The sequence below is a fragment of the Dermacentor variabilis genome, chromosome 6, assembly GCF_050947875.1.
Source record: "Dermacentor variabilis isolate Ectoservices chromosome 6, ASM5094787v1, whole genome shotgun sequence".
Classification (NCBI taxonomy): Eukaryota; Metazoa; Arthropoda; class Arachnida; order Ixodida; family Ixodidae; genus Dermacentor; species Dermacentor variabilis.
The window spans coordinates 126,495,028-126,567,116 of record NC_134573.1 but is presented as its reverse complement, the minus strand read 5'-3'; the positions used below and the strand labels follow the sequence as shown (position 1 = coordinate 126,567,116).

The following is a 72,089-nucleotide window of genomic DNA, read 5'->3' as shown; positions in this document are numbered from 1 at the left end:
GCTCAGTTTATTTCCACCCTAGATCTTGTCAGGGGTAATTGGCAGGTTCCACTTACAGTAGAGGCTAGTAGGTATGCGGCGTTCATTTCACCAATGGGAACATTCCGTCCTAAAGTGTTGAGTTTTGGTTTGAAGAACGCGCCATACTGTTTTTCAAGCCTCATGGATAAAGTGTTGCGGCGACAGCAAGAATTCGCTTTACCGTATCTAGACGACGTAGCGATATTCTCCGCATCCTGGTCTGAGCATATGGCACACTTGCGGGCAGTGCTAACCCGCCTGCGCGAAGCGGGCTTGACAGTCAAGGCTCCTAAGTGCCAGTTAGCACAGGCCGAGGTTGTCTACCTCGGTCACGTGATTGGTCAGGGTCGTCGCCGCCCCTCTGAAATAAAGGTGGCCGCTGTGCGAGACTTCCCGCAACCACGCACGAAGACCGATATTCGGTCGTTCTTAGGTGTCGCCGGCTACTATCAGAGGTACATCCCCAGGTACTCTGATATCGCGGCTCCCCTGACGGATGCTTTAAGAAAAACAGAGCCTCAAACAGTCGTCTGGGACGAGACAAAGGAAAGAGCTTTTAGCGCCCTAAAGAGTGCCCTAACAAGCCAGCCTGTGCTACGATCGCCAGACTATACAAAAGGGTTCGTTGTTCAGTGCGATGCTAGTGAGCGAGGCATGGGCGTTGTACTGTGCCAACGGGAAAATGGAGAAGTAGAACACCCCGTCCTGTATGCTAGTCGTAAGCTGACCAGTCGTGAGCAGGCGTATAGCGCCACCGAGAAAGAGTGTGCATGTCTCGTGTGGGCCGTTCAGAAATTGTCATGCTATCTAGCCGGCTCGAGGTTTATCATTGAGACGGATCACTGCCCTCTCCAATGGCTGCAGACAATCTCTCCCAAAAATGGCCGCCTCCTGCGCTGGAGCCTCGCTTTGCAACAATATTCCTTTGAGGTGCGTTACAAAAAGGGGAGTCTCAACGGTAACGCCGATGGCTTAAGTCGAAGCCCCTAACGTAGGAATCAGCCTCAAAATTGTTTGTCACTGATGTTTTTCTTCCTGAGGCAGGATTTTTAACATATTGCTTTTGTTTAGTGTTTCAAAGTGATGACATGCTTTCTAGTGTAATTTTCCAATTTGTGGACGCGTTCTAAGTGCTGCTAGACTACTGTAAGGAACTAGGCAGTGGTATAGAAGGGGAAAGAGCCTGGCAGGGCTTAGTGAGGGTTGTGCCGTGCTTGCTGACTGAGCGGTTGAGTTTCAGCGTAGTTCTAACGCTTGCCGGGAACGAGAACAAAAATGTGAACTCTCCCGAAGTCACTTTGCAGTGTCCTGTGCGAACCTGAACGAGAGAACGAGGCCTTCTCTGTGCGCTGCGCTCAAGAAACGTCGAGGGACGCCCGACTTCGGTTATGAGCATCATCGAGCGACATCCCTCCGGACAGCGGATGCAGTCCCCTGTCCATCGGGATCTCCGTCCCCCGGCGGGGCGGTCTGTTACGTTTCGCCTACGACGCGCGGTTTAGCCGGCGCGGCTGCAACAAAGCGGCAGACATTTTGGCCCGTTCGGCGTCGCCGCTGCGCCTCCCCGCCAAGCGCGTCCAGGCATGTTCCGATGCCACGTGTCTTCATGTGCGTGTGTGAGTGTATGTGCATATTGGTGCCCACGCTTGTCGAAGCGCGGCAGCCGGGGAGAGGAGCTCCCAACAACTGTGAAGCGAGGGGGTCTGACAGGCGCCGACACGACAGTGTGAGCCACCTTCTCCTCCCCATTGTGCCCGACCGGCGGCGACACGACAGTGTGAGCCACCTTCTCCTCCCCATTGTGCCCGACCGGCGGCGACACGACAGTGTGAGCCACCTTCTCCTCCCCATTGTGCCCGACCGGCGGCGACACGACAGTATGCGTCACCTTATCCCATTGTACCCGAGCGGTACAGTCACGTGCTCGTCTATAGAGGGGTTCCTTCTTGCCCTCAACTGCGAGAGTATAAAAGCAGCTGCCCCCGGACGCCAAAGGAGGGCTCCGATTTCTTCTGTTGAGTAAAGTGCACTCCCGTCTCTCTACTTCGGTCAACCTGACCGCCAACTCTTTGCGATGTTAGAATAAACAAGTTGTTTTGTTGTTACCAGTCGACTCATGCTTTGCCGGGACCTTCGGATGCTTCCAGTTGTACCCCAGGCCGCCAGGCCAACGCTACCCTTGGGGCTTGCGACCCAGGTGCAACAACGGGCGTCAGCGCCGAGTTCGCAACAAATCGCACCAGCGGTGCGACCACAACACCAAGTTTCACTTCATTTGGCAGTGAAGTTTCATGAGTAAAACGGGGTCACCAGTGAAATTAACTGTACCGGAGACTTTCGAAGAGTGAAATGCTCAGGCTCCATACACTTTGTCCATGTCTGTTGCACACCTCATAGACTCTTCAAGAATAGCAGACGTTCCGGAGGTATCAAGTACGACGCTATTTTGAAAAGGCCCCATGACGACGATTTTGTTTGCTTCTGTGATTGGCTGGCGCAGTAACACAACGCCGCGCGGTTTGTGTGCCTTGGCTGCCAATTGCTGTTTTTTAAGGTGCATTCTACTATAGTAATCTTTATTTTATACTTTCGCTTGTTTACTTGTTCTTAGCATTGTTCTTGTTGCGCTTATTTCCTGCGCGAGTCCATTTGACGTGGTTCCTTGCTTGCCAAGTGAAGGAGAGGTGTATATCACACGGCGTACGTGTGAGATACATCTTATTTCATTTCTCTTTCGCGGGTTTGCGCGTCTTGATGGCTGATGGTGGGCGCTATTCACATTTGTACAAGTAAAGGTACATAGCTACATAGCTTGCGATATCCAAGCCACAAATCTTCTCTACTCACGCGTTTTTAAAGAAGGAACTGTGGTTGAGGCATAGCAGCAGAAAGAAGCCGACATATACTTCAATAAGTACAGCTCGAGCAACTCATCCCTCAAGCTACACGAAGGGAACAAGCGCGCGCGGCAGCCGAGCGAGCCAGAGTGCGCGGCGTCCTGGCCGTGACGTCACTCGCACCTCGCAAGAGGACGCCACTCCAAGTTCTCGCCACTAATGCTCTGTGCGAACGAGTTTTAAAGCGAATGATTTACCGGCCGCGAACTTGCGATTTCGCCGTGGGGGTGCTCCGAGGAGGCACATGACGTCACAACGCGCGTCTCGCCGCGGATATTTCTCTCTCTCTCTCCCTAGTGACTACTGCGCATGTGCCACTAGTAGCACCGATGCACAAGTGTTCCGCCGCTGCGCAGCGCCGGGCCTTACCGCCTCCGCCGTTTGGTATGACGTCACACCGCGTTCCTCGTCGTTGCGCTCGCCTCCGCTCGCTTCGCCAGCTGCGTCGCATGCCTGATAACATGTCGGAGGATTGAAAAGGAGAGCTCGCGCGCGCCGCAACCACAGTTGAGGCGGCAGTATGGACGGCGACAATCCTGATATGCAGGAGGAGGCCTGGAATCGACATCGCAACGAGATGAAGAGTAAACGAATCGCCCAGGAAACAGACGAACAGCGCGCCGAACTACTGGCTAAACGCCGCAACATAGCTAGACAACCAGACTAACCTGGAGTTGCAATGAAGATTAACCAAGGCTAACCATGCTATGCCTTAGCTTTCGCTACGTATATCCTGGCATAGCCGAGCTAAACCATTGCCAATTCTTACTCAATAATTGGAGGGAGCTCTCGCCCTAGCGTTGACGGGAGCTGTAGGCGGAGCAGTTCAGCCAGCGTGGGAATCATGGGTAGCACATAGATTTAGCTGAACTTCTTCCGTCAAACGGCTTCGTAAGTTTGTAGTTTTCAGCAAAGTACTGGGCAATGAATAAGTGAATAAACAGTATCGGAGTAGTGCGACGGCAGGATTCGAGCACAGGACCTCGTATTGAAACCACTACGCCACGGACACGTATATCTTCAGGTCGCATAGAACGCCCTAATGAATTTATCGCAGGCAAGCGAGCGCGGTTCGATTTGGCGACCTCGATAGGCTGAACCGCTGCAATGGGTAGCGATCGTGCGCGTTCGCGGAGTCTTCTGCATTTAGAAAAGTATAACTTGCTCTGAAACCTAGGACAATGAAGCCAAATAAGCGTAATGAACAAAGCCACAAGCACGAAGGTCAGCAGGAAGATAGCACCAGAGTTTCCTTTAGTGATTATTGTATGAAACTATATGGTGAAAACGTTAGAATCGCACAGAGGAAACGTATATTCACGAGACACCGATAGCAGTCCACTTGCAGCGTCACTTCGAGATAATACACAGAAAGAGTTCCCCTGGGAGTTGTCTACGGCATTGTGCCACTTGCTCATCTCCACGCAGCCCTGTGTAATTATCAATCTTATTGATCCGACCAGTATAAACTATTCATCATCATCATCATCATCAGCCTGGTTACGCCCACTGCAGGGCAAAGGCCTCTCCCATACTTCTCCAACAACCCCGGTCATGTAGTAATTGTGGCCATGCCGTCCCTGATAAACTATTATCAACCTTTGTTGATCGTCAACGTTATCAGAGTCGATCCGATCGTTATCGACCCTTATCTGTCCTTATCGGACATGGTACGACCATTATCAACTCTTATCGGTCCCCATAAACCTTACTGAACCTGATACCACTCTTACCAATCCTTAGCGGTGCTTATTAACCTTATCAGAATAGTTCCGACCCTTATCGTTCTTTGGCACATTATCCATCTGCGTCGAACCATTACCAACCGTGATAAGACCCACATAAACCCTCATCATTCCTTATCACTTTTATCAACTCGTTTACCACTTATCTGTCTGTGTTGCGCGACGTGAAACGCATGAGTCCTCTGAGATCGGCGACATTTCGGAGAAAGTCGACAACCTCAGAAACACACACACAAACGGCGTTCCGAGCACAGCTGCATGCGCCTGATGCTGTCGGCGCAGCTATGCTCGGAACGCCGCCTCGACGCTTATGCCGAGGCCATGAGAAACGCGCGGGCTAATTGTAAACTCCCGCACAGCGACATTGCCAGGGTTAACCTTAACGAGGGCTGATGGTGCCGCCGCAGAATAGTTCGTGCTTAGCCAGGGCTAAACCGCCAGCCATTTTTTTTTTTGCCCGATCGGACTGTCGTGCGGCTTCACCGAGCATCTTATAAAAAGCAAAAAAAAAAAAAATTCTTTTGTCACCGAAGTTCTCGTAATCTAAAGAAGCTGATTTTCAGAGAATAATGCAAGCTTTCTAAATGGCGGTGACGGGCACGTGCTTCAAGACATGCGGACGCACCGGGATTGACGTCCTTAATCTCGGTTGGCCTCCTTTTTACGAGTCCGTTTGCGCGTTTGCGGGCAGGTGCCTGGCCGCGTTATTTTCCCTGCCACAGACATCGATTTCTTATTTTTCTTTTCATTTCTTCTTTTCTTTTTGTGTAGGGGACGTGTACAAGCCGAGTACCTCTTCCGAGGGCTTGGTAAGCAACGGTAGTAAATGCATAGAATCATCTGTAACTGGTGAACGTTCAAAGACCTGCTTCACTGAAGAGAGAGAGAGAGAGAGAGAGAGAGAGAGAGATGCAAATGAGAGAAAGGCAGGGAGGTTAACCAGAGGTAAAACCTCCGGCTTGCTACCCTGCACTAGGGGAAGGGAAAGGGGAAGTAAAGACGGAAAGAAGAGCGTGACAAAAATAAGCGTGAGAAAAAAAATATGAAAAGGGACGGAATGGGATCATTATAGTCTTCCTAATCGGCCACTGTCACGTAAAAAGGTCAACAAAACCTTGACCGACTTTCGCTGCGAGGACAGGGGTTCAAGTAAGGCGCATTAGTTTGAATAATATGGAATTGTTTCGTTCCCCTCGCAAGCTCGCATTAAATGAAGACGTCCGAAACCATTTATCTCACCATGCACACGGCGCGTTATGTCGCACACTTGTGGCTTAGCTAAGGATCGGTGAAACCGCAATGAAAGCGAATATAGACAGATGCACGCGACCAATGTAAAGCTCGCGAAACCTGCTGGGTTGGTTCAGTGGCTGTAGTGGTCGGCTGCTTTGCATGAGCTCGAGGGTTGAGAACCGGTTATTACGGTTGTTCTCTCTTTCTTTAACGACAACTAAAAGCACGCGTATCTTTACGTTGTAGTAAACGTTATGAAACACAGATCAAAATTATTCCAAATACCCTCAGCACCGACATCCCCCATTGCCCCCTATTCAGATGCGCGCCGTTAAGAGAGGAGAGAGAGAGAGAGATTTATTTACAGAAAGGCTGAGAGGTCGGCCTGAGCTATAACTTGCTCTGGCCTGCTACTCTACACTGGGGAAAAGGGACGGGGAGCAAAAGGGCTGATGAATGATGATGATGGTATGAGGAAGAGATGCGTACGTACGCGTTCACAGAGTTGTGGCAACCCTAAAGCCGAGTGTCCAGCCCAGTGGCTGGGAGAAAGGTTATAGCGGCACTTGTTATCTGGGATGTGCTGTTTGCATTAGGCCAAGGACCTAAAGGAAACTCGTCTGATAGCGGCCTCTTATCGACGTTTGCAACGGAAGAGACCAGTTGCTGTCGTTTTTGCGTGTACGCGGGACACACTTAAAATATGTGATCAAGTGTTTCTGGTGCCTTGCAGTATTCGCAGTTTGGGCTAGTATGACTGGAACCTATCGGATGTTTATGACGGTTGGTGAATGCGACACCGTTAAGATCAGTCAACAAAAACTACCGATATTTTACGCCGAGCAATACAAGTGAAGCAATCGTTTCTCGTGATCTCTGTTCTTTTATTTTTTTTAGCCGTTTCACAGCATGGGGAAATATAAGGCATGATTAGGTGCTTAATAAGGGTGTGGCTAATGTCGCTTACCATGGCGCACCGGGTCGGTCGGTCGGTCGGTCGGTCGGTCGGTCGGTCGGTCGGTCGGTCGGTCGGTCGGTCGGTCGGTCGGTCGGTCGGTCAGTCGGTCAGTTTTTATTTGCAGGAAAATCACATCAACCTGCGGGTCGCAGAGACTAAAGGCATAGTTGCCTGACGTAGTCTCTGCCCCCGTAACAAAAGGACCAGCCTACAGCAGTACATCAGAGAGCTGGTACAAAAAAGAGAAGCTACGTTACAAATAGTACACGCATACATCCTATACAATATGGCTGTACTTAAGCACTATCACATTGAAGACTCGCTCATACCACAAAACGTGTAAAAGGAAGTCAACATTTGAAACGGAAATTTACATTTATCATTGTTACTTAACGGAAAACAAAATTGCCAGCAGTTCACGTTTGAACGTTTTTCTGGGTAGGCAGAAATCCAAAATAGAAGCACAGTTATTTAACATGTCCATTACCGGATATTCAAGATCTTGTTTTCCATAATTTGTTCTGACTATTTTATTTCTGCGTTTGAGGTTACGGATATCATACTGCACCAAGACAGGCGTGTAAATACTGTGGAGTTTTTTTTACATATTCGCTGTGCCAGTATCCATACATAGACTTTATTTGCAGGCAAAACATCAAATCTGGGGAAAAGTGGTTGCGTCGGCAGCAATCTAACTCGAGTCCATGGTTCTAAAGGGTTCAACCAGCTTCAACTGAAAGTTTTCAAGTTCTCACTCTTTATTTTTTCGAATAAAAGGCACACTAAACCATTACAACACAAGCTGTGTCAATTGCAAAATAAACTGTTGAAGTGGTGTGGCTAATTTCACCTAAGGTTAGGGCCTGAGAGTCTATAGGCTATGTTAAATCCAAACAAATGTTTTTTTAAATCATCTCAGACACGCCACACCGTTCATCGCTCTGTACTTAGCCTTATTTCTAGGATTCGAAGAGACACCCCTATTGACGTCAGAAACAGTAAGAATGCAAAACAGCCCAGCCAGCTCAGCTAAAATTTTATATATGTATCACGTATACAACCAAGGCGATTTCCTTTATCGCCACCATTGCTCTTTGTTTTGTTTATGTAAAGTTATCCGACACATTCTTTTCGCTTTCTGCGAGCTACCTACACGCAGTAGTAAATAATTTCTAAAGGCACTGAACGGCGCCACACATCAGCAAGCGTCTCGCGGTGATATGCAGCAGATCCACGTATTTGTGACATTTTTCACCTTTGTTAAAATATATGTACAAGTTCTGCGACCGAAACAAGAGGTCCTTGTATATTCGGAAACCTTATGCAAAGGAATAAACTCACTGATTTGCGACCCAAATGCGATGGCGAATTTACTTTTCGAGTTTATAAAACGCACTTGCTATTCCTAACGTAGGGAGTGACGGTCATTGACGCGCTCGTTGAGCGTTATATCTATGTGACTTCTACAACCTGCGCTGCCGCGCTCTGATTTCGTGTTCCATCTTCTGAGAAGGGAGGCAGCAAAGAAATTTGTAACGCTAAAACGTGCACTTTCAGAAATGCATTGATATTTTGCCAGTCAAAGGTAAAGCCATTCGGCACGGTGCCTGTTGCAGAATCGTGCAGTGTCATATTTCCTTGTACATCTGGGCACGAATGTGCATTGGAGCTGCACATTCGAGTCCATGAGTTTTAACATGATCGACAACGAAACCTTGCCGTTCAATACAACAATGGACGAATATTTTGCCCCTGTAGTGCTGCTTTGCCGCGTACAAGACGAACAAAAGCGCCCCAGGAAAAAAAAAAAAAAAATTCAGCCAGCGGAATAATTCCAAACTGGACCTATATATAGAGAGAGATCTAGAAAATATGCCAGTAGAGTGCAGTTAGCGGTTGAATTCTTGCTGCGCTGCAATCAGCATTTAAAATATCACCACGTGCATTTTAAAGAGAGAGAGAGCAAATGATAAAGGAAAGATAGGGAGGTTAACCAGGACTGAGCCCGGTTGGCTACCTTACACTGGGGAAAGGGAAAAGGGGACGGAAAGATTAAAAGAAGAAAAGAAAGTCTACTGGGTATAAACGTGTCTACAAAAGTGCCATAGGAAAAAAAAAATCCAGCCAGTAAAATTAAAGTAGACACCACATATAGCATGAGACCGTTCTCATGCTTAAGTGCCTGAAGTGCAGTTTGCGAAAAATGAGGCCTTGTATGGCAATCGATAAAAAAGAAGAAAAAGAAATGCTTTCCGTAGAGTTACGCCAAACGCATCACCGCAGGGTCTGCTTTGCCGTAGTAGTTGATGTCCCGGATTCCTGGGCTTGCGAGAAAGGGCTCCCTATAACACCTTACTGATTTCACATTTTTTTTTCGCGTATTCACAGTGAAGGTGGCACGCCACATGACATGTTTATGCAGTTAAGTGTGCATGCCATTTAAAAGACCCGCATGGCTGCCCGACGCGTAAGGGCTAACCGACGCCCAGCCTATAGGATAACTTTATCGAAAGTACAGTTTACATCAGGTATGTATTATAATGCAGAAGAAAGGCCCGCATGGCTATCTGTTATGAATGATCTTGGCGCACTTTAGTGTATTTGATCATTCTGCGCAAAGTAAAATGTGTTCGCCGTTTGTAAACATTGGTTAGTGTCATTTTCTCTTAAACGTGTATAGTTTTGTTGTTTCGTGTACATGATGATCCTGGCAAGCAATAAAGAAATAAAAAGTGACTGTGGCTTATATATGTTAAAGCATCGGGCTGTTGTGCTGGGTACAGAGGTTCGATCCTATCACTGGGCAAGTAAATAATTATTTTTTTTAAAGTGCGAGCTACTCGGCGATACAGCCGCAACACCACGGTAAGAAAGTCACCGTAAAAAGAGCCACGGTAAGGAAAGGAAGAGAATGTTCGCAAGGAAAGCTTCGCCTAAAAAAAAATAATAAAAAGCGGGGTTCTCGGGAATTCTAGTTCTGGTTTGTTTCTTAACGTCAGCTTACAGAAAAACTCGCGATGCAATTTATTTTTTCATCCTCGGTATATACCGGTCATCTGCAAGATGGCATTGCCAATGTGCGCTGACATTGCGAAACTTGTTCCACAACGAAGCCCGCCGAGAACACGCACGTGTGTTTCCCGTGTATTCGAAATTCAACCGCAGGAAAAAAAGAATTAAATTATGGGGTTTAACGCGCCAAAACCACTTTCTGATTATGAGGCACGCCGTAGTGGAGGACTCCGGAAATTTTGACCACCTGGGGTTCTTTAACGCGCACCTAAATCTAAGTACACGTATGTTTCCGCCCCAATCGAAATGCGGCCGCCGTGGCCGGGATTCGATCCTGCGAACTCGTGCTCAGCCGCCCAACACCATAGCCGCTCAACCGCAGGAAAGAAGCGCATTTCTGCACATGTAGCGCAAAACGCATACGTGTCATTCGATGTTACAGTGACACATTTATCTTCAATATCTCGGCAACGTCAAAAACTGCACCGTGGAAACTTGCAAAAAAAAAAAGAAAGAAAGAAAGAAAGAAAGAAAGAAAGAAAACAGACCGCTAACATTTCGAATTGCAAACAAAACGCTCCAAAACAAATGCAAGCGTACTGTACATTTCCCGTTCGCGGACGCAGCTGTTCGCATATACTTCCAGTGAATGACGAGCGGAATTCCCGCGTTATTTGGAGTAAGGCCAACAGATGGTCGTTTTTCCGTGTATTTTGTATAGCTCTCCAATTGCATCTGGGTCAAAGTACTATACTATATTATATTATTATATTATGTTTTAATATACTATATTACATTACATCACTATATACCTATGCGCAGAGTGGTCTTTGTGGAAAAAAATAGATAATCGTGCTACATGGCGGCACCGAAAGGTCTATCCAATTCTCTGGAAAGCGATGGCTCGACACATAAATCACTCCCTATGCTCACGCCGATTCATGCGATAAATAAGCGGATGTGCGGCACATTATCAGGTGCGAGAAAACAAAAAAAGGTGAGCCCATTGTGCGTTACAACGTCGGCGCTTCCTCCACCGTCGCGTCCTCTATAGCCGCGCTATATCTGGAATCGCTTCCCTTGTTTTTGCGAAGCCGGCGGATGTGCCCTACACGTGTCGCAAACTTGAATGATGTCCTGAACTAGGAATTCCTCCATCGCGACCTCGTTCCTCGTGTTGTTTGCCCGTTAAATTTATCCTTACTTCAAGCTAGAATCCGCTGTTTAAGGAACGCAATGCTTAAATCATATCCCACTAAAAAAAAAAAAAGACACTAACATCTACCTGTGCTATAGAGAGGTCTGGCGACATGACAATAAAACATCATGCACTCACCCGTCCAAAGTGGTTCACGCCGGTCAGTCTCGTAGCGGCCATCGAGTGGTGTAGCAGGCATCCTCGAACCTCGTATCTCGCAGCTTATAGCCGATACCATAGCTGACGTGCACTGTTGATATATTGGTTCGTCAATCCCATAGCTACCATCCACTATTGCGACTTCGGCAATAGTGGATGTAAGGTGGAGGACGAGAGACGGACTCTTGGAGCGGACGAAGAGGAAAGGAAAAGCTTTATACAATATCTGCAGATAGCAGAAGATATAGCGCTCATGTACACCCACCGTGGTTGCTTTGTGGCTGTGGTGTTGGGCTGCTCAGCACGAGGTCGCGGGATCGAATCCCGGCCACGACGGCCGCATTTACGTGGGGGTGAAATGCGAGAACACCCGTGTGCTTAGATTTAGGTGCACTTTAAAGAATGCCGGGTGGTCCTAATTTCCGGAGTCCTCCACTACGGCGTGCCTTATACTCAGATCGCGGTTTTGGCACGTAAAATCCATAACTTAGTAAAAAGGATTTTGGCGTGCACGTAGTAGTAAGAACTCACCAGACTGACAGGGCGGCTGGTGCAGCTTCTGGCTTCAATGGGGAGTTTCTGTCCTTGCCGACCAATCGTCGGGAGAAACGAGGCGGAGCGGTTGCTGACGTCGCCGGCGCCACATTCCTTCTCTTCGTGGGAGAAGTCTTGGAGACTGGTGACCTTTCCCTATTTCACATTTAGCAAGGCACTTTCGAGTCATTAGTGCTAGGTCCTTCACCCGGGGAAGCTGAAGTAATCGCGACGAATGTTCGCTTAAAATTGCGGGGCCGAAAAATTCAACGAGAACACAAAGAACGGTTATGTTCTCTTCACAGTGTGTGGACGTCGGTGGATCAGTCAGTGTCCTATTCTGAGCCGCACCAGGGTGACTTCGGTGAGTCTGTCAAGCTTCAGTGGGAAATGTTTGGCTAATTGCGGGTCAAGTAGATCCATCTTACTTTCAACTTTCTTGTTCAGCTCAGTTCGTCAGTGATTACGGAGCGCCTTATGTACAACAGGTTTCATGCCCACACATGACTGGTGCCCCGATGAGCCGCTTCTCCATCATTTTTTGTCCGCCATATCGTTGCATGCGATCGCACAGTGTCCTGGCACCCAGCGTACAAGAACAAAGTTTAGTTTACATGCAACATGATTGTGTTTGAAGATGGGCTTGTTGAAAACAGGATTTCGGCTAGCTTTGCCACAGGAAAGAGCTGAGACAACGCTTAAAGATACGGTGTATTCTATAAGAAATGGGTTTACCGATGGACCCGATATTTATTAGCAATATCATAAGAAGCCAACAAACAGTGGCAGCAAGGACAACATACGGGAAATTACTTGTGCTTAATAAATGAAATAAAGAAACGATAAGTTAATGGAAATTAGAGTGGATGAAAAAACAACTTGCCGCAGGTGGGAACCGAACCCAACCCCTTCGCATTTCGCGTGCGATGCTCTACCAATTGATCTACAGCGGCGCCGTTTTCCCATCCACTTTCTTGGGTATTTATGTGTCCGAGTAGTGTGAGGGTTGGCGTCTGGCACCGCGTGTTGACAGGAATTTCAACCGACCATCTCGCCCTGCCTCGTCGAAATGAGGCGTGACTTCGCCTGTTATTGTTGGCATCCCGCTTTACGTGCAGAAAGAACTTTCTCTCACCCGACCTGCTTCCACCAGGCCTCGTCGAAATGAAGCGTGACTTTCTAATTCGCCATGACCGCTTCGAGTGTCTGAATGTCTGCCTAAAGCCCCGCAGTGTACAGGCCTCTTTTGTGTGTGTATGTGTGTGTGGGTGGGCGAGTTTAGAGAGGCCCTTTCCTCGAATTGAACCTAGAGGAGAACTTACACGAATCCGCAACGCGCAGAAGAGACGGACAGGCGTCTACAATTCCAGAAGGCGTGACGACCTCCTCTCTGCAGCAAGCTCGGTATAACCAGAGGAGGCGGGGCCCTTTTTCTGTGCCGGTCACGTGACGTCGACGGAAGCAAGATCCCGCCCACGATTGTAGAGAGCTTAATTAAGGGGCTCCAAAATGTACTTTTAATGACTTCATGCTTTTCTCATTTTCTTTCATCTACCTTTGAATAAACCGTGCAAGTTTCGCACTAGAAATCGTCTCGCCCTTGCTTGGTCGCCATGGTCTACCGGACGCCTGCAGCCCGCCGACAACGCCACGCTGCCCAATAAGTAACGTCGGTCGAGCTTCAATAGGCAGGCGTCGCTACAACTCGGGAGCAGTACGATACGCTACCGTGGAGTACGCAACAGTAGAACCCTGGTAGTGTTAGCCAGCGCCACCACTCACAGAACTTGGCGGCGGACATGGAAGGTCCTTTTTGCCGCAGGCGTCACGAGAACGTGACATTTTTGGGTGAAGGCAACTGGTCAATAAACCCACACGTGCTACCTGAAGGCATCAATGTTGCCGGATTCGAGACCCTCGTTACGTAATCAACGAGAAGAAATGGGGTTAACCGAGGGGCCCGATTTTTATTAGTTATATCATAAGCCAACAAACACTGACACCAAGAGCAACATAGAAAAACTTACTTGTGCTTAATAAATGAAATAAAGCAACAATAAGTTAATGGAAATTAAAGTGGATGAAAAAACAACTTGCCGCAGGTAGGAACCGAACCGACAACCTTCGCTTTTCGGCACATTGTTGTGGTTGTGGGTTCGGTTCCCACCTGCGGCAAGTTGTTTTTTCATCCACTTTAATTTCCATTAACTTATCTTTCCTTTATTTCATTTATTAAGCACAAGTAATTTCCCCTCTGTTGTCCTTGGTGTCAGTGTTTGTTGGCTTCTTATGATATGAGTGTATACTATAGACATTTGTATATTATGTTGCACTATATCCTCAACAGTGATTAGAATACCGTATGCTTCCGCTATAAAGATACTGCGGTGGTTACATAAGGTTTATAGTTAGAGAACTTTGGGCCATGGACTCCGCATGATACCGAAGTTCCAGACTTTGAAGCACCAGTGCAAAAGGCCCTATATTCATGCTTGTCTTCAAGAACCAATAAACGTTGCTGGATTAGGGCACTGGGACAACTCTTCTTCTTAAGCTCTTTAAAGGTCAAGTCACAAGCGACTGGACGTTGCTCCCAAGGCGGGATGAGTTCAGAGTATATAGTCACTTTCCTGCAGATCTGTGAAGCCTATTCCGAAATATTCCACGACAGATTTTACTGCTGCCGGAAACGACGGTGCATGAGACGGCCGGTCTAGATACAATTGATTCGTTGACACATCATTTATGAGGTATTTACATGGTTGTTGTTTTAGGGACGCAGCTCTTCTCGCATAGGTGATTCCAATATATGTACGCTGGTGATCCAGTGGCCACTGATCTGATTCTGCATAAAGCATTGCGACAGGGCTGGTACGAAAGCCACCAAGTACGAGGTAGATACCTGAGTGGTAGACAAGATCAAGTAGCTTAAGTGTTGTCTTTAAAACTGACTGGTAAACAGCATATTCATAGTCTATGCACGACAACACAATGCTTTTAAACAGAAACAGGAGACAATACCTGTCTTTTCCCCATGATTGGCGCGATAGAATCTTTCAAAGGCTCATAGTTTTAAGACATTTCCGCTTCAACTGTTTTATATGCTGGATGAAGGTTAGCTTATCACCGAAGATTACACCCAAACGTTTTTTGTTCTTTTGTAATTAGCATGCTTTTCTCATTCATCGCAATGCAAGGGTCAGGACACACCCTCTTCGTCTGAAAAACTGCACACAGGTATTCTTTTCTGCATTGAATCTGAACTTGTTTTCGTCTGCCCATTTGGTGAGCCGATAAACACTTAACTTTATTTAGCGTTTACATATAGACAGGTTGCAAGATTTGAAGCTGATCTGGGTGTCGTCCACATAGTCAGAGTAAGACGCCGGAGGTGGTGTAACGGAACGAAGACAGTTAATTTTAATTATTAAAAGTGTGCAGCTTAGCACTCATCCTTATAGTATACCCTCATCTTATACTTTTTTTTGGGGGGGGGAGGAGGGGGGGGACAAAAGTGCGCGATAATACACTGCGAGTTCTTACGGGGAACTTCCTTTCAGGTAGGCAATTTTCGCAATAATGTTCAGTATATACTACCACAAATCACATACGACGAGAGATCTTGCAGTATACCATATCGCCAGGCGGTAGCATATGCCTTTAAAGATAAAAAATACAGATAAACAGTATTGGCTGCACACAAATGCGTCACGGGTATATGACTCGAGGGGGACAAGATTATCGGTTGTAGACCTCGCTCTTCGGAAGCCGGATTGGCATGGGTCCAACATACCGTTATACTCAAAAAGTAGATAAGGCGACGGTTAATAATTTCTTTCGAAAGCTTTAAGTAAAGAGCTAGTGAGTGCAATAGGTATGTAACTGTTAACAAACAAGGGTCTTTGCTGTGCTTGAATATTGAAAGGAATATTGCCTCTTTACAAGCTGAAGGAATATGACCAATTGCAATAATCTTATTATAAAGGCCTAAAAGGCAGTTAAGGGTCTCATAAGGCATATTCTTAATTATTTGATATGTTACTGCGTCAAAACCTGGGGCCGAGGAGGAGGAGGAGCAAATAAAGAGAGAAGGCAGGCACGTTAACCAGAAATGCGTCCGGTTTGCTACCTCCGCCACAAGAGCTTACGGCAAGCCTGAGTTCATGGAATGTTAATGGTTCCATGGTTGTATCCCTCCGATGAACACTTGTTTGGGCGCAGATACATACTTTCAGCTATTCTTTTATGGCACAGGAACTCTTCGGAATAATTTTTCTGAACTTGATACCGTCTCAATGTGCTCACCAAGAGTGTTTGCTTGATCTTCTATTGCATCACCAAAGACATTGACAAAAGGAAAAGAATTTGGGCGTTCTCCTTTTAGTTTATGTACCCTGTTATATACTTTGCTCGCGTCCGCTTAAGAGTTTATTGAAGTAACGTGTCCAGCTTTCTCTTTGATCTTTGACATCATCTAGATTGTGAAATAGGCCCCTGGCATTCCACTAAATTATGTGTGTAGCCACACTGAGGAAGAGTTGTGTTGTATGTGTTCAAGAGCACAGATAGATGAATTTGTATACAAGGACGGCAACCGCTTAGGTTACCGACCCCTTTCTTGGCGCAATTATAGGCTGTTTATTATTCTTAGCGGGCTCCAGAGAGCACTGATCCTTTAGTTTCCATGACGCCGCAGTTCTTACATCAACCTCCATAGCCTTCCCTGAGGCGCTGGAAGAAAGAGAACTAGGCGATGAAACTCGGGTCTCAGGTCTTGCAGTTTGGTTTAACTTTGGGACCTGCAGAACCGAGGTCTGCATGCCCGTATTCGATGATGATGGAGCAGCAGTAACTGCTGCCATTGGGAGGTTGCGCGAAGTGGTTAATGGACCACTGTTAGTGACCGCGGTACATTGGATTGGACAAACCTTAATAGAGGTCCTGCAGGACCCACGTCAGCGCGCAGTGGGTTTCTCCCACGCAGGGACCCACAAGGAGTACCTGGCGGCCGCTGCCCGAGCATGCTGGACTTGCTGATCTTGTAGGAGCGGGCTTCGTAGGGTCTTCTCCCACCGCGACTGCCGAGGCATTTTTGACGCAGCCTCCCGTCGCGCCACAGCGGAAAAGCTAGTATGATCTATAGTCTATAGTCAGCTATAATCTCTGAGCAGCCGGGTCCACTCACTTCTATGGAAAGCAATGGCTCTACCTAGCATCGCTCCCCAGGCTAACGCACTTGACAAGGTAGATTCCCGCGATGAATAAGCAAATATGCGTAGATTGGGTTTTCAGCAAGGAAACGTCCGTTACAATGATGCTGCAGCCAGGTCAACTCACTTTGGAAAGCGATGACTCGATATGTGTGAACCCACAATATATGTTCAGGTTTTAAGTAGGAGTCATAGTGGAACGTGCCCACTCTGGAGGACTGGACCAAAACGAGCATATACTCACTGGTACATACTGAATGACGAAATAAAAGAAAATAAATTGAATCAAACAATGCGCGTTAAATATAATTCACCATTTCGTTAATAGATGAGTAGGATTTATAGATGGCTATGAGCTGACATTATATGTTCAGGTAGTATGTAGGAAGTTATTCTTTGTTGTTGCTGAGAACAGAATTATGCACGCTTGATCAACGTACAACGGTTATATAAGCTTGTCGCCCGCACTTTCGTTCAGCGCACATATATCATTTGCATGTATACCAACAAATAAATCCGCGGGGATAGCGACCGACCAAAAAGCACCCAGCAACCACGTAGGCGCGTAAAATCCCGGAAAATAGGTAAAGAACGCTTCCCATATAAGGCTGTGAACTTTGTTGTGGATCAACTTTTCACAAAGTTACAAGCTGTATAGCATGAATTGTGCGCGCATCGCCGTTAGTTGCATAGCGTTTGACTAACCGCTTCAACATAGCTTCGCTTTAATAGATTTCAGCATGTGTGCTCGATCTGCGTGCATATTTTTTCATAATATGACCCCATGTTCTCAGGCAACGCTAACAATTAAATGCCGGCGTCTTGCGCTGTGACGTGTTATTAAGGAGTTTTAGCCGAGCGTCTCTTGCGGTCCGCTTCGCTCGTTTTTCACGTACTCAAGGAGGTCCGATCACTGCATTGCTTTCGCATTTTTGATAAACGCGTCTCACAGAGGTGCAAGTGACGCGCAATAAGCTCGGCTGCAAAACGACAAAGAAGCCACGTGGACGCAACGTGACGTTCCACACAATCGACTCGCCAACGCAGCGAAGGCAGGTAATGTCACTACACTCCTTTCCATACATAGACGTCAACGCTGTGCAACCTACGCATGAAGGTCGGCCAAGAAAAGTTCCGTCTATCCTTCCGTCCTTTGTTCCATCCTCGCGACGGGTTGTAAATAAAAGCCCCCCCCCTCAAAAAAAAATAATAAGATATCTAAAACAACGCATTTGCAGCCGTATACCACAGTGTTTTTTTTTTCTCTAAGGATTAAAACTTGTTTCATTCTATACTGAGCCTATATAAAAAACAGTTGCGCACAATTGCGGTCATGAAACATCGAACTATATTCAAGTGCGAACGAAGACACTGCATGAAGTCTCTCTAGCCTCCACAGCGTTGACTGCTACGTACGGAACGGAGCATATAGTTACTGTACATCCCTCTCGCAGTAATTATCTGGCCCCCAGGCAACTCGGGCAACAGGGAGCCAGAGTTGCGCATAGGTCTGCCTTCTTGCAATGCACGTCTATGCAGTGAAGCCACCTCTCGTTTGCGCAGGGGCTACGCTCAAGGCCGTTCTCTCGTCTATCATATTTATTGGGACTTTTTAGAGCACAGATTTTAGGCGCCCGTTCCTACGTTCAGCGTCGGCGTAATCGAGCGAACAAGCACAGCGAAAGATAAAAGAGCGAACGCGGAGCAGGAGATAAAACACGCGACCCTCGAATGGCAGAGTCCAATGAGACCGGCATGGAGAGCGGCCCCTTCAATGACGTGTGCGCGAGAAACTGGTGTCATGTGCTCGTACCCGTACCTGGTCTCAGCGAATAGCGTGGATTCTACGAGGCACTTTCTTTCTACTTATCGCCATTTAAGGTGGCTAATTTTGCCGTACAGATATTTTTTGACCTCTTTCTTTCTGTCACTGGATTGAGAAGGTAGCCCAAACGTTTTGTCAAGTTCTTAGGTTCATTATGATATTAATAGGCAGCCAAAATTAACATTTTAGCCAGAAAGCACGAGCGTTTATTTTCCAAGTAGGCTAATATTTACAATAACGGAGCAAAATAAAATGAGCTGTGGCAGTCCTCTTTCAGGGTAGAAGTCCAGGCAAACTCTGGCTTCAGCTGTGCTGCTAAGAAACAGCGGAAGCTGCCACTCCAGCTATTTTTTTAAACCCCCTTGACTGGCCCACTGCCAGTCGGTGCGGTGATTTTGGTCTCAAATTATTTGCCTCAATATATTACAAAAAGAAGACACGTATACCGCTGCGCTCAAATTTCGCATTGGGGAGTACCGTAATCGTTAGACTTTTCTTTTTCTGCTAACAAAGTTTTTGAAGATCATATGTGACATGTAGAAAAAATCTGCTTATTGATCCGGATTACTAGAAGAGATGGGCATTATTTGCACAATAATTCAAAATGCATCACGGTTTTAGAAAATGTCACTAATAAACTTTCAGACTAACTGCTTTACGATGCATACTGCAATAAACAAGGCACATCCAATTAGAACGAATCTTGAAGCTAGCACCAGTTTTGAGATAAGCGCTGTGAAAATTGCTGTGAAAATGCGTTGTTGTTGCACTTACTTTTCTAACGAACTAACCTTTTAAGATTTTTGCACTAAAGCTGAAAAATAGTTGGAACATTTATGCGTTTTGTTGCACGCCATGGGAGCGAATATTTCGAAACCTGTGTCATCCTGATGGCGACATGAAACGGATATGACTTGCGAGCTCGTCGGCAACAGTTCGTGAATGGCAATATGTGCCGTAAGGTTATTAGTGTAAAATGTAATCGGCGAAATTCTTTATTCTTTATTCAAGAATTACCCCGCATTGCCCGAAGGCGTTATAGCAGGGGGGTTACAGCAGGGAAAAAAACAAATCTTCATTCGTACAGCACACTTGCTCTTCACACAGCTGATTCCACTCCACAATAGTTCTGACAAAAAAGGAATCCGCAAACAAGAACGTCCTGGCACGGTATTCGCGGATTTTAAGTGAATGGTCATTACGCCTAGAAATATAATGTGGTTCTTTCAAGTAGCTTTTACTACTAATTCCAGTCTTATTATTAAATATGAGGTATAAAAACTTCAGTCTCAACTTTTTCCGTCTAGAAGAAAGCAGTTCCCAATTCAATTCAAGTTTCATTTTAGTACAACTTTCTCTCCGCCCATACCGCCCCAGGACGAACCTAGCAGCTCGGTTTTGAATTCTTTCCAGCTTATCAATCAAGTTCTTTTGCGCGGGGTCCCAGACGGCACAGGCGTATTCCAAGATTGGTCTAACACATGTTAGGTAAGCAGTTTTCTTCAGGTTCGGCTGTGAACATTTCAAGTTCCTCTGAATAAAATTGAGTGCCCTACCAGCTTTTACAATGACGTCATCCACATGAGCAGACCATGAGCAGTCGGATGATAGCGTCACACCTAGATACTTGTATATAGGTTCGTTTTTTATCAGGGTATTATTTATCTGGTAAAGATTTACAATCCGTTTCTTCTTTCTTGTAAAAGATACACGAACACACTTTTTTAAATTCAAATTCATCTTCCAAGTGGAACACCAAGTATTAATACATTCTAAGTCAGATTGTAACATGGCAGCATCTTGTTCACTCTTAATTTTCCTATAAACAACACAATCGTCGGCAAACAACCGTATACATGAAGAAATACCAACAGAGATATCATTTATATAAAGTAAAAACAAAAGTGGCCCTAAGACTGAGCCCTGTGGGACTCCTGACGTCACATCAGCGTATGCCGAGCTTTTGCCGTTCAAAACAACACATTGTCGGCGCTGAGACAAATAATTTTCAATCCAAGCGAGTACGCTTGAGTGAATATTTAACATGTTAAGTTTAATAAGAAGAAGTGGATGTGACACTGTGTCGAAAGCCTTGCGAAAGTCTAAAAAGACACAATCTGTTTGTCCTCCCTCGTCAACATCAAGTGCCAATTCATGATAAAATTCAATTAATTGTGTTGTGCAAGATAGACCTTTCCGAAACCCATGTTGTTCTTTGATCAGTATATTATTATTTGTTATATGACGCATTATCTCAGCATATATAATATGCTCAATGATCTTGCACGAGATGGATGTTAGTGAGATAGGCCTGTAATTTGCGACATCTCTTTTCGAACCCCCTTTATGAATAGGTACAACTTGAGCGGTTTTCCAATCATTAGGTAAGAGTCCTGTGGATAGCGATTTCACATAGATTAAATAAAGGTACATCGAGATAGGTGCAGCACACCGCTTTAGTATACGTGGAGATATACCATCCGGACCGTTTGCTTTGGTTTCATCTATGACCTTTAGGAGTGCCTCGATGCCTCTAACGCTTAATTCAACTTGTTCCATTAAAGGAAATCTGCTTGCTTGTGGTGTAGAGCTATGATTGCATTTAGGTAGGAAGACAGATTGAAAATATGTATTCAAACACGTTGCCTTTTCAATATCGTCTGTAATTATTTGTTGATTACAAACAATTTCATTTATTCCTACAAAATCTGATCCGCATCATTTTAACAACCTCCAAAAATGTTTAGGGTTAGTTTTCATTCTGTCGTTGAGTGTCTTAAAGTACTCTTCCTTCGTATTTTTTATAGCAAACTTATACTCCTGTGTTACTTCAGATAACTTTTTTATGTGATTCATACTTTTAGTTTTTTTGTATCTATTAAATGCTCTCTTTCTTTTTTTAATTATTATGAGAATACGCGAATTCACCCAGGGTTTCTTACGTTTCTTGAGTCTGGTGGAGTCTATGCTTGGAACATACTTGTCCGTAAGCTCAAGCAGTTTATCTTTAAATACCCGCCATAAATCATGGATGTCGTAATCCTCAGCAAGACATTCAAAAACCGGCAAGTAATCGAGGAGCTCCTGGGAGATACTAGGATAATCACCTTTTTCGAAGAAAAAAACTCTCCTTGAAGTGGGTGACGTTGATCGGTTAATATCTGTTTTAATGTTTGCAATGACGGCGTGATGGTCACTTATTCCTGGTATTATATAAACCGAGCTAATAAGGGTAGGTGAACTGCAGAACAAAAGGTCCAGAATGTTACTATTGCGAGTTGGAGCATTGACATACTGTAACAGTCCGAAGGTGTTTACAATGTTTTTCATTTCTAGGTTAATACGGCTGTCAACTTTGCATACACAATCACCTTCTAGCCATTCCAAGTCAGGTAAGTTAAAATCACCCGCAAGCAAAATAGGCTGCCGGGATGCCTCCGAAACGATGTCAAACAAAGATTGCAACAGTTTTAAATTTGAGTTCGGTGGTCTGTAGAATGATCCAACAGCGTATGAGGAGTTATCAGGTAGGGTGACTGAGCACCAAATTGATTCAACATCGTAGGTATCAAGATCTAGCATAAATGATTTAAGAGAAGAGTGAATTAACAAAAACACCCCTCCCCACCCCACCTCATTATGTCAATGAGCTGCTTAAGGATTTCGACATCTCGTGCAAATAATGTTCACGGCCTTTTAGAGTAACCGAACTCAAGAAGTAAAATTGTGCCACAGGCCACGTGCGAGCGATTTTAAAAAAATTCTGCCAACGGCAATAAAAAAGAAAACACCCTATATCATGACGAAGATCATCACATACGTGCACAGTATACGTAACATCAAGATTACTTATTAGACAACAGCGAATGACGATGTGCTCACGCATCCTTGGCTAAGAGTGAATACTTGGGCGCTTCTGTATTGCTAAAACTAATGAAACGAGAAACAGCGTTCCCGCCGGGTCTTCGTATTTATAGAGCTCTTAGTTTCAGCAATTCTTGGCTAAGCTTTTTAAATTCTTGCCACTTAGATATGAAATCGCGTCATTTCATTATTTTGCCTCGACACCTCGAGACATTTGGGCGAGTGGTGGCGTGAAAGTTAGCGCTTGCGCGTCCGCCTTTTATTCGTCAATTACCAAGGTTTCTCGCTCTAAACGCCACTTAAGCTTGCGTTGACCCCTCGTTCATGCGTTAGTGTTGCCCTCGAGTGCAGTTCACGCGTGATTCTGTGAAAGGTCTACAATACGTCTCGGTTCTTCCGTGCGGTCGCGCTACATGTTTGCAAGTACCGTACAGTCGAGAGCAAAAGTGTATGAACCAATAGAAGACAGAAAAACTTTAGCGGCACCTCTGGTCCCCAAACTTCTGGTCTCGACTGCACGTATAGTGGACTTCTATGCGTACTTTGCTGTCTAGATGTCTAGATCTTTTCCGCTCCCATGAGAGTTTCCGGTTCCGCACAATTTAATACACGTACACTGGCCCGTATTCGGTATTTTTGAATGATTCTTTGTTCAGGAACCACTGACTGCTACGTGGTACACAGAGGAGAGTTATGCATGCGCGTGCCCTACGTCCAGTGGCTTCGATAGCACAATGATTTAATATTCAATGTCGCTGTCCGTTATTCTGTCTGTTTTTTTCTTTGTTATTTCTGTTTGTTATTCTGTTAGTTATTTTCCCTGTATTTTTTTTTCAAGTCGCAGCAGGTGTTCTGCTTTCCTTATGTTTATTTATCTGCCCGATACAGAAACAAGGTGTCGCGTTCACCGGTTATCACGGGAAATTTTGTTCACGTTCATCTCGACGTGTTCATGCAGCAACTCCTCTAGCAAAGAACCCGCCATGGTGGCTCAACGGCTATGGTGTTGCGCTATTCAGCGCGCGGTCGCGGTGTCGAATCCCGGCCGCGGCGGCCGCATTTCGATGGGGGCGAAATGCAACAACCGCCGTGTCGCCGTGCACTGGACGTACGGCAAAGATCCCCAGGTGGTCATTATTATTGGGGAGGCCCCCGCCACGGCATGCCTTACAATTAAATCGTGGTTTTGGCGCGTAAAACCCCAGAATTCAATTCAATAGCGAATACTGGATATGGTCCTGCTGCCCATTGCAAGTGATCACTCCATGGGTACTCCCTTCATTTCTTTTTTCTCCATTTATGGTGTATGCAGTGTTGCTTTGCTATCAGTAAGCTCCGGATGACCGGCTTCAAAGCGCGCAAAATACTTCGTCTGTGATTGAAGAGTCAAGAATGTGGCGCATATACCGGGCGTTCAAAATTAAGCTTTAAGGCTTTCTTAAAATTAGGAACTGGTAGGCACGCGAAGACGACCTGTGCAGATAAAATTATGTGGCCAGGGGGACACAAAGTGAAATGATAATCATCACTGTCAGCAGCCCAATGAACTAAAGTTGAATAATTGACTATTTAGTGACTGCAGTAAGTGTGTATGTTTGTATTCAAAATTTAGAGGCAGTCGTGTTTCTACACAGTTTTACTTGGAAGAATTCTTCTAGAATGTCTGTGCTCTGAGATATCCGACTTCAAGTTTCAATTGTCGTTCGCATGGTTATGCATGCGAGAGAGTGAGGATCGGCGCAAAGCTCCTCCCTGATGTGGCACGGTTGTTGCGTGCAGCGTTTAGTTTGACAATAGGGCGGAGGCACAAGCAAAGATGATAACTGGTCCCCTTCCCTTCTCGGCCATAGAGCTTGAACCATAAAGCTTAATTGTGGACACCCTCTCTCTCTCTCTCTCTCTATATATATATATATATATATATATATATATATATATATATATATATATATATATATATATATATAGGCCGCACCTGCTAATGTACCTGTGCTGATATTTTGATGTCCTGACAACATGCTGTGTTGCTTCAACAATCTTGAAAGTGACCGCACGACATGTGAGCGATAGAGCGTGACATACATTCGTACGTTGCACTGGCAGCAGTGTGAGTTAATACTGCGCGGCATTCAGGTCGCCAACTGCGTATGTGTCATTACTGTTTTCTGTATATAAGTTGCGTAGCGCCACGTGCGACGTTCAGGCAGGTGGGGAGCACGTAGAGCTCGGATGATGATTTAACGTCGGGAATTCTATGTCGTATGGAGCGGTTCAGTCTTTCTGCTTGTTTTATCGGAGTCAATCATACCTGGAAAAAAAAAGGCAATACGCTGAATGAATGTAACTTAGTGCTGCGGCTGGCTTGTCGCTATATTGGAAACGCCTCCAGCAGTAATTCCTTTACATTCTTCGGTCTGTCCCTACTTGTATCCGTACTAAGTGCTTCGCTTCCATATAGCGGATACGTTCGATCTAGAAGATAGCTGCGAAACGTGTGACTGCGCTCGTTGCTTCAAGCGAGGCAAGAGCACATGTCGCAGAAACACGGCGAATCGGGCATATAACAAAACAATCGTTTTATTTCAACTTGATGCGTATATTAAAGCAAAGAGGACAAGAATGATAAATTACAAAATACTGTGCATTTCTATAGAACTCTGATGCCTAACGGACGGGAAGGTAGAAAGAGACGAGAAGAAGGCCGCGAGAGAAACTCCACCCAACCCAGGCGTCCAGCTGGTCGACGAACGCCCGGCTACCCCACATATATATTATGTATATAATATGTATTCCTCTTTGCTATAATATACTTCGTAACAAATTAACAAACATGTTGCACGCATTCTCGTCGCGATGAACACAGCCACTCCCGGAGACGATGTGTAATACAACTCGCCTCCGCCGAAGCACTCACACTCACGCGCGCACAGTCACTGGCAGTCGCTGAATATGGCCCAACAACACGCATGGATTGGTATCTTACAGATCCGCTCGATTCTAAGAGGAGGAAAACGGAAGCTACTATGCAGAAAGAGAAGCCACAGTTGGAGCGTTGCTAGTCTTAGTAGCTGGGGTACTTGAGCTGACCGCTGTCCGGGCCACCGCCATTTCCGTTTCCGTTGCTGTCGCCGTTTTCGTTGTGGTGTGGGGACGGTAGCTCTGGCGCGGCTGTGTGACCGCCGTGGTGTGCGGGGCCGCCGGTGGTCGGCCTGCCGCCTCCGTTGATGAAGTCGTCTCCGCCCGTTGCGTAATCGGCCGCTGTCGTGCCGAAGCCTGCGCTGAGCTTGCCTCCTCGGTGGCCTCCTCCGCCGCCGCCGTATCCCGGCCTGCCAGCGTCGCCGTAGTCGTCTTCGTCAGTGTCAGTCAGATCAGCAGGACCGGGACCACCGTGCGTTGGTCCTCCGTGCGTTAGTCCTCCGTGGTGAGCGGGACCTGTGGTGCCACCGTGGTGCGGTCCTCCGTGAGTCGGCCCACCGTGAGTTGCTGGTCCCGTTGTTCCTCCGTGATGCAGCGGGCCTCCGTGAGTTGTAGGTCCTGTGAAGTCTGGACCCGCAGTGCCTCCGTAGTGTGGTCCGCCGTGGTGGGGTCCACCGTGTCCGAGGCCGCCATGCGTGGGACCACCGTGAGCCGAACCGTCGTGACCAGCCGGACCTCCGAGGGTTGTGTGCGCCGGACCGGTGTGCGTGCCGGGCTCACCGAATCCAGGAACGCCATGCGTCGTGTGCGTGGTGCCAGTGTGCGTCGCTGGTCCGTCGAATCCAGGACCGCCATGATGCGTGGGACCAGTGTGATCGGGTCCTCCGTGGGTGACATCCGTCGCTCCGGGACCTCCGTGGGTGGGACCTCCAGTGTGACCAGTGGTGCCGTATCCGGGTGCTCCGTCAGTGGGACCACCGTGGGAAGGTCCGGTGTGATCGCCAAAACCACCGTTGGGGACGTGCCCGTTAGGAACCGCTCCGACGTGTCCGGGACCATGGTGAGCAGGGCCGGTGTGAGGAGCACCGGGAGCTCCGGTGAACGAGCCGGTAGGGGTAGTCGCGGGGTATTCGCCAGTAGTCGGCGGGCCTAGGTGTCCCGGCGTCGCGCCAGGACCTTGCTGCTGTGGTTCTGCCGCGCCATAAACACCTCCCGGTGCACCTCCGGCGGGGCCGGCGCCTTCTGGCGCAACGTAGAGCTGAGAGTTGAGGTGGTACAGCGAGGGCGTCTCGTCGCACTCGTAGTTGTACCACCAGTCGCACACAAAGAACCTCTGGTTGAACACGGTGCCATTGGGACACAGAAACGCATCGTGTCGGCCGTCTTCTTGGCAAATGTGGAAGACCTGCGAGCACGCGGACGTCAATACGGACACGGTAGTCACTGTACAAATTGCCACCTGACATTGCATAACTGATTCTGACAGGCAGAGACTACCCTAACATTGCCGAATTTGCTAGAGTTCCTTTCATCTTTCAAAATGACATAACCATAAATTGGGGTAATACACTTTTTCAGACTGCTTTTATGTCCAGCACGCATGTTCGCCTGCAACGAATCAGACATATTTGCTGAAATATGCGCTTCTCATCTCTAGAGCAAAATAGAGATGATGTGACGCGTTTTTCTATTTTTATAACATTTTGCCCACTTTCTGTGACCTTTACAACCTTTTTCTTCCTATACCGGCACCGTCCTGTGCGTTTTTTAAAAAGCAGAGTAAAGTGATATCACGTAGATATTATACCCTTATAGCGATAGCCTAACAATAATGCAATCCTGGAAGCGCGTCACATTTACTGTCAAATGATCTCGCAGTGAACATTTTACTCACTTGGCACTGTGCGTCCATATCACCATAGTACCCAGCGTACTGCTGGTCTCTGCAGCTGAATTCTGTACGAGGAATTGAGCTGTAGACAGGGTAGTCTTGGCCGGGCGTGCCTCTGATAGCTGGCCAGGGCTGACCATCATGCCCGTCTTGGCCGTCGTCTCCGTGATACTGTCCATCGTCATGCGGACCGCCGCCAACGTGTTGCTGACCGGCTTGCGGACCTCCGTTCGGGAAGCCATTCGGGAGTCCGTTAGGCCCCGCAGGAGGAAGTGTCGAAATTTTCGGCAGGCCGAAGTCGGGAGCTTCTGTAGGCGCAAAAGGTGCGCCAGTCACACCACCTTGTCCGCCAGCATGGCCAGTGTGCGGCTGGCCTGTGAAACCGTGGGATGGGGTTACGCCTGGTCCTCCATGGGTCGGTGCGTCGGCAGGCCCGCTCGTGACACCAACTCCACCAAAGCCTGGACCCGCAGGTCCACTTGGTCCTCCTGGATAGTCTTCCGAGCCGGGCCCAGTCGTTTTGAAGGGTTCGAAAGTCGTATCAGGTCCGGCGCCACCACCGAAAGAAGGTCCCGTAGTTCCTCCCGTCACGGATGGCACGTAGGCGGGAGCATGTCTGCCGTGGCCGGGGTGCGCTTCGTGACCGGCGTGGTGTCCGTGACCGGACGGGGTCCCGGTGGCCTTGAATGGCTCGAAGCGATCTCCCGGGTGATCACCACCAATCGTAGTGGGAACGTGGCCAGTGTGACCACTGCCAGGATACGCTGTCGTGCCTGTCGTGTCGACGCCTCCGCCGGGTCCGTAAGATCCGGGCGTCACGTGGTGCGGGCCAGTACCAAGGTGCGTTCCCGTTCCATGATGAGGGCCGACCGTGTGGTGCGGAGTGCCCGTTCCACCGGTGTGGTGAGGACCTCCCGTCTGAACAAGGTCTCCAGCGTGAAGGGGTCCTCCGGTGTGGTGTGTCACTCCTCCAGTGTGGTGAGGAGCTCCGGTATAATGAGGTCCTCCGGTGTGAGGTCCACCAGTATGGTGAAGGCCACCAGCGTGAGGCCCTCCAGTGTGGTCAGGCCCATCGGTGAGTGGTCCTCCGGTATGGTGAAGGCCACCGGCGTGAGGCCCTCCAGTATGGTGAGGTCCATCGGTGAAAGGTCCTCCGGTATGATGAAGACCCCCGACGTGCGGGCCTTCAGTATGGTGAGGCCCATCGGTGAGTGGTCCTCCGGTATGGTGAAGGCCACCATGGTGCGGCCCTCCAGTATGGTGAGGTCCATCAGTGAGGGGTCCTCCGGTATGGTGAAGGCCACCGGCGTGAGGCCCGCCAGTATGGTGAGGTCTATCGGTGAAAGGTCCTCCGGTATGGTGAAGCCCACCAGCGTGAGGACCTCCAGTGTGATGAGGTCCGCCGGCGTGAGGTCCTCCGATGTGGTGGGGTCCGCCCGTCAGGTGAGGAGCGCCGGTGTGGTGTGGTGCACCAGTGTGGTGAGGCGCCTTAATGTCAAGGCCGTGTCCGGTGTGCCCGTTGGTGGGAGTGTGTCCGAAGCCATCACCCGCTGGACCCGTGGTGTCACCGAAGTCAGCGTGCTTTCCAGGACCGTAACCGCCGCCGCCACCGTTGGGGAAGGCGCCACCGCCTCCGTCATGGGGCGCCGGTAGGTCTCCGGCTGAGAAGTCGCGTGCGTCGCCATAGTCGCCTGGAGCCGTCGTGGTCGTGCCGGAAATTTGGTTGAGGAGCTCGTCAGCCCCGCCGTAACCGCCGGACAGCCGCTGCACAGCGAAAAGAAAGAGCAGGAAAGCCTCATCAGTAAAAGGCGAAGCGGCGACAAGAAAGTTCGCGCGTTGGCTGGCCTACGGAAGCGAGCCGCAAAACGCGATTCAGTCAGGCATGCACTCTACTGTTACTTGCTGGACTTCCTCGGTAATCAAATGTCTGAGCATTGATGGAATGCCGATCGGAAGCTTCTCTTTCTGTGTGGGGAGTGGGGGGAGGGAGCTCGGGCTAATTCTCTGTGTAATGACGTTCACCGGCACTTCTTTTGTATGTAGTAAAAGAAACACATAAAAAGAAGCACCGCGCCGCATCAAGTATTCGTTTTTTATCTTTTCGTTGTCGTGACCCCGAAAGGCACGCGTACCGATTAATAATGCATAAGCGAGCTGACGGTCGACGGCGGTCTGGAATAGATTTCGCTAGCCACGGCGATTGAGCAAAGAAGGAAGTAAAGCGTGTAGGATGCGCTTTGCAGAGCGGGCGCCCAGCACTCGCATATCGACGCGCAAGCGGGGGTAGGTAGACTGCGCCTTCAGCCGGGCACGAGCCCTCGCCGGCGCGAGCGACGGATGAGCGGCTTCTCTTCAAAGGTCGCCGTGACTTCTTACTTCGTGCGTGACCGAAATCGCCGCGTTCTGCAGCGCTCGCGCCTAGCGGCTCGTCTCTGCCTGAGCCTTTCTCTAGAAAGACACAGGTTACGGATGCAGGTAAATAAAGCCCCCAGGAAAGGCGCGACTGTCCAGAGTGGTCAGAAAAATGGGCGCACTGTTTCCTTCTTTTTTTTTCACTGCCCGCGAAGAGGCGGATGACGCAGAGAAGATTGGTTATTACTATCCGTATCTGGAGGAAGCTTCATAACCCGCAAAAAGCGTTATCCGGAAAAGAAACGTCTCAGGCGTCTCAGCTGTCTTTGATGCCTGCATATGCGATGCCGTAAGATAATCGGATTATGTTTTTTTTTTCGTCGCCTAACATTTCTGTTGCGTGATGTTGCAAAAATAGGGAAATTATAAGAGCTGAAGAGAAAGAGCGAAGGGATGGGGGGCTCTCGCGAAAACAACAAAAAATATAACACCAGTAGACTTTACCACTACGATGAAACCGCACCTATACAGTAATAGTCATGCTACACTGAGTGCCAGATTGTAAAGTCGTGCCCTTCTAATTCAGTTAATCCATTTGAAGTGTTCGCAGTGACACCATTCGAAGACACGCGAAAGTACCGCGATTTCCTCATCACTGGTGAGTGCATCCTTCGAGCTCGACATTCTATGAATTAATCTGTATTATGGCGCACACTTTTAAAAAGATATCAACGCTCTCCAATGTAGGACCGCGCCCGCACCCTGCGTATATAGCCTGCATGGGATATCACCAGGTTGACCTCCTGACTTTTGTCGCTTAGAGAATGGTATTCTGCAGTGGCGTCTTTTGCTTTAACCACGATACAGGTCCGTATATGCTAGTTTAGTTTATGTCGTAGGACGCATGCTGCTGCTAATAAAAATAAAAGTATACAGGTAGTGGCAGAAATGTCATAAACATTGCTTATCCGCCGCGTCACAGCTTTCTTTTCTTTTTCTAGGTAGCTCAAGGGTGGCATACAAAGATATGGCACAATAAAGTGAACGAACGAAATATTATACGCCATTAGATTTGTTAGATAAAGTGACGTTATAGTGCTTGGAATGTACAGATACTATAGCGGTATGAGGGCCTACACAAAGAAGCACGCAGGTTGTCTACGGCGTTCTTGGGCGCTCCGTAGCGCAAGACAATGCCGAATTATTTACCTTGCAAACGTGTAAGCGAGTATGCAGAACAGACAAAGACTGTCACTTCTGCCGCTGACAAAGATCCGGGTACCACAGTGTCCGTCGTAGCTCCGCATTGAAGAGCAGCGGGTATTGAAGAATGAAAGAACAAATTTGACGCCGAAGAGCTTCTCAATGTCGCTGTCACCAAGCGAGCGTGCATATATAACGCATACCGGTGCGCGGCTTTGTGAGCACGGCCCGCCTGCCGGACGTCGTGCGTCACAGACAGATTAAACGGAGTAGCTCGATTGTCCTCCATCCGACCCGATACTCCGAACGTTCGTGCAGGGAAGTGGGCGTCGAATATGCGGCGCGACGCCGTGTATATATAACAAGAGCAAACCGCGCGCCTTCGTTACTGCGCCTGACAAGGCCAGCCTTGCCTTGTGCTGGTTTGCGCGACCGCCTGCACGCGGCAAGGGTCGGGAGGCTGGCGGGAGGGTGCTACACGCTGTCTCCAGTTATTCGTCCCGAGTGAATGAAACTGAACGGGCGATTACAAAGCGGACTCGGATACGCATGCCACGGCACGACGCCGATCCGCTCGACACGTGCCTCACGCGTGCTGCCGTGTCGATTCGAATTTAAGCGTCCACCCATGCCACTGAATTGCTTCGTGCTTATGGCGTCGGTGCCACGATGTAGCGGGTTCGAACCCGGGGCTGCAGCGGCCGCACTCTGGCGGGACCTGAGTGCAAGAAATCCAGAGCGCTTGCATTGAAGTGCACGTTAAACGGGCACCACGGTTTCGAGATTAATCCACAAGCCTGCACTACGGCGATTTCGTGTAGCTCGAAGCGATACCTTTGAGCACTAAAACGCAACAATCAAATAATAAAGTACGTCGAGCATTCTGTGTCTGTCAGCGCACCTTCATTTCGACACATCTACGTTCGACTGTGCAAGAACTTTTACAACATCTGAACCTTTCGACTGTGGATGAAAACGACCAACTTACGAAAGGAGAGAGATTTCAATACATGGTGTCTCTTATGAGCTGTGCGACCGCGGCTTGAATTGTTGGTTTCCAAACGACACGCGAGTGCTGCGACGACTGCATCGAAATCCGGACGAATCGGTTCGGTGAAAAGAGTCGCACTGTACAAGGGAATCGACGCCTTCTGCGCGCACTACGCCAGCTCTGGCTTTCTGTCTGAGTGTGCATACAACCTTCAAAAGCTTCTATTCGCATTGCTACATGAGAGTGTTGAGAGGACTAAATGTCAGTCTGCCACTTATGCTACTATGATGACGGTCATTCTGTGAAAGCCATTGCCAACAGACATTGTCATCGGCTATCTCGGTCAATAATCTCAGTTCAAGCCATCTGCTATCGACTGTCTTGGCTCCGGTCAAAGACAAGTCTCAGCAACGACAGCAAAATCAGACGAGGAGTTGCACGAAATCTTGACCTTTCTTCCCGTGAAAGATGGAACTCGAAAAGGTAGTGATGAATTTAGATAAAAGAAATGCTCTCGATAATCTGACACAGAAAGAGAGAGAGGTAGAGAATAAAAGAAACGTGCTTTTTTACTAACAGCAGCTGTCTCAGGTGTGTCCTCGAAAGCCAAAGACAATGGCTGGCTCTTTTGCAGCCATTGAGAGAACCGGTGAAAAGACATCGCGCCAAATACTGCCACCGAAAAATCAAGCGTGGAATGCCTTGAGGTAAGAATATTATGACAATTGTTGCGTGCTGTCTCCCGGGTCAATGTTCGCAATAAGGCTCTAACAGACTAGGGGCTTCTTCCCGTGAGCGCGGAATTTGGCCCTGCCTGCGCGAATCGACAATCTTAAGTCATTGATGAAAGAAATGTCACCTAGTCGGTAGACGACTGGCAGTGATGCTGTTTCTATCTCGCCCTGCGAGATCAGGAGTCGAAATCGCGAAGTTCTTTCTTGGTATAACTGTACGGGAACTGCTGTGAGAGCTTCTCACTGATAAATGCAGTAGGGACATGCCTGTGAACGCACTTCATGCGTGCTACTTTCTTCTAAAGCTATCGCACGTTGCTAGCCGACTTTCGGGGGAAGTGCGTCGAATCGGAAGAATTACTAGGAACCTCGATTGTGAACAGCAACCATCGTCATCATTACAACACGATTGCCTCCACTGTCGGGCAGAGGCGTATCCCAAATCTCTGCAGTTGTCCGTGACTTGCTCCAAGCAAATCCACACTATACTTGTAGACTGCATCATTTCATCACTCCATCTAATATTGCCTCGCCCTCGCATGTATTTTCCTTCCGATTGCAGGAGTTTGGTTACTAAATAGGCAATACTTTCCTTCACTACAGGAAACACATGCTGACCAAGCCGTTTTGTATTTTCTCTCCCTTTTTCCATTTTCTCTTAGTTTCAGTCAAAAATACGAACTCTTGTTTGCTGTCTATTATACACTGTCACCGTTTTATCTCGGGATATAAGGCTGTACAATATGTACCCTGCTTGCACTGACGTCATCACTGGCTGCGGTGTTGGCGAACCAGTATAGCACTGAGAAAATCTGCGCCTCATGATATGATGTGCTTATCTACAACTGTGGACCAATGGATGATGTAAATGTTTCTCTAATGTAACGTCTGTGTCGTCACGTGCGCAGCATCTCACATGCAAATTCAAAGAAAAAAGCAGCGGACACGAGTCGACATGTAAAGCGCCGTTCCTCTACGCTCGCACTCGAAAAATTTATTCCTTTAACTATCCCTCTTTTGGTTCCTTTTCTTGCTCTATGGGAACAGCTAGTACAAAGTTCACGTCCTCGCTTTCTCGCTTTTGACAGTGTAGCGTGGGGGCTTCTTTACAAGAGAAAATTAGGTGCCAAGGTGAGCTCACCAAAAATAATACGCGAGCTGAACTCGGTACTTTTCACCGACGTCCCCGAACCCTGGAAACAACGCCACTGGACAAGGAAAATAAATTCGGCTGCGAGAACCGTTTTCGCTCCTAATCGAGTTTTACGAGCACTGCGGTCAGTGGCCACAATAGGACCGAGAGCGGCGGCGGGAATGCCGCATTGCCAAACGCTCTGTACACGCTCGATAAAGCGAAGGTACTAAAGTTTCCGTCTCGGGGGTGCTTTCCGCGGCGGCGTCTCCTTAATTCTGTGCAGCACTGACTAATGGTAAGGGTGGCGGCCTTACCATCAGTCGAGTGCAACGTTGCAGGACAATTTGACCATCCGTTTGTGGCCATCCGTTCCTGGCCATGCGTTGCCACCGATCATGTTCCTGTGAGCGAACTTACGTCACCGAGTCACCGTCCACGTTCAACACACAAACAATGCGTTTATCCCACTAGCCGAGTTCGAAAAAAAAATTAGTTTCGGAGTTCAACCAATCAGCCTTGAGCTATACATTGAACTTTCGAATACCCGAATACGAGCTCGATCAAAAAAAAAAAAAAAGAAACCGTTTCAACTCTGGTACCTGTCCGTGAATTTCGCCCAAGTATCCAAGTGGATGGTGAAATGAAAACTAAGTTAGGAGTACAACGCGGTGCGAATGAGTGATGCCAGATTTCTGGCGTGGGCAAGAGTTTTGTTGCCTTTTTAGTTGCTTCTAGGACAGTAATGTGACTCTGCATATATTCCGTAGCATAGTCTTGAGACCATCTGGTAGCAAACTGGAACCGCGTTGTCTGTTTCACGGAACTCTGCGCGTGTAGAACTTGCCCTGTGTATCAGCAGCTATCCCGCTGTTTTCACAGTGTAATCTATCGACAGCGTCGTAAAAATAACGTGGCCATGCTTGTTTTCGAAAGGTTATCAAGAGCACGGCGAGTGGCCGCAAGAATGTTTACAAACTCGACTTCTTTTGTCCCCCTATTTTTCTCTCTCTTCTGCATCTTGCTCGCGGCATGAACACGCTAAGAAATTGTCGCATGACGTGATATACGCCTCGTCGCCTGAGCCTCGTTCATCTGACGTTTAATACCGATAAACGCGACTGCGCTCCAACGCCTCCTCACCAGTGCAAGTATCCCGAAAGCAACGCTGTCGTTCTTTTCCGTCTCGCAGTGGAGCTACGCGGAGCGTTCACCGAACTGACACAATGCCCAAACGTACCCTCACCTGAAACCATGGCTGTTTCTTCCTTCAGCGCACTGCTCAGGACTAAGCATTGCCGATGCCCTCGCTGGCCTCTGTGGCCGCTACGCGCTCGACGTTTGCGTACTTCATTACGCTATTACCGTGACCGCTTTTCCTATGTTCGATACGAGCGAGGCCTGGGCATTACGGAAGAAGGCTCTTGGCCACTCGCACTCGAGCGTTCGGGACACCGTCGCGTTTTCTTTTTTTTTACTTTTTCTTCTTTTAATCCACCGTTTGCTTCCGGGAATGACGTCATAGGCCTGTCGTCGTCTCTTTTCTATCGACTCAGGTTAAAGACTCCGTTGAAGACGAGGGCGCGGTTCTCTGGAGAGACAGCTGGAAACGAAAAAAGAATCTAAAGGCGTTGTTTCGTGGACATCACCAATAGAGGCTGAAGAACGCAAGCGGCACGCAGTCGAGAACAGCCAGAAACGACACGCGACAACGAGAGTAAAGGCAGGTAATGAAATAACGATGACAGAAAGAGAGAGAGAGAGAGAGGGAAGCGGGGACCGTTGACTTGAGAGTGCTTGTTGAGGCTGCAGCTGTCTTCGAAAGAGACACGCACACTTCGCGGCAAATACCCTGAAGTGGCGTTCCTGGCGGTCGTCAGAAAAGCCGAACCTCCGCGTTTCTTTCCCTCGGTTGTTGTTCTCTGTCATTTTGTTACCGTTTTCCGAAGAGAGACACAGAAGGGGGTCGAATAAGGACGTTGTAAAAGCGCGTGCCGAAATGGCTCAGAAGGCTACGTCCATCTCTTTAACAACGTCGACTTCAACAGCCATAAGGAGTGGAGAAACACGTCGGGTGGCGTGCGGCTTAGAAAAGAACTGAAGAAGACGTCGAAAAGCCGCGTTCTCCTCTGTATAGTCGCTGCTGCAGACGGTGACCGGGCCAACGGCGCGACGCCAGCATCTCCTCTGTACGTCGTGTGGCCTTATTCTTGGCGAACAATGGGCGAAACAGGCGGACAAGGTAGCAAAGAGGAAAGAAGAAGAAAAAAGAGGCAACAAGACGGGCCGAGAAGCTAACGAAACAGAAAAGGCGAGCGACTAAACATGAGCACGCGGAAGGAAGGAAGGCGGGCGGGCGGGCTGTCGAGAGCGAAAGACAACACACGGAGATATGGCTGACCCGATCGGCCGCCTCCTAAACAGCGCCGTGTGCACCTTGAAACGATGCAGATTTCGCCGATCACGACGTCTGCATCGCAACGGACGCTCTGCCGGACAGTCCGTGTTTCCTTGCTGGGTCACCGAGCGGGAGAAGGATTCCTATGCTACGAAGTACGAAAGACAGCGAAAGCCTATATAAAGCATGTAAGACGAGGGAGTAGCGGTGCAAGTGGGGCGGGTTGGATGCGAAACTGCGCAGCGCTACGAATGCAAATGCTGTTACATTGTGATTAACATCACCGGTAACATCACGAGTGACGTCAACCGCAATTTAAAAGGGTGAAATGAACTAAATAAACATATTATTATAAAGACGATCTGCTGAAGAAGCTATAAGGACCGCGAACGAGCAATGGAACGAGAAATGATGGGTGGAACGTTAAGAGACGGGAAGATGGCAAGAAAGGTGTAGCTGATATTCTGGTTGCGATCAAAAGAAAGAAATGGGAGCTAAGCAAGCGACGTAATGCGCAGGTGAAATAACCTGTGCTTCATTGGAGGAACATAATGTGGGCCTAGATAAGGAAAACACACTCGAGAATGGAATATGATCAGGAAAGTTTCAGGCATAGGATGGAGTCATCTGACGCAGGACAAAGGTAACTGGAGATCGCTAGAAGAGTCCTTCGTCCTGCAGTGGGCATAAATGTAGCTGATGATGATGATACAGACTGATGGGATTTATTGTCCAAAACCTATGGAGGCCTTCGAGTGACGCCATAGCTGAGGTCTGTGTTAGGGTACAACTAAATCAAAGTACTCTTTCTTTTTTGCTTTTCCGCTCCATTATTATACGTATTATTATTATTATACGACTGTTCAGCATTGGCTTCCCAGACGCTGCGCGCAATTAATCCGACAGACGCAGGCAAGGTACGATCAGCGACCGCCACTTCTTGCAGAGTAGCTCGCACGCGCGCGGAAACTAGACCTGACCATGAATGAATGTCGAGGAGGCTTTTAGAGAGGAGGACAGGTCGACGTTTCGAGAGGGGGGGACGAAGGGAAGAAGCAGAAGCCGGTTCCAAACATAGCGCCGCGCGCTTTACTTCCACCCGACGAAGCCACGCGGCGGCGGCGGCGGCGGCGGCTTGTTTCTTTTTTGCATCTTGACCGGCGGGATTGACCTCCGCTCGTCGAGCAGAAGCGCGACCGCAACAGGCCCGCGCGGGAGCGCGCGTGAGAGCGCGCGCAGCTAGCTACGCGTCTCGCGACTTTTAGAAGCGCGCCTTTTTTTACGGCGGCGCTCGGTAAGGCACCGGTAATGCGCGCGCACCATCCACTATATTTGGAGAAGCGGAGCCGCTCGGTGAATCTGCCGTGCCTGCGTGCCGCCGTTGGCGGACGTGGTTACAACGCGGCCAAAAGTGTCACGTCGCTCGACCTCTGACACTGCAGAGCCTTCCCGATCCTCTCTCGGGTATACCCAGCAGCTCTCTTTCTTTCGGCTCGCTCGCGCTCGCTCTCTGAACAGGTGACGGATGTGAGTACAGCCGGGATTACAATGGTTATAGCGCCGAGTTGCTTCATTAAAAGCGCGCGTCCCCACTCCGCCTCTTCGCGAAAAGCGCCCCGTCTCAGGAACACCGCGACGCTCCCGTTTCGCGCATGCCGGGAAGCGGCGACTGACAAATTGAGCCGCTCAATCTCGGAAGAAAAAAAAAAAAAAAAAAAAGGAAGTCGGCGAAAGTGTCTGTATACGCTCGCCGTCGCCTCTGAATGGAGAGGCATGCACTCTGTCGCAGCGCGGGACCGCGTGAAAGAAGCGCGCTTCGGCGTATACTTGGTATGCGCGAACGCGCCGCGAACGTGGGATCAACGTGATAACAGCGTCGGTCATGGGAACAACGCGGGCCGCTTGGCTGCTCGTTTTCTCCTTATAGCGCGGAAGCTGTTCGCTCGTCGTCGCGTTTTTCTTCTTTCTCTCTTTTATTTTCTTTGGTGAAGAGACAAAAGTGTCGGCGCTCGATAATTTTGCCCCTTCATCGTTCTTCCAACGCTTCGAAGAGGTATAAAGAAGTTCCGCTGCGGTGTGGTAGCGGGCCTTCGTAACTATAAGCCAAGTCGAGGAAGCCGTGAGGAAACTAATAATCCGTACAAGTGCCCCTAACTATGCGGATCCTTTGCAGTACAGTTCTTCCGTCTAACACTTCGCCGGAGTAGGCACTTCACAAAGCCGGCGTGCTTTCGCCTGCTATTTGGAATTTTTGTAACTGTTAACTGTTTAAGACGCTTGAAATGTCTGCTGCTAAAAAAAGCTAACAAGTATCCTCAGGTTTTTTTTATTCTATTTCTGCTGCACTGGGCCGGCCCACTTGTCCCAAGCATGCATGTCACGGCGGTAACTTCGGTAATATTGTTGTTCAACCACCTCAGTAACTTGAAACACGCTCTCCACGAATGCTTTGTTCAACGTCCTTTATCGAAATTCAATCCCAATTGTGAAGGAAAAAGAAAACTCACAGACAAAGTACTACCGTTTTGTGCATATAATGCAGCTATTCAGTGTGTTTTCGTTAGCTTTATTTATTTAATTATTTATTTGTTTACGGGATACTGCGGACATTATTCTTAGGCCTTGGGCTGCAGGAGTGGGCAGTGCGATGTACAGATGAACAAAAATGAACAGCAAGAAAAAGGATTACAAGAATTCAATACATTGCCCTAGACAGATATTTCTAGATCCGCACGAGCTGTACAGAGCATTCCAACGATGTATGTCTAGAGAAATAGTTAAAAATTAACAGAAAATCTTTGCCGACTCCGTAACATTTGTGCAGAAACTTGTGGTATAATTGGTCTGCTTAGCGCAACGTTGCCAATGAGATGCACTAGCTCTGCTCTTTGTTAGGAGGAAACCCGTGTCTTGAAAGTGACAGTGTGCGGCTCTGTCTTGGTGTGCCTGCTGGGTTATTCTTAGCAGTTTCTGCGAGCAGTGCTCGCATAGATTGTCGGCTACGACAGTTTTGCGGAGCAAATCCACTCACCCTTGCAGTGCTGCCGGCGAGCAACGCAGCTTCTGAAAAGGAGAAAATAAAAGGAAACGTGTAAAAATAATATATGAGCGAAGGGGCCTAAAGGAAAGCCATCTGTGGAGGATTAGCGCAACACGCTTAGCCAAGAGGTTTGGCGCACACACCCGAAAACGTCAAGAAGGTTTTCCTTCGACAGCGTATTGTGTAGCCAAAAGCGAGGTTCCGCGCGACTTCCTTTTAGAGTTTCTCCTACCTAGGAGTACTGCCGCGTTCACCACAAAGCTTTCAACGATGTGTGTTATTCAACACCTTGAAGGCGAGCTAGCTGCCAGAACGTGTCTGGTCTGGTACATGCTCCAGGGTGGAGACAAGGCTACAGTAACATTGCAAGAGACTGGAAGAATAGAAGAAAACGGACGAAGCACTGATCCCTCTACTCGTCCGGTCTCTTGTGCTGTCACTCTAACTTCCACATGTACCAAACGGTTCAAGTTAGCATTCCTTTACAGGGGCGTTACGGTGTTTGACTCTGGACAGTTCTGGCCTCCTAAGTCAGTAGTGCCGCATATGCGTGCTGCACCTCCCAGTGGCGTCCAGATGGGACTAATGCTGGCATATTTTTATCAGGTTGTAGCGGTCTAGGCATATACACTGCATAAACACCACCGCGCTAACGCCAGCGGCGCAGTCTCCTACCTAAGTACTATGAGTTCCCGTAGCTGCAAAACACGTTACCAGTGAAATTGGCGGTACTCAAGGAGTGGGAACAAACACAGGCACGGCATAAGCTGGAGTTGAACATTGGATCGTTGTTGTAGTCCAGCAATTGTCACATATCTTTTTTTTTTTGCTTGTGTTCCATTATTTCGGTAGCAACGCTTTTTTTTTTGGTCGCGTTTTATGGCGCAAGGGCCAGGTATGGCCAAAGAGCGTCATGATGTAGCAACATATTTGAGAGTCCTATACCATCTGGTCCATATAATAACATTGTTTAGAGTTTTAATATGTCTGTTCTGGCCTCATGTTTCGTGCCTGATTACCACTTGCCCGAACGTTAGCAAGAAAGTGGAGAGTCAAACAATTTTTACAACAAAATTGCGAAGTAGTTTGCCTATATAATTCTAAAGAAACAGCGCCAGTAATGGACGCGTATAGGCATGAGCGAGATCAACTCATTTCTCATTGCAAATGCCTTTCTTTTCTAGATGCTGATAATATACGTACCGATTACGAAGAGGACTAGCAAAGGACTCATCCTGAAATAAAGAGAGAAAGAAGGCAAATTAGAGAGGAGAACAGTTCTAAAACAATTGCACCTACACTTATTATTGAGGCGCCAGCGCCTAGTAACTGATGGCTTTCGTACAGTGAACCTGTCCCCACACAAAATGTTTATTAGCACTTGTGTCTCATAGCGACGCGTGCTTATTGCGACACAGTTATTCGTGGCAAATGACGGGACTACGCATTACGCGCATTGATTACCACAAACGCAGTGTGCCGTTTTTAACGACCTGTTAACAACGTTTGCCCACTGCTCTCTCACTACAGCCACACCGTTCTTCCGGTGAGAAACAATGTCGCGGTTCGGCGCCAATCGGTGCTGGCGGCAGTCGAACTGCAAGAATCACAGTCCCTTCTCTACCGAAATTTCGGAGGGGGTTAAGAAACCCCACGCGATTTTTCGAACCTAAGAAGAAGAAGACGAAGTTGAGGGTAGGAGGATGCCATATACACACGTATCTAGCCTTGCAAGTGAATTCCGGCTGTTGCTCGACTACAGCGTCTAAATTTTACATTCCCGGGGCTATAAACATGCTACAGCGTTAAGTGTGACGTGAGTAGGTTGCATATGACTAGAACGAAAAGGCGAGAAATATTGAAAGACACCAAACGAAGTAGAAGGTGAAGTTTTCACTCCAATTCGCAGACCAGCTCTTCCCTCAAGGACACCGTAGTTTTATCTAAGAGGAGTAGTCACCTCCTCCTGAAGTTTAGTATAGTGACACTTGTCCGTTAAGCGAGTGGCGATGCTTAGCACGCCTTGCTAGAACGTCACCAATGGCTCGGTGTAGCAGGATTGCTCAGTAGGTCACCGAACTTTACTATCAGCAGCGCTACATCCTGGCGCCAGTAAGAATGTCAGCTCTGGCACGTAAAACCCATTCGTTAAACGCGTTATTGTAAGCGGCAAAGTAACAGGCAGAGATAACATATCATCACAAGGGAACTAGAGGCTTTACCACTGCACAGAAAATAAGTCAAGAGGAATAAATGACGTTGGAAGCCAACTGGCGTGGAGGTGAATGAAGAAATATGCACGTGAAGAAGGACGCGAAGTAAACACAGAGAAGGGCACTCAGGGAACAAGATGACTAAATAATGTACGCGGCACGAGATAGCTGATCGATCCGAAGTGTACTTCTACTCTTTGAGTCCGTACGACGCTTCGGCTTCTCAGTGCCTCTGAATCTGTCTCTTTAAACACGCATAGAGAAACGCCGAGCGGGAAGTTCTGAATATAGGCACCACTTCGTCCTCGCTTTTATTTTTTGTCGTCTTCGCTCGCCCTCGTTTGCGTTTTTCTCTGTCTGTTCTCTGACGATCCCGTATGCATGCACGGATCGTGTTCTGCTGCAAACGATGAACAAGTCGGGAATCGAACCCTCGGGGAAATGCCGACTCGCATGGAACGAAATGCGAGAATGCGAAAGGGTGGCCTTTCGGAGGAGCCACTCAGCGTAAGTCATCAGTCTATTTGCTACTCCATGCAAGGTGTATCTAAGCACCGAGTGATCTATTGGGTCTTAATGGTCGTCTCTGATGGTGCAGCGCGGTCTATTTTTACCGCTCGTAGCACCGCACGAGGTTAAAAAAAAAGAACCAGACGACGACCTAAATTTGAAGGAGACCCTTCCGCCTCGTTGGAAAGGGCAGTTGGCCATAGAGAACGCAAGGAATGAAGAGTAAATCCCCATGAACGACCGTGAATGTGCGGGACTGGAGCGGCAAATGCAGTTCAATGTCGTCGACGTATTTCACTACTTTTCAGGCCCAAAATGAAACAATGTGGATTTGCTTTTTCAATTATGAACATAAAACAATTATTTGTAAGTCTCTCGAGGTCTAAATTCCCTGGGATGGGTGCCCAGGGACCTGACTAAGGTTATGCAATTTGTGCATAAAAATTTACTACGATAGAAATAGTCCTCCTGGCTTGTAAAAAAACGCCGCAGACACATGAACCATGAGTAATGTCGTCACACAGGAGAGAGATTGTATTCCACCATTCCGTCACAAGAAGATTCGTTCTATAAAAGCGACGGGTGTCTGTGATGCGGAGTTGGAAGGCGATCTCTTTTTTGATCGGTCCAGATGCCGGTCGCACATCATTGCGTACTGCAGGTAAATAGCTGCTGAGGCGAAATGCGGGTGAACGATGGTCCAGCTGACAACGTGCTCGTCGGCATTAACGATACGTGGCGTGCCTGGTGTGACCGAGGTATACAGCGCTGGGCTACCAATCAACGCAATAATGTTGCGATCACGTGCGCGAAAAGTGCGAGCAACCTGCGAGAGCCCCTGTAGCCGTGAGTCGTTGAGAGAAGAGTCATCGCTCACTGTCAGTGAAGCCCAATACCGCCACCCGGAGAAGAAGCGTTCTGAGTGGTGTCATCCTCCGCATTTCTGGTTTGTTTCCTCACCACAGAGCGCACTGTTCTTTCGCAAGAGGTGTTTTGGCATTTTGCCTCCATCAGAATGTGGCCACCGTGGCCGGGATTCGATCACGCGACTTCGCGCTCAGCAGCTCCAACACCATAGCCACTGAGCAACCATGGCAGGTTCTTATGTCAGTTAAAGGGACACAAAGATTAATCTCAAGTTAAGATCCATTAGTAAATTGCGCTTCAGCAAGAGGCCATATTTTGTGCGCCTGCCCGCAGTACAGTCCACAGAGGGCATGCCTCCGCCACGAACTTGACCAACTGGACGACCAACCGCTATCCGAAAAAAGAACTCTACAACATCGAAAGGACCTAACGTCACAGAAGAAGGCCGTACAAGCGCTATTGCGCTTTCTGCGATCTACCGACCTGTGTGAGCGACTTTAACTGGAACGCCTTTTGTGTGTCTGTCTCCATGTGTGCGTGTTTTTTTCTCCCTTTCTTTTAGCGTTTTCCTCTCTGTCTTCTTTCTAACCCCTATCCCCTATCCCCAGTGTAGGGTAGCAAACCGGAGACTCATATCTGGTTAACCTCCCTGCTTTTCTTCTTCATTCTCTCTCTCTCTTGGTAAGCCAGAGAAGGCTACAAAAACGAGAGACTGATGCCTTGAAGTTCCTGAACCGGAGACCCTTGACGTCCTGAATTGACACCGTCTACTGGGTTTCGTCTGATCGTTTACCGCCAAATAAGGGTTATACCACATTCTAAATGAACCAAGGTGTCCACCTACCAAGTTTGTATAACATTTTGCAGCGCCAGAACTAAAAAAAAATGTGGGAAATTGAAATTACATCCGCGACTTCACACTGACACACGGACACTGCGAATTTGGCTCGAAATTCAAAAGAGGCAAGCGTGGCCCCCACTTCCTGCGCTTGTGGTCAACGTTCTCCCGGCAAAGAAATTAAAATACGGAATCAAAAGAAAACTTCACTCGTGTAAACAGCTTTCGAGTTACTCTTTAGGGTCCTTCTAAGTGTCCATCAGGGCGCCCTGTCTGTTCCGAATGTGGTCCAACTAATCGTTCGCTTTTCTAAGCGGAAGTAAGTTCTAATCCTGGCGTAAGTAGCTGATGGCACCTCTCTAATATCAATATCAATATGCTTACTGTCGCTTTCTCATTTCCTTTTTCTTTTGTTGACTTTTGTGAGAGAAAGCGGTAGCGGTAAGCTATTGGTGGCAGCAGGAAGCTTCGCGCAGATCCGCAATCTTTCGGGTTCGCAAATGTCGCGCCTGTAGTGTCATGCAAGTGCTCGTCCGGCGCTCTTATGAAGCGAGCCAAGGTGGTGCTCAATAATGCACATTTATGCGACAGCTTGCATGCAGACGACGCCGCAGCAACAGCAGCAGACGACGCTAAAAGAGGATGGCAGTCGTCAGTCATCGCCTGCATTCCCCCCGCGACGCCACTGCATTGTTTTCTAATGCGCCCCCGAGACGTCACTCAAACCTTGCCGCCATTGTAACGAGAGCGCGTGGCGGCCAGGAGCGTCTTCGTCGTCGGCACCGGTTCCGAAATAGGCTAGGTCCCAAAGCGGGAAGCGGCGGCGGTTGGCGCAGACTGTTGCCGCGTGTACGGATAGATACGCGCCTCCAAACGAGGTGTCAGCGTAGATGGCTCGGCGATGAAGGCCTTTCACCTTTGGACTCGCGCGCCGCCGGCGTCTATTGCCACTGCCGCTGTTGCTGCTGTTGCTGCCGCAGCTAAGGCGGTGGGCTGCGGGCAGATTGGGGCGCCGGCAGTGTACATAAACTCTCAGGGACCCTCGCGAGTGGCTGACAAGGAGTTTGGCTGTTTCCTCTCCGGCTTAGTACACCGGTTAAAGGAACACTGGGTCACCCTTTTTTTTGGGTAAATCATCACGAAGGACGAAGGCTTCGTCTTCCTTCTCTCTCTCTTTCTTTTTCTTTTCCCATTTCATTCATTCAACTACGTGTTCTTCCTGTTATACACCCTCGTCTTGCGGATTCTTTCTCTCGTTTCTTGCGTTTCGACAGCGAGGTGGTAAGCGAAAGGAGTCATCGCCGCGCGGAACGGTCGCGGTTGGGGAAAGAGTGCGTCGGATATCCAAGTACTCAACGTTAAGTGGCCGACATCTTTCCTGTTTGAACCTGAGATGGATCGGGGCGTGACCGCAGGTTGCACGGTGGCTCACAACGCCGGTTATAGAGGTAAAATTGAGCGGGGTCGCTGGAGAGGTGGCGAGTCGTATAAGCGCGCTTGTTACGCGAAACGGAGCATCTGGGACAGTTTGATTAAAGGTTGCGGCACTAAAGGAAGTTCAATGCGGCGGCTCGCTGCGACACTTTTGTGGGTCTCCTAAGGTATGGGTGTCGTTTATACCGCGCCTGCTATCACGCTTTCTATCTATTTTTGTTGTTGTTGTTTCGCACATTGAAGCGTTCAAGGTTTCTCCCGATGCAACTGAAAGCGTTCCAGGAAAACATTCAAGGATAGAGACGAAAGCATGTACACAGATTGATGGATTGGTGACGTTCGATACGCTGAGCCGTATGTACCGGTATATTTAACCTGCTTCTGACACGTACGATTCTTTCCGTTTCTGTTTCCTTTTTTTTAAAGCAGAAAACCGATGGTCCATTGCGGTAATTTGGCGTGACTTAGCAAAGAGACTGTTTAAATTGTTCGCCTTCTCCAGCAACCAGATGCGCTGAAGTCTCGTGCGAAAGGCTGCTGCTGTTGGCGTCGTTTCTGAGAGCAAAGTAAGATATTTTCTTGCCAATGTTTTGAGGGGGAAACGTGAGACGAAATGGGGACATTCAAGCATGGAGGAGGAGGAGGAGGAGGATGAGGAGGAGGAGGAGGAGGAGGAGAGATAAAGAGAGAAGGCAGGGATGTTGGCCAGAAATGCGCCTGGTTGGCTACCCTACTGTGGGGGAGGGGAAAGATGGAATAGAAAGATAAGATAGAGAGAGAGGGAGGGGATGGGGAGGAACGCCGCGGTGAGCTGGCGCACGCACGCGGAGGGCCTGAGCGAGTCAAAGACGTCCACATGGGCCAGTCGGCCTCTAGAAAGACAAAAGTGCGCTCGTAGCTTTGTGGGCTGGCGAGCCATGGGAATGGTCTTCAAGTAACACCTGCACAGACAACGGCCGATCGTCCAGTCGTCGCAATGCGATAGATAATGTTTGTCTTTCCGACTGAAATCGATGACAATGGCGCAATAAATGTCCGATGCATGAGCGCACTTGTTTGTCCGTCGTCCCCATCATGTACCTTGATTCATGGCCCAATCTGCCATCCTTCTCTCCGTCTGCGAAGACTGTTGGGACCTTTGACTTTGACTGTAATTAATCATCTCCGATGAAAGATTTTGGGTAGAGCCCAATCCTTTGATTGCACGTTGCGATGCTTTAACTCGGGCTGAACAGTGATTTCCGAATTTGAAACGCCTAAATACCTTCGTTAGGCAATCGCTGCAGGAAGTGATTACAAGAAAGTTTGTTGAGTTTAAAGAAAGAAGCCAAATTCTAGTACCTTTGCGGACTCATTTACTATTCGGGTTCTCAAGTTTTTGAAAAATATGCTAGGAAATTGTAAAAAAAAATTAAACACGAAGTGTAAAATTTCGTAATTACACGCCAATAACCGATATCAAAATTCTATACAAATCAACTTGTGAACTGTTTAATGCAGACAATTGTGTTATACATTAAGTTAGATAACCTAAAATTATTACGTTGTGCACTTAAGCTTTCTCGAAATTTTAGTCACAAATTATTTGTAGGTTGCGGAGAAGTGTAGAGTATGTCAGCTTTGTCTGCTTTAGAAGTTATCGCGGTGACAATTTACAAATAGTGTTACGTGCTTTCTTTCTGCGAAGTTACTGAGTTGCGGACTTTACCCTTCAGTTCTTTTTTTAATTTCGACTTCCAGTAATTTTTCAATGTTACGTGTACAAGTATACAAGTATAATTTTGCGGCCAGCAGGTACAACTCAACAGATGCAACGGTATTTAAAGATATTCAATTAAACAGATTTCTTTCAACTCGGCTGGCTGGCCTCGAAATAAGAATATTTCTGCATTTCATATTTAAATAAATGGGATAGGTTTAGGTAAACTTCTCATTAATTTTTTACAAATTTTGTTCTCTCATTTTCAAGACATTTATGCGCAAAGAGCATCGTATATGTGGGCTGACACACGCGTGGTAGTGAAAAGTCGTCAGTCCAATCCTGTGCTGTCTAATGTTGGAGCATTTGCTGATGAGGCGTAATCAGATGTCCGCACATTCTAACATAGCGCGAGGCGAGCTTGCAGTCATCACAGTGATGATGTATTCAAAGGTACCTTTACTTAGTGTCGTGAAATAAGAATGACAATTGTTAACAGAAGGAGAGAAGCTGCTAGGAAAGCAAGTCCTGTTAACGTCTACGGAGATATTTGAGTGGCCTCTGTGAAATCTCAATCTAGAAACTTTGACACTTCATTGTTACGTGCACTGTTAATTGATTCAACTACGTTATCACCATTGGTGATATAAAAAAAAGAAAAAAAGAACTGAAATGAAAACAAGAAAGCTTTCGTCACCTTACAGTGGTGTCCGCCACTTTTTTTACAAGCAGTAGAAACGAAAAGAGATAACAAGTGCCGTTTGCGTAACGGTAAAAAAAGGAAGTTTCCTAGTTCTCCCTCTGTGCAGCCATGCCGCTCCGTGATTCCGGAGTAGCGGCATTTCCGCAACACTCGTGCACGGCGGAAAAGCCCACCGCCTTCACGAGATGGGCTTGAATGAAAATTCATGTCGCTCGCCCGCACCAGTGAAAAGCGTTCATTTTGACTACTCCCTCCCTCATCAAAGCCTCGCACTAATTTCTCTTTTAAATGCTGCTTAACTTCTCCCCATCCTCCCCCCTCCCCCACAAAAAAAATAAAATAAAGTATGCTCAGCACATTTCCTCCCCACTCGAGACTCTCGGGTTTTTTCTTCACTACCCGAGTGATTAATTCTTGCCGACATCTTAATGCATGCATACATGGCGACAGAACACGACAGTCCGCGTGTGCAACGTGTCGCGTACCAGTGCGCATCCGATGTGTGGAAAGCTTGCGCAAGGATGCATATCTATATTTGGGAACCTATCACACCACTCATTCGCTAAAAGAAGTGCTCTCGTTTGCGAAAAACACACGCTCGCTCGAAAGCCGGATGCGTCTCGGGATTATTTCGAAGGTCGAGCCTCGACATCGACGCTTCGAGAACGCGTCGCAAGATGCGCCCACAAAAGCGCTAGCTTGGGCGGAGCGCATCCACGCTCCGGTGACCACGTGGCAGAAGCGTGGGCCGCTACCACGCGTGATGGATTCAAAGGTGCCTTGATACGCGCTCAAGCGGTGTGCTCGAGGGAGGCTGCATAAAATAGCGCGCCGAGTTTTTATAATTCGCGGCAGAATAAAAAAAAAAAAAGAAGGCTGGATATGTGCGCGCGACTACTGCTATACTGCTGCTGTTGCAATACACACTTATCAACCTACTGGCCTATTCGTTGGTGCGAAAGCAGACTTAAGGTTGCTTCGTTGCTGTTTAATTGTTTCGTCTCTTATCTGATAAACTTTGCTTGCTCCTAGCTTTGACTAATTATTTCTAGTTGAACTACATTTGTTTATTAGCACGGATTTGATTGTTATTCTTATAACCTTGTGTTCTTACACACTTATATCCGGCTTATATTTAGCACTTGATGTGCATGTCCCACATGTCCTCTTAACTGTTCTGCTAAGTTCTTTAAGCATATTATCCAAGGAACCCCAAGTGTAGGGTAGCAAACCGGGTGCTCGTCTGGTTGACTTCCCTGCCTTTCCTGTCCTTGTTCTCTCTCTCTTCAAACATAAAGCATATCCTTGCAGCCTGACGCTCTTTGGTCATACTTGGCTCTTGAGCCATAAAACATGAAATTCAACATCATCATTATCATCATACTATATTTGCAGTTAGCAGCTACAACTTGTCCGCGTGCAATGCAGTTTACAGCTGGACATAAATTCGTTTCCTTTGCTTATTTCAACTTTCCGATGACCATGGCATCTTTCTACACGCCTTATAAATGCCTCCCCCAACAAAGCTGTATCACATCATCACTAACTGGATAACTCGCAATCTTTGAAATTCAGCGTATGAACGAACGTTCACTGTGCACTACAACACTCGCACATTTCCAAATTTTCTTTCACAGTTAAAGATAATGAGCAGAAACGAACTGCTTCCTAAATGTTTTCAGTTATCACAGTTTCCAGATACGTATCTGTCTACCTAGAGCCTAACCAGCTGCAGCAATCATGTCGTCAAATCATACACTGTCGCCTTGACTGAGCACAGCACACGATTTACCTTGCACATCTTGCAGAGCGTGATATTTTGCCGGTGGCCCGAATTCGGCTCAAAACACGTGCGGCCGTTGTTATAGAGCAGAGTGATGGAGCGAGAGCACATCAACCTCACTTTTCCCCAGGTGAATTTCGAGTCTAGTTCTCTGTGTTTGACCTACACTTCTATTATACACGCCGTTCAATTTGTGCGTAGAGGGCTTCCAAAGACGTCTGCGTGACAAAGTAGGTTAGCTTCACTGCATAGCTCTAGAATGAAAAAGGTTCCCGGAGCGTTTGGCAGCGGCATTTGTTCTGCGGGACAACTATGTGCACGCTTAGATACTCTATTCTCCAGTTTCGCGCTGTATGACTAGAATAAAATGTAATTGATTTGAATATAGAGCACAGCAGTGTATAATCTGGCGCGCCTAAAATTTCGTCCACGATTACAACAATGTAACTTAAGAAACTGAATGAGAAGCCGAAAACTGCGATGGTTCCGGCGCAGGTAGAACGGAAAGACGAACGGGGCGGAGGATGCTACACGGAAGCGGCGGATCGGCATCGACGTATATCCACGGAACACAAAGCGGAGAGCATCGCAGAGGGCGGCGCCGGGCGGTGGTGGTAGCCGTCGGGGGCGGGAGTAGGCGGCGAAGAAGCATGGGAAGCAGCACTAACGTGAGGGAAGGCACGGGGCAGAGCCGTCGACTCTCTACCAAACAGCCGCGGGGCGTTGTTTGCACAGGTCTCCGGAGCCAAGCTTCGTCTTACCTGTGGCCTGCGCGCCTGGTTCTTCCGGGCCGCCGAAGTCAAACGTGGGACGGAGACGACGCGTAGCGGTCACCACCAACACTGTCGCTTTCGCGAGGTTGCTGCTGCTGCTCGGAGGACCGAGCAGCCGTCGGAAGACGTGCTTGTGCGGAGGTTAGCCCGCTGCTGCTGATGCGGCCGCAGGTTGCACCGGTGGACCGATGGAGCACTACTCCACTCGGGGAGGGATAGGAAGGGAGATGCACCTCAGAGAGGGCACCGCTGGGACCTTATATACAGGAAGCCATCCTCCCGACCACGTGACCCCGGCGGCGACGGAACGGCGGCGCTCGGAGGAGTTTTCACTTTCTTCGGATGCTCCAGATTCCGAGCGGAGAGGGTTGCCGGCTCGGGGCGGCGGGGGACAGGTAGGTGCTGCTCTCGCTACTACTCCCCCCCCCCTCCAGCTTCCCCCCGCCCCCGCGTGAAGAACTCTCTCTCCGGCGACGGGACGGCAGTTTCGCTCTTCCGACCGACCACTCTCACCCGTCACCTTCCCTTCGCTCTTTCCTCTCCACTTCGTCTGCAGGGGCGCGGTGCGCGTCTCGGATCATCCCGGGATCCCGTCACCGACCTTCGGTCGAGCGACGTCACGGATGCCCCTCCCGGCCACGGATGCCTACACACGTGTCTCCTGTACTGCACCGCGGGGTGTATGAAGCATGCGAGAGAGAAATACCAAGTTGTTGCAGGTGGAGGAGGGGTAACGTCGAGTTGTTTGTTGTTCGAGACGAAAATGAGAATGATGCGCCTGCGACGACCTTGTCGGAACCTTTCCTCTCTCGAAAAGAAGAAGGAGCATGTGCACCCGCATTTGCGCATTCCGTACTGCAGGTTTACGAACGTTACACGTTACCCGTATAGAGTGCCGCTAGGAGGCGTACCACTTAGCGGCGCGCTTTATAGTCAGATTGCAACACTGAAGCTAATCGTGAGATGTGGCCCGAAACACCCGTCTCGTCTACACCTGCGCGATTCAGCTAGAACTGACACAAGGACAGATATTCAGCCTTGGAAAATCATAGAAAAACCACGGCGTGTGGGCACTCTGACCATTATGCGCGTAAAAGTAACTCATATTAGGCTTACTTGAGCTCCAGGTAAACCGTAACTTCCACGATTGACGTTGACGCGGAGCAGTTGAGTGAACGTCGCCTAATGTTAGACGCTTCCCAAGGAGGATGCCAGGCAAAGCGCATCTCTGCCCATTGTCAGCTCAACTATACGAGCGCCTGTTAACTATATTATTGCACGAACTTTCTCTCGTCTTTCTGCGGTACAGCTTGCCAGCAATAACTAACACAGACAAAACGAATCTACGCACAATACAAAGTGTTCAGGCTCAAGCGCTCCAGATCTGTCTGGGCCTGCCTCAGAGTACATCAACAGTGGCTACGATAGCAATCGCTAGAGAGCACCTTGTCAAGACCCACGTTGAAATTGAAGCGCTAATGACTCACGCTGATGGCATCGTGCCAGGACTCCTCACCACCATCTAGCCTCTCTACCAGCGGACAGACATCGCACATCTTTCAGTCAAACGATAACTGCACATGATGAATCATTGCCAGCTTGTTTCACTCCGGCTGCGAGACCTTCCATTCCTCCATGATGCCTCGCTCAGCCGAAAAGTCAACCTTTAATACCTGGCATCACGAAAAAAGCTGATCTATCATCGCCAGCCCTTAAACAGTTCACATTACTACTTTTGTACGAGAACTACCGGGACTCTACGTGTATATGCACAGTGATGGATCTGTCCTGCCAAACAGCTCCGCTGCGGCAATCGTGATACCAGCGAGAGTTACAACCATCAAATTTAAGACGACTCACGCGACATCATAGACGGCAGCAGAGCTCGCAGCGCTCTTTACCGTCGGTGATGAACCGCCACACGAGTGGACGATCTTCTGCGATTCAAAGGCGGCACCGCAGCCTCTACTGTCACCTTTACGACGCGGACCTCACGAACAGCTAGTATTTGAGATTACAGAGACGATGCACCATATAAGTGATGCAGGCCATGAAATAATTTTCCAATGGCTTCCAAGTCACTGCGGGATTATCGGCAATGAACGTGCCGATCAAGCTGCCCGTTCAGCCCATACTGAGGACCACTACGCACCAATACCACTTTCTAGAACTGACGCAGAACGGAAGCCACGTCTCAATGCACCACGTTGCAATGCAATGAGCCACATTTCAGCAATTTCCGACTTTACTCCCTTGATCCCATATCAAGCCTTCGAGTCCCATCAAAGCTTTGCCCTGGGGACGCCATGCTTCTGTATCGACTGTGGTTGGGCGTTGCTTTTACCAAAGCCTATGCATTCCGCATAGGGATGGCCGACACCGCAACCTGCGACCACTGTGGCCATGAAGAATCGATTGGCCATATTTTGTGCAACTGCCCGCAGTACAGTCCACAGAGGGAATTCCTTCGCCACGAACTCGACCAGCTGGACGACCGACCACTATCGGAAGAAGGAATTCTACACTTTCGACAGGACTTAACGTCACAGAAGAAGGCCGTGCAAGCGCTAATGCCCTTCTTGCGATCTGCCGGACTTTCTGAACGTCTCTAACTGGAACGCCCTTTGTGTGTGTCTCTGTGTGTGAATTTTTTGTTTTCTTTTTACCCTCACCTCTCCGTCCTCTTTTTAACCCCTATATCCCAACCCCAGTGTAGGGTAGCAAACCGGAGACTAATATCTGGTTAACCTCCCTGCCTTTCCTCTTCATCCCTCTCTCTTGACTTGCAAGTAGATAAATTAAAGCTCAGGTAAGGGACAAGAAAAGCAGAGCAATCTAATATAGTGGAAATAATATTTTATGAATGTAAAGAATTGGCGATTGGTGAAAACAGTAACCGTAGAGAGGGCTTAAATATTGGTTATATTGAGCGTCGTGAGCGCTGAAGTCGAGGAGAGAGAGATGGATGTAAGGAAGGCAGGAATGTTAACCAGTCAAGAGTCTGGTTGGCTGCTTTACGCCGGGGGAAGGGAGCAGTTAAGGAGAGAGAAGGGAGAGAGAGAGAGTGTATAGAGACGTGCACAGACAGACATTGAGTCTATCCCCTCCAGGCCCTTCTTGTTATTCCCGGCATCAAAAAGAAAACGGAAATGTCATCTGTCGCCCTCAAACAAACCGTCCTTTCATTCTTACATGAAAAACACAACGAACGCACTCACGTTTACACGGACGGTTCTGTCTCCTGTAATAGTTCAGCTGGAGCAGTGGTACTTCCCGCTCAATCTGTCACTATCAAATTCAAGACGTCTCACGTTACATCATCGACGGCTGCAGAACTCGCAGCTATGCGTACTGCTCTGGAGTTTATAAGTCACAATTCACGACATTCATGGTCCATCTTTTGTGATTCAAAGGCAGCTCTCCAGTGTCTACTGTCCCCTTTCAACCACGGACCAAATGTACAATTGGTCGCAGACATCCGACTACTCCACCATTACGCAATCGACAAGGGACAGACATCATCTACCAGTGAATACCGGGTCACTGTGGAATTTCGGGAAATGACAGTGCGGATGACGCTGCCCGGTCGGCCCATGATGGTGCCCAGATTGTACCCATACCGCTGTCAAGAACAGATGCAGCCACAAGTCTTCGCTCCCTCACACGCGAGCTTACGCTAACACTGCGGAACACCAGCGAATTCACGAACACACGTCTTCACAGATTGGATCCAAGTTTGCAACTCCGTCTTCTACCACGGTTGCCACGAGCGGAAGCAACACTTCTGTGCCGCCTATGGCTCGGCGTGGCATTCACGAACTCCTATTCCTTCCGTATTGGAATGGCCGACAGCCCTGCTTGCGACACCTGCGGCTGCGAAGAGACGATCGCGCACCCCCTCTGTGACAGTCCACGTTACAATGTGCAAAGAAAAGTGCTCGTGACCGTGCTCGAAAAACTGGACAATCGCCCCTTCACAGAAGAGAAAGTTCTAGGGCACTGGTCCAGACGGGTTTCGGCACTAAAGGCCTTAAGGGCTTTGCTCAAGTTCTTAAGGACATGTGAATTGTGCGAACGCCTTTGACTATTGTTGCGCGTAACATCGCATTACTGTGTGCATTTTCTTGTTTTCTTCTTCTCTTCCTTCTCTTTTTATTCACTTTACTCCTTTCCCCAGCACAGGGTAGCCAGCCGGTATTTACACTGGCTAACCTCCCTGTCTTTCCTTCCCTTTTGTCTCTCTCTCTCTCTCTCTCTCTCTCTCTCTCTCTCTCTCTCTCTCTCTCTCTCTCTCTCTCTATCTCTATCTCTATCTCTCTCTCTCTCATTAAGCACAAAAGTGCCTTCACTGCCTTCTGAGCCGATGATCGGTGGGGACGGTGCTCTCGCACAGTCTGTTCACTCAGAGGACGATCATCTAGTTTCCTCAATGAGTTGGACAAAGCTTATCTTTGTGCTTGAAATTGAGGACAGTTGGAGTGGTTGCTAAAATACTTACAAAATAAAATAAAACGCAAGAAAGATTCAATTTCTTGCAGCTACTACAAGACTTCTTAATTTTTCCTCAGATCTGAACATGCAAAATCTTACTTCATTGCATCATCATCGAAGTTGCGGTTCTCTTCCTCTCGATTAGCTTTTAGAAGTACCGTTATGAGCAATCTCTGTTATTATCTTTCGTTGTTCGCAGCATTCTGCCTTTCGTAGGTAGGATCCTTATAAGAAAAATATAAACTTGCCGTTCCTGCTGTCAATGTCGTTCCAATTTAAAGAGGTACGTCGGGTTCGAGGACGAAGGAGGTCCTGCTTCGTTGCTAATAGAGGAGCTGCCTTAACGTGGCGTGCAAGATAAAAACAAGGCGTACGAGATATGGTTAGCCCTACAGTCATGATAATCGTTCATGCAATAATATAGTTAACAGGCACTCGTATAGTTGAGCTGACAATGGGCAGAGATGCACTTTGCCTGGTATCCTCCTTGGGAAGCGTCTAACGTTAGATGACGTTCACTCAACTGTCAGCACTTGTCGACATCGCCCAAGTCTTGGCAGTGAAATAGTTGAACAGGTTGAAGATGCCTGTCAGCCATTTTTTCACGTATGACACGTGAGGGCTCCATGACAAGTCCCTGTCGATTATGACATCTAGAAACTTGTTCGATCATATGGAATTAGTTGGCCATTTATCATTACGCAGTAGTTTGTCATGGGTTTGCGCATAAATGGCACCAGTGCGCATTTCTTCGAGGAAATTTCCAGGCCTCGATTACGGAGGTAGATGGCAGTATGGGTGACAGCTCTCTGAATTCTCACTCGGTACTGAAGACGTGTTACTGAAGACATCCATATGCAAATGTAATCCGCGTACATTGATAGCCCGACTGTGCTTGGCACGTGCTCAAGGAGAGCAATTAGGGTTAGATTAAATAACACAGGGCTAAGTACACCGCCCTGGGGGACGCCGCGGTAGCTATAAGGTAGAGAAGTATGACCTTCCTCGGGGCTTAAGAGGATCGTATGGAGAGGTAGTTGCGTATGCATTGAAACATCCGACCACCCACTCCCACCTCTTCGAGAGCAGAGATGATGGCTTCATGCGTAACGTTGTCATGTGCCCCTTTGACGTCGAGGTACAAAGAAAGCCAGAGGCGATTACGGCATTTCACATGCTGAACGTAGGTGACCAAGGCGACGGCGTTGTAGATCGACCGTCGTCCGCGTCTAAAGCCCGCCATGGCATCAGGTTAGGTGTCGTGGTACTCCAAGTACCACTCCAGGCGTCCTAGGACATCATCTCCATTACTTTGCCCACACAGCGTGCCAAAGATTTACGCTATTTCCACGATTTTGCAGAACATAGTGTTTCCACGTTTGGTATTCCCTGTTTATTATGCTGTGCTCATTATTTTATCAATGCATTAAAGCATAAGACACACGGTACGATTCGGCGTCCGATCCGACGTGCGGCCCTGCATGCTCCGGCATGCGGCATACGACGATTCGGGGCACACGGTGCGTGCATCCGAAAGATCGAGCGGCGCGTAAGCTCCGCCCAGATCCAGCCCCCCTGCTTGACTTCACATTCACGTCGAGAAACGCAATATAAACAACTCTGCACAACACTGCTTCGCTTTACGCGAACACTGTCAATAAAATTATGCCTCTAGATGTGACAGAACACTGCATGACAGCGCGTTGTCCACTGACGACTCCGCTAACAGCCAGCGATAGGGCCGGTATGCCTGGCTAGGCGGACGCCGCGGCCGACGGCGTTTATGATCCAACCCGAGCTCGTCGAAGAGCGCTTATGTTTGCCAAAACAATTACCACTGTACACTTAGGTCGCCCGTAATTAAATACAATTGGTTTACTCAACGCAGTCGTTGCGAAGGGCAAACGTGCAAGCGAAGCGAGTAGCCTCGCTCAGACGGTCGGTGTGTGATGCCTGCCCGCGAAATGCCCTCGCGTCGCGGTTCCCGATCTCGTCAGTAGCTTAGTGCTAGTGTGCTAGGCGCTGCTTTGCATAACAGGCACACGCCAGAGATAATTTTACTGAACTGGTAACTATTTCGTGTCGGAAACAAACTGCAGCAGGCAAGGAAAAAAAAAAAGACTGCGAGAAACCGGCCAGCCAGCGCAGTCTCCGTGGCGGGAACGTCAGAGAACGTCACATGCCAGCCGCGCTGTCATTGGCTGCAGCCAGACGATGGTGCGGTTGTCGGACGCGTCGGACGATAAAAATCTGCCCAGTTTGTCGCACGCCGGACGTCCGATCCGGCGCTTCGGCATGACAAAACCGGCAAAACACCTCGATTCCGGCTGCCGTTCCGGCGCGTCGGATGCCGGATCGGACGCCGAATCGGACCGTGTGTCTCCCGCTTAAGGTACACTCACAAATAAAAGTTCGGAGACCATGACATCACCGGATAAAAAGTTTTACTCTCTATTTCGTCAATGCTGTACAAGATACTATGTCTACGTTCGGTATCGCATACTCATTATGGCATGCTCATCCTGCACCGATTCCTGCAATGGACACGCGCTAATAAAAGTTTGGAGGCCGCGCCATCAGCAGGACAAGAAGCTAGGCAGCTGTGTTACACTCCTGCAACACTCGAAGGCGAAATCCTATTGCACACGTGGTAATGCATCACGTTATACGATGGGGGGGGGGGGAGATTTCTCGCAAGACATAACGAGCCGCAGTGTGAAGTGAATGTATGACGCTGTAGGCCGACCTCCTCAACGACACATGCGAGCGCCTGATGCATTACCTAAATGTTCTTTATCGTTCTTTCTTTCTTTTTCTATTTCTTTCTTTCTTTTGACCTTTCTTTCTTTCTTTCATTCGTCCTTTTTTATTTGTTCTTTGCTTCATTCTTTTCTTTCGTTTCTTCATTCATGTTCAGCCATTGCATCTATGTTTTATTACGGGGGTATGAGCAATTCCTGATGATTATCTTTTGTCTGACTGGACTACACGTCGTTTTTTTCATTGGGGTATGAGTTGTTACGGTTCACTTTGTGCGGCCATGAATGAAACGAATGCCAAGCGCCTAAGACACGACGTGCCTAATTATCACACCTGTCAAAATGAAAATACTTCTTCGTCTCCTCCCACTTCTTTACGTTGCATGTGCGATGGTCTTAACAATTAAGGCCGCCCCACATTCAACGTTTCTACCGGCGTTTTTTGGCGTTGCGTCTCCCGGCGCGGTCGCATGAACGGCGCCAGAGAGGGCGTCCAGCCACACGAGCGGCACGCGGACCAGCGCCAGCGCAGCGTCGCACAATGTGACCAGATTTATTTTACCAGATACCTCCTAAGCTAATTGTGTAATATCAATGAAAAGAGCTGTCATAAGTATTCTTCAATGCAATACTTATGCCTTTTGCATAGTTTTACGCTAAATAAAATATTCAGGGCTGTGTAGAAAAATTACACAAGGCTAAGCTTCAGAAAACTGGCAGCAATATCGGCGTGAACATCACGAGCGGTCGGTGCGTCGGCGTGCGAAGCTGAGCATCGAGGGTTCTTTATTCTATGATAGAGGGGGAAGTAGGTGCTTTTTATTGCTAGACGCCATACGCCACATCATGGAAAGAAGGCAGCAGCTTTTGCTGCTAAAAAAGAAGCTCCTGCTTCTCATTTGGTACACCCGGCAGGACGATGGCGGCGACTTCAATCCACAAAACGTTTTTTTTAACACGATTCTTGTGTTCCTTGTGTTTGGTCTGCCCCAATATCGGCCTTGCTTCTACAATGGCTATAAGAAGCTCGTTATCGATGTTCGCCGGTAGCATGATTGAAGCAACCAAACAAACAGCAATGGCGGCGCGAACTGCGAATCTGCGGAAGTTTCTTGCAAGAGTTGCCAGCAGCGCGGCCACGCCCTGCCACGCGCTGATTGGTCGGCGCTGTCGAGCCGCTTCCGACGGCGGCGGCGAGATCTGGTGTCCCTTGAGCACGACGTTTTGGCTTGGCGCCAGCCTCAGCGTCGACGCCGAGCGACGCCGGGTGACAAAACGCCAGAAAACGCCGGGAAAACGCTGAATGTGGGGCGGCCTTTACGCTACCGCGGCGCCGTTTTCCTTCTACATTCAGAGGTAATTATGTTCTGCTACTAGAACGAAGCCTGGGAGTGTTAGCCAGCGCCTTCACTCCCTCTCCTGGCTAACACTCCCAGGGTTAGTTCTAGTAATAAAACATAATTACCCCATAATGTGGATGGGGAAACGGCGCCGTGGTAGCTGACTTGGTAGAGCATCGCACGTGTAATGCGAAGGTCGTGGGATCGTTCCCCACCTGTGGCAAGTTGTTTTTTCATCCACTTTCATTTCCATTAATTTATCCCTTCTTGATATCCTTTATTAGGCACAAGTAATTTCCCCTATGTTGTCCTTGGAGTCAGTGTTTGTTGGCTTATTATGATATATATATATATATATATATATATATATATATATATATATATATATATATATATATATATATATATATATACGCTATCGGGTTTGTCTCGCCTTTACCACAATATAGCCACTCACTGAATTCGGGTGAGGGAACAAACGCGAGTTAATGACATCTTAGTTGAAATCAAGAAAAATAAATGGGCATGGGCAGGACATGTAATGAGCAGGGAAGATAACCGATGGTCATTAAGGGTTACGGACTGGATTCCAAGGGAAGGGAAGCGTAGCAGAGGGCGGCAGAAAGTTGGGTGGGCGGATGAGATTAAGAAGTTTGCAGGGAACACATGGCCACAATTGGTACATGAGAAGTATGGGAGAGGCCTTTGCCCTGCAGTGGGAATAACCAGGCTGATGATATATATATATATATATATATATATATATATATATATATATATATATATATATATATATATATATATATATATATATACCAGAAAAAAAGCAGTTCTGGGTCCGGGTAAGTGAAGGCCGGTTCTGGGTCTGATGAAGGCCGGACCCCGGCCGAAATCTCAATAAACCGCTTCATACGCGCGTCTACTTCACTGTGTGTGTATATATATATATATATATATATATATATATATATATATATATATATATATATATATATATATATATATATATATATATATATATATATATATATATACATACATGCTATCAGGTTTGTCTCGCCTTTACCAAAATATAGCCACTCACTGAATTTTTTTTTTTTCACAGAACAGAAGAATGTCATGTTGCCGCACAAGTGCGGTGCCGGCTGTTCCTTACCTTATGCGCAGGTGGTACAATTTAATATAAAGTTTTGTACGCCTATGCACCTTGCGTAGAAGAGCGAGCAGAAGAACAGCTGACGCACTCACAAAGACCATGACACATAAAAAGTCAGAACAGCACCACGACATTACGAAAGAAAGCTTTCAAAGCGAAGAATGCGAACAAAAGGCTACAATACCACACAACGTATTATCCAGGCGGAAGTGCAAGAATACTCTCACGAATAAACGCTTTTTACAAGCCTTAATAGCGCCTAACAATTCATTCAAGGCCCTCCACACGGCACCTCTGGTAGCCAAAACGTTGCTTTTGTCATCAATATGAATGAATGAATGAATGAATGAATGAATGAATCAATCAATCAATCAATCAATCAATCAATCAATCAATCAATCAATCAATCAATGAGTGAATCTATCTATCTATCTATCTATCTATCTATCTATCTATCTATCTATCTATCTATCTATCTATCTATCTATCTATCTATCTATCTATCTATCTATCTATCTACCATCAGGCGAAGGTGCCAGTTATTACTGTCATTTGGGAATGGTATATAAGCCAAGAAAGACTTCACTCTAAAGTGTGTCCTGCATTTTCCACTTGGTAGTCAGCACTTGTCTGTGGTATTTGTTCCTTCGTGTCCTCGTTTTATTCGCGATGTTCAACCTCAGTTCCAAATATGAACCAACTATCCTTAATCAATATCTTACTGCTGCATTTTGCCTGGTCATTTTCTCCCTTTTGCTCTTGATAACACCGCTTGCCAACAGAGGGGCCTGAGAAATTAACACTGGCTCCATCTGCGTCCTTTCGTCGCTTCTGAGAGTGCGTTGAGAACATCCAAAAGCACGGCTGGCGTTCGTTCGGAGGGAAAACACAATCTTCTTCCTTGATCCGAACACTTCCGGCGAATGTCTGCTGATCTGTACTCTTTTTTTTTTTTTTTTTCAGCAAAGACAGGGACGACCGGATATTAAGTGAAGGGTGTGAGTGAGCTCCCGCTTCGTGTCACAAAACGCTCCCGGTCCTCTCAGTGCGCGAAGAGGGCTTCCTTGTGGGACAGCTGCGACGATAGGAATTTAGCGTTCCGCGTGTTTTCCGGCACTAGACTGGGTGACGACAACCGTGTAATGCGCTGCAGAGTAAACCGGCTTGGGCGCATAGCCACGACTTTCAGTCAACGGACGCCTTTGTGTGCAGCTGCTAAAGGTGTTCGACTTCGGCGGCCCTTCGCTAAACGTAAAGTGCCTGGACAACCATGTTGTCATCGCATACTAGTCAGATCAGCTTACGTCAAGTCGAAATATTATAATCTGAAATTATAGGGTATAGCCTAAGAAAGTGAAAAAGCGCCGGTCTATACGACGCGTTGTGCTGCTCTTCACGGAGTGACGGTTCCTGCCTTCGCCTCACGTCAGGAGAAGTTTTTTTTTTCTTTCTTTTTTTCGTTTAGATGAAATAGAAACCGGTTAAGGTTAGTTTGCATTTGGTCCATCAGTCTTTCTGGTTACAATGCGTTAAGAGTATCATGATCGGGTGACGTTGATTGAATAGAATGAATAGCAATAATCTGTAGTATCGATAATGCCAGAGAGGAGACAGGAAGTTTTCAAGAAACCTCATCATAGCTGTTCACTCTCATTAGCCAAAGATTCACAGGCTATTAATTTCTATGGAAATAAACATCGTTGAAAAGAAACACAACGACTGCCTTTTTTTATCTTGATGGAAACAGCAAGACGCGCAAAGCCTCTTGTAAAAGAACGCTTCTTTATCTATCCCGAGTTCCCTGTCTTTCGGGAAACCGGAATAGTAAGAAAAGAAGTTTTACCTTTATTCTAGAGAACGTGTAAACACGGAAGTTGTTCACTTCTACTTTGTGCGTGGCTGTGCGTATTATCGACGTGCTTTGCGGAATGAATTTAACGTTCACATAGCGAACAGCAGCTATTGTGACGTAGCTTACCCAATGTAAGTAAACGAGTGCTGTGCAGTGTACCTGAGGTGTTATATCAGTTACTTCTACTGCTCTTCGACTCAAGCAGCCGGACATAATCGGCGCTACAGGAAAATGTAAGGTCTGATTTAACTTGCACTTGAACATAAACGACCTCAACGACATCAACGCAGCTTGGCGATCATGCCATGGCGCGTAGCTGACGTTCAATGTTGCGAGAGGTCCCAGAGGGATATATGCCATGATCGCTTAAGCGATTTGAAGAAGGAATTCGGGAAAAAATACCCTAAAAGTGGTAAAAGTGGTAAGTGGTGGAAGAACGTTATGTTAGCGTTCATTAAGGAAATGGGTTACAGTGTGAAGAAATAGACAGCAGTATTACGGTAAGGTGTCTTTGAAGGTAAAAGATGAGGTTACCGCTTGTGAAGGCTACGTTGACAAGGCTGTGTCTTCTGTTCAGTTACCGGAGAAGTGCCACTGGGACCTCGATCAAACCGCATATCCAGTTGCAGAGCAATTTGTGCTTTACTTACATTGCTGCACAGCACGGGGCTTGACACAGGGCTGTAAAAGTTTCATCTTCGAGGCTGTTTAAACACTCCTTCCCGTTCACATCGGCATTATTCATAATCTTCTTTCTTTTCCCTTTCCCTTATCGAGGCGCAGAGTAACAGGGCAGAGAAGTCTACCTCAGACCGACCTCTCTGACATTTTCTAAATAAACTTCTCTCCCCTCAGTTCTATTCGGCTACTATCCAATGCGAGAGTTTTTCGCATGTCCTCTCCGATGGGAATGCTCACCATTTCTTTCACCTTTGTGCGAGCATCGCCGAACGATGTGATTTACTTCAGATTCGTCGCTTTGCTGTCATATTTATCTCAATAGTTAGATTACCTTTACCTTCAGGCATGACATTATTTTTAAAAAAGCAGCTTGTGAATGAAATCTTTTAACGACTGGGAACACTGACTACCGTCAAGACACAATTATTAAGGAAGAAAGAAACCGACTTGTCCAAGTATCGCGTAGTTCTCGGCCATGTTACATCCGCTCCGGATGGGAGTTCTGTTGTGCGCAATTTCAGATTACAGCGCGACAAGACGAAGTCCGACAGCATGCGACAACGTTGACAACATGAGGTCTGTCGCTACCCGGGAGGTGCCTACGACCGAGTCTCTCCACACGTGACTTCAACTCGAAAAGCACGGAGGAGCGTTCGAGGTCTCGCCGAGACTCCTCCGAGCATCTGCCGCGGCCCGAGTAGAAGACTGGCTGTCATCGTCAAAAGGGACACTTCCGCGATGATGGTATTTTTGCCCGCTCCACTTCATTATTCTTGCGACCTTTGCTTTCGAACTCTCAGTGCGCGCGAAGTACTTAGTCCACGTACTTGAAATTTTTATCTACGCATTGTTCATGGGGTCAGGCATGTTTGCGGGAACATACATGCACGTCTCCTTTAAGGGGATATATGTTTACTCTGCATATATACATATATATTTGTTTAAGCAAATGAATTTTTGTTTTGAACCTTGCACTTTCATCGATATATATATATATATATATATATATATATATATATATATATATATATATATATATATATATATATAGATATATATATATATATATATATATATATATATATATATATATGAAGGCCGGACCCCGGCCGAAACGTCAATGAACCGCTTCATACGCGCGTCTACTTTACTGTGTATATATATATATATCGGCCAGTTGGTTGGTCAGTTGGTCAGTCGGTCAGTCGGTTGGGTCGGCTGGCTGGCTCACTAATAGATTATTAGAGTTATTGAAAAATTCATGAATTGTTTGTCCAATTGACTGAATCGATCAATCGATCGACTGATTGACTGATTCTTTTAAATCAGCACGAGTGCTATCGGAGACGAAGTAGTAGAAAGCTTCAGAAAAATTGAATCCACCTTGGTTTATCTAACGAGCACCAAAAGCTTGATACAAAGGCGATTTCGATCAAAACGCGGGCGTTGCGGTTGCGAATTGAGCCTGCGACCTTGTTCTCAGTTTATTATAACGGCCGGACTCATTGCAGGCAGCTTAAACATCTCGATCAAGGTGTGAGCGCTGGCACATTTAACTGTAAAAGAAGTACGAGTGAAACTAAAATGACGAAGCGAAAGTAAAGTCATAGGAGCATTACACGAGAAATCGACAAATCGCTGGCGCATATGCTGCTTTCCAAATCACAAGAATTAAGTTCGAGGATGTCTACAGAAGATTTGAAACTCTTATAAAAACACGAATTTTCCCAATACATCACGTTTATAAGGCCTGGACTGGGACGCCAACATAAATACAATGCTACCCTTAATGCCCACCTTGAAAAGAATTGTCACATTGCTTCCAGAAAACCTTCCAGAAATGAAGCCCACCACAGTAGCTAGGCGCACACTTAAGATATTTCTTTCAGCATTAAGCAAAAATAGTGTACTAATGGTGGAAAATCATTTCTTAAAATCACATCATTTGTTAATTTGTTAAAATCATATTAAATCCGAAGCTTTTATTTCAAATGCGCTCCTTAATGTAAGATACAGATTCGCACTTTACTTTCCGTTACAGAAACATTTGGCAGCATATGGGTGCATACGTAAATTGGCATTGACCACTTTGTCAACAGGGACAACAAAAAGGTAATCACTCTTAATCTGAGAGGTCGACGGTAGAGTGCTTATGGAGACGGGCTTCAAGGTCAGCTTTTGACTAGAACCAAGACCGCCTAGTTAACGCCCGCATTATCTATATGAGCGCTGTTTGATGCAGTCAGTACAGGCTGAAATACGTTGAAAGAGATGATATGATGAGGGAACTGCTTCGTCCATCAGCACGCTGCTTTATGGTATGATTTCCTTTGGTCGCGTCGTGGCACACATACTGCGATTAGAGACAACGCCAGTCCATGGAGTTCGCCGTCTACGAATGGACTTTATACGCGTGTTCCCTACCACTCACCGCTTTAGTCACGGTTCGGCCGCGCAGCACTGTTTCTTTCGGTGCGGCAGAGACGGAACCCTTACTTTTTTCCCACGGAGGGCCATTACACTGAACGACATAGACTCTGCAACGAGATCCAAATGGGAAAACCCATTAGGGCAGACGGTCTGGCGATTTGAAAGAGCGCGGGAGAACGAACTGCAAGGAGTAATTAGGCGATTAAGCTTTTGAAGACGTTTTGAGGCATCGGAAACGGGCCGATCAACGAATCGCATTCTGCTATGTTCAGAACAGTTTTTTTTTTTTCTGTCAGGCAAAATGTTTTTTCGAAATAATAGTTCCTGCTTTGCTCACTTTGTTACTTGCGGTACAAGTTAGAGTTCCGTTTAGCGTGCGTTTTCTTTGCACCGAACTGACTGATCGATTTGTGTGTGGAGTAACGAATAGCCGGTCTCATATAGTCGATAAATAGATGAGCAGACAGACAGCGGACCGGGATCAGTGAGTCAGCCGCAGAAGAAGGCAAACATATTAATAAACGACGTTTTAATTGACAGCAGGCTAGATCGATGTTTGTGCAAGGCGGTGCTGTATAGTGACGAATTAATGTATTACTATGGATTCAGCTTGAACTCAGTCGTGGGTTTGGAAGTGCCATTTACAATAGTACACGGGGCACACCGGCACCAATTAACGGTTAAAGACTGCCAAGCGTATCCTGCATCTCGGTAGCTGCACGAACAAAGATTAGATGCCGATCGAACTCTCCTTCAAAGCATCCTTATCTTTCTGATAATTATTTTCGTTAACACTCCTTTGTTTCTTTCCTATATTATTTGATATGCTTATTTTTGTATGTAGAACAAAGGGAAAGGGAGCGGACGAGTCACTTTCCACCTAAATATTTCCACGGCAACTGGTTTAAAGCAGAAGAGATGACTGCCGTAAATGAGAAAAAGAGGGTTCGTAGGCGCAAGGCAAAAAGGCGAAAACCCATTCTTCGTCTTAGCTGTACCGAAGTTGTATCTCTTCATGGCACGTCGTTCATTGACGTACGGCTAGCACAGTCCCACATATCGGAAATAGCAGCAAATTTTCGTGTCATCGCGGAGTCCGGTTCCCGCTCGCACCGTTTCTCTGCGATTCGCCGCACAGACAAACACAACTGACCTCCGACCTCTCGACCAAACCAGGTGCGGCCGACGTGTGCTCGACGTAACATCTAATGCACACAGATGTCAGATTGTACGCGTCAATGACACAGGAAAGCGTCTCCTCCTTTTTTTTTTTGTTCGACAGCGGCGATACCCTTACACGTGAAGGCTCGTGCGAAAAAGCAGCCACATAGATGCATCTGTGAAGCCCGCGAATAGAATCGTTGCGTTCTGAAGGAAAAGATGGCATCGTACGCCCTGTCCGCCGCTAATCGTTTCGGGTGCGCTTGTGCCATTGAGAACCGTGCCAATGATCGCCCCCTCAGAGCAGTGGAGAAGTTGGCAACGCCGCGAAATACCTGTCACGCTCTGTCTACTCCGCAGTACTTCTTACGTGAGCGGGTCTCAAGGCATGTCGCCTTGACGGTGTATAGAGCCGCATCCTGAGAAGGGCACTCGCGGTGCGAACGTCACGGAAATTCTTTTTCGCAGGCGTCGGGATTGTGTGCGTATGACACGTTGTTTCGTTATGCAGCTCCCACGTGCAGAGGGAATGGGTTGCGCAGTAAAGTTCCAGATATGAAACGCGGCCTTTCGTGCTTTTTTTGTGTTGCCATACCACTCCGTACGCTTTCACTTCACTGAGAGATCTCGGGGTAACCTTTTAAGTCGGGACGCGAAGGTCGAGAGATGGAAATGACACAGTGGAAAAAAAAATCGCCGAGACGGGGTGAAGCGCCTCAGACAAGCTGGCTTAGACGTTTCGAGAAGTAGACCTGCATTTGTCAATGACCTAGCTTGAGAATCCGTATAATATCTTGCGACTGCGATTCGTAAAACCACGTCTGTTTCATTTTTTAACGCGATGGCGTTAAGGGCTCCGTGTCGCAGAAAATCCAGTGTCGGCGTCGGCGGCGTTGTCCATCACAAAAATTCATACCGAACCACAACCACGCAGGCCCTCCCGTCGCGTGGCGTACAGGCGTTATTGCACTGTAGTTGAATTTCTCAAAGTAAAATGCGCCAGAATATTCGTAAAGTTTGAATTAGACACGTCCTACAGACATGATAGCACAGGATTGTAATTTGAAGATACGAGAAAGTAACTTGAATATATGAAGATATATAGTTCTGTTAAGCGGAAACTCAAACACATACCCCTTTTTCCTTGCTTACGGGGGTATGAACCATTGATGAGCCACTGCTTGTAGCCTATGCCTTACGGGGGGATGAGCCATTGCTCTGCTCTGCACTGCCGCCGGGAGTGGCCCACCATTGTTAGCGCGATAGCATTAAGGGCCCCGTGTCTCAGAAAATCTTGTGTAGGACGTCGTTTCGGCAAAAAAGATTTTTGAGCCACCCATACCCAGGCTCTCCATGTGGCGCAAGGAAGCTACTGAACTAATTGAATTTCTCAAGGTAGAATACGCAGAAAAATCTTAAAGTAGCACTTACGCACAACCTCCAGACATGATAGCGTCGGACTGTAATTTGACTATACGAGAAAACAAAATTTTGTTACGCTAAAACTCAAAGAAACCCCGTTTCCAATGTTTCTACCATTCATAGACCGGCCACGGCGTCCGCCATTTGAGCGCGCAGGCGCGTGAGTATCTTTTTTCTGTCGGACCCCGTGTCGCAGAATATCCGGTGTCGGCGTCAGCGGGGCCAGATAACGCTATCGCGTTCCACTCTTAAAGGCGAAGCTGAAGCGTCCTCCACATTTTCATTATCATTTTAACTAACAAAAGAATTATGCACATCAAATGCACATGTTATAATCTATGCGAAGCGAAACTTTAGACAAACGCTGTTTATGAAATCCTATTCAACTAAGGGGGATGAGTACAGTTGTTCTTATTTTCATCCTACGCAGAGTGCAACCTAATTCAGTGCTTATGTAGCACAATGGTCATAACAGTAATCTCATGCAGCTTTCATGTTTATGCACTTTGGACCCCCTTATTGTTGTCGTTTATACCAACTGCATACGTGTTCCAAAATGTTATTAAGGATATTGTCCGCAATTAGTATGGTGTCCGCTTCCAGGACAGGTTTTCACAAGGAAGTTGTTACACTAGAACTGTTCTTAAATGCTGCACTCTTTAGTAGCGATGTGCGCGGCAAATTACCAGCAGCTCTTACTAAAGAAAAAAATATTTTTGAATGCGGCCTCTGTTCGGTATGACTGGCACAAAACATTGTGAAAGTATTTCATTTTATATGAAAAGCCAACGTGTGTTCGCTCTTGCAATATTTTGTTTTTGCCCCGCCGAGTTGAAACACTTTTTTTTAAGTCTCTATACAATCATTCTTTTTCTCACACGCTCCCTTTGTGCTTTTGCGAATCGTCCCTTGATGCCTTCTACGATGCTTTTTCGCCAGTCCCACAACCCAAGTGTCAATAATAAACTCACCCTGAGTTATTATCGCAATTGTGTCGTGCTTCAACACACACACAAACGAAAGGGAAAACGGATTTGTTTTGGCAAGACTGTATATGTTTGCAGTGGTCGTCTCCTGCCTTTTCGCAACAAGCTAATTCTAACGAATGAAAGCAGCAATGGCATGAGTAGAAATAAATTATATAAGAACGAGAAGCAATGAAACATGATAAAACTCCATAGAATGACTATAAGCAGCATTTTTCGCAAATTTTATAATAGCGAACAAGGCAAAATAAAACAAAAGCAACAACCATGTGATGAAATTGAAAAAAAAGAAAGGTTACACCGCTCAAGCCATGACAGCTTTTGTTCAATTTGACGTAACACAAAGCGAGGCTTTCTGATAAAACATAGATAATGCTATACTGAGACGAGACAGCAAAATCACAGCACAGAACACGAGTACTAGAAGTTATGTGAACAATCATGCACAATATTGACATTATTCGGCATAAATCCACTAAACTGTTGGAAACAATCCCTGTCATTTACGCTGCAGTTTTTAACAAATATGTGATACGATGCTTAAAAATTAGACAAACAGAACTTGTCGAATGACACGAAAAGGTATTTCGAAAGCAAACTGTCCATGGAGACACGAATATCGGTTTTGTCTGCGTTAGCAGAGGAGAGAGGGAACTGAAACGTTTATTTCTGGAAGAGAGAGAGAGAGAGAGAGAGATCTTCCCTCTTTGTCCTCAGGTAGGCGGCTTCCTAATTTTAGGAATACGTGAGTTCTCGCGACCACCCTGACCCGGTCCACCAACTTTCGCTGGCCATCCAGCCATGGGCCAGACAGCATGTCCTCCCACAGTTATTCGTTGTCCTCTTCTGTCCTCTCTTCTTCGGCTGTTTCCTCATCTTACGTCTTCGGTTGTTTCGGCGATCCCACGGGCCCCGAGCACTCCGTTACCACGTGACGCAGGTTGTCCGGGGCGCAGCAAAAACTTGCAGAGGTACGGGAACCACGTTGGGGATATCCTATGCAACGGGATACCGTTAACATACGGTAAAAAAAAAGTAACATTCTTGGATTTTACGGGACAACACCACAACATGATTATGAAGCACGCCGTAGTCGAGGCCTACGGATAAAATTTTAAACGCCTCGTCGCAAGGGTCAAGGAGGAAGCGAAGGCCAGAGGGTTCCTGGAATGAGGAGACCTCCCACCTAGAGTAGAACCGGGGCTTACCCCGGGATACTGTTTCGAAAGTAAAAGTTTATTCCTACTCCTCCTCCTCCAGGGGTTCTTTTGCGTGACCCAGAATCTAAGCATACGAGCGTTCCCGCCCCCTATCGAAGTGCAGCCGCCGCGACCGGGATCGAACCCGCTACCACGAGCTCCGCAGAGGAACGCCACAGCCACTGGGCAACCGCCGCGGGTATTAGTTCAGGTGTTCACTGCAATCTTGCCGTGCCTTTTGCACAAGAAACTTCTTTTTTGTCTATTGTGCTAGCTGAAAGAGTTCGTATTTATCATTTCATTTTAGGTCCGCAATTTTCTCTAACTGCTGGCCGGCTAGTTTATACACAATGGACCCTGTTTCTCTGCTCATCATCTTTGTACGGTTATCAAGCGCCCAAGAATATCTGTCACTTCTGTCTCCCGTAGAATGCAAGACCACACACACACGGTGTGAGCCCGCCCAGGAAGGATGTCATCGTTTAGCTGCCTCTTACACCTCGCCAAGGTGACAAACGCCCTTGAGGAAGTGTTTCTATATACTGATTTGGCGAGGGCACTGGGACAACATGGCCGTGTCAGGCCCTAAGTAGAGCCACCGCTGGCTGCTTGAGGAAGCAATAATTAAGGAAAACAATGCACCGCTAGCAAATAAAAAAAAATATGCCCTAGTTATTCTTTACAATGTTTCTAAAGACGGTTTAGATTAGTGCTATGAGACTGCCTATCCGGCATACGAAGGCGCTATGTTCCTGCTAACATCGCACATACACAGAGACGCGTTTCTCAGTATAGGGACCTTCATTCATCATAATCTTAATTACCATTGTCTTGTCTTAACCACTACCTTTCTCTTTCAACTGGAGCGGTCGAACCAAAGAAAGGGGTCATCCGGCGGATATTTCCCATCCACCCTGTGAGTTGGTTCCTGTTAGAATTCCAGATTGCGAAGAAATCTGGAATTCGACTTTTTTAAAAGCAGTTACTGGTTTGCTCCGTTTGTGGGTTTAATTTAGAGTTTATCGATAAATCCCTCCACGAAATAACAAGGGACAAGGAACGGCTGTGAACTTCAAGCGACGGTAAGGACGCCGTATTTTTCGTATCATTTCATTAAAAAAAAATAAGACAGAGAAAGCAGCGATGAGCCGGTCACCATGAGGGCGGTTCCCTCCAAGATTGCGTAACAGCGGGTGGTCCAAACGACGACCCAGTGTCGCTCCCCGCTTGCCCTGCGGCTAGCCTCACCCGCTGTTTAGGTGGAAGCTGCTGACCTTCCATTGAGTTGGTTTTTTCGTGACGTGCCCTAGGCGTCTAAATTCTGTATCTGTAGTTCCATGCAGCACTCTAGAAGATGCGGGCGCCTCGACCAATCGTGAGGGCAAACGCATCTATAGGTATCCGTCCGCGCTTTGTTGCCGTCCAGAGCCACGCAAATCTCTGTACTTGCAGGTCTCGCGGCCTTGGCCCTGTTGCACGAAACTACTGGAACAAGGTATAGGTGTGCGCGACGCCACTGCTGCTCTTACTGCCGCTGCATCGGCCTGTTCTAGCGGATCACGTGCCCTACAGAGCTCAATGTCTGCTGTCGCGTCGAGACTGAACGTACACGGGCCAGCGTGACGTCGTGTTATCTTGTTTTTTTTTTCGGAGCCTTCATTATTTTTTTTTATCTGGACGAGGGCAAACCAACATAAATGTGTAATGTGAACAAAAAAATTTTTTTCGCAGATCCCGAACATTGTGGGACACACCATGTGCCGTAGCCGACTGGCTCCCCGGATCTTCAGCCAGGGCAGCCGCAAGCCCTGTAGGTGTTCGGGGAGCGGTCTTACGTGTAAAAGCTTTGCGCCGGCGTGTCCTGAGAGGCTGATATCATCGGCCAATCAATCAGCCATCGATCAAAAGCGGAGCGAAGTGTCTCTCACTTCCTTTTTTTTTTCCTCTCGTCGATCTCAGTTTTCATATGCTTATATGCTTATATTTTTTTTCATTTGTATATTCACGTAACAGCCGTGCGTCTCTGCAAGGTCCGCCTGTAATGGCTCGCCCCTTTCCACATCGAAAACATTCGGGATACACATTATTCAGCGGTCTACGCTGACCTCAGTTTGCGAAAATAGCACGCGACGGGAATAGGACGCGACAGGAATGTGCCAACTAACAATGGTTTAGATGAAAGCGAACGCCTTTTCCTTTAGGAACAGAGCTACAGATCCGCTTATATGAAATGATCAATCTGTTTTTAGTCTAAATTTCAGGCAGTCGTGTGCTTCGCCTTCTGCGCTTCGCAAGCCTTTTGATCTTCTAATGACTAGAGCGCCTACTGACAGTTTACCGACTGAGGCACTTTCAAGTCATGGAATGTTGCTGTTACCTGAGCTTGCAACTGCGCGCATTGCAGTGGGAACCGAATATCTTCCGTTCGACACAAGAGAGAGAGAGAGAAGGAGAGAGGGAGATAGAAGAAGAACAAGGA

At 47.6% G+C, this 72,089-nt stretch overlaps 1 protein-coding gene across 1 annotated transcript; it reads right to left on the bottom strand.

Moving 5' to 3' along the window:
• Positions 1-25,215: 25,215 nt before the first annotated feature.
• LOC142585176 (uncharacterized) lies at positions 25,216-50,374 on the bottom strand. Its single transcript, XM_075695717.1, has 5 exons — positions 50,122-50,374; positions 40,517-40,548; positions 39,305-39,336; positions 27,467-29,227; positions 25,216-26,977 (listed from the first exon to the last, which is right to left on the bottom strand). The coding sequence occupies exons 2-5, from the start codon at positions 40,545-40,547 to the stop codon at positions 25,718-25,720; spliced, it is 3,084 nt and encodes a 1,027-aa protein (XP_075551832.1). The 5' UTR covers position 40,548; positions 50,122-50,374; the 3' UTR covers positions 25,216-25,717.
• Between the last annotated feature and the right edge of the window lie 21,715 nt (positions 50,375-72,089).

Excerpts from the sequence above, each read along its gene's own strand:
- LOC142585176 (XM_075695717.1), bottom strand. The coding sequence starts at position 40,547 with ATGAGTCCTTTGCTAGTCCTCTTCGTAATCG. Across the intron at positions 39,337-40,516 it reads GCTAGTCCTCTTCGTAATCG|AAGCTGCGTTGCTCGCCGGC; the intron begins GTACGTATATTA and ends TCTCCTTTTCAG. Across the intron at positions 29,228-39,304 it reads TCGCCGGCAGCACTGCAAGG|CGGCTGTCCGGCGGTTACGG; the intron begins GTGAGTGGATTT and ends TTCGCTGTGCAG.